Raw genomic sequence first — 72089 nt, forward strand, 5'->3', positions numbered from 1 at the left:
ATTTCTATATAAAAATTGTATAATTAATGAGGAATATTTATTGTAACAATAAGATTTGGAAACTAAAACACACAAAACAATAATTATCTTACCTGTTACTAGATCACATATGTAAAATATTCCTTCCCCTTGACAATAAGATTTGGAAACTAAAACACACAAAACAATAATTATCTTCCCTGTTGCAGTAAGTCTTCTAACTCAGAAGAGTGCATCCCAAGTAAGCCCATGAAATCAGTTCTAACAGTTTCGGTTCCCATTGAACTAGTTCCAGTCATTCCAACATTCTGAAAGAGGTTCTGACTTGTCATTAGCAGATCAACATGAGTGCATGGATTGCCGTATCTATCTATGCCAACTAAACTCTCCAAAAAGATCTGATCTTAATATCTTGACTCTCCATTTTTATAAATGCTTCACGGACATCTACTTCATTCTTCAACAGCTTATTTTCTGCCCACCAAAACACTCCAAGTTGTTCAATTGGTAGTTTTTCTAGAACAGCCGTCGCATCACCATATGATAGCTTTTGAACTTTTCGTGACCGTAGTTCTTCCAAAATATCTTGACGAGTATCTATTACACGTTGAAATCCACTCTCAACCTGTGTTTCAAAACTACTTCTTCTTCTTGAAGGGCGACGGGCTGATGTTCTTCGAGTTGGCGGTTGGGATCCTTGATCGTTAGTCACATCTGCAATTTGTTCAACACTTTGATCTTCTTGCATTTGGTAAAATACCGTGTCATCATTGCTAGGCAAAGAAGGCTGAATCTGCTGGATATGTTGGCCAAGCATATGCGGAGAATAACGTTCATCTTGCTCAACATCATGTTCACCAAAAATTTGGTCTAGCAAATCTTTGAACGGCAACGGTTTTTTTTGCAACACGCTAACAAATTTTCCTTTATTTACATATTCCTACAGAGATAACCATAAAAATGTAGGTTACTAGATTTTTAATAAGAACATAGTTAATTGTATATGCATAAAGACTTACTGCAATCCGATCAGCCCACCAAGTTTGCATCATATCTATCTGCCCAGTAGATTGATCAACTGCAACTCCAGTGCGTTTTATCAGTTGACCATTGATACTCCATAGTTTACGCAGGTAACCAATTTTGTTAGTTATTTCTGGATCCCAACAAATCTTTTCTCCCACCAACTCAAAGTATTTGTTCTCAATTCTTTTCTTAGCAGCAGCATCGGGCATTCTACTACGGTAGTCTCCTGCTCTTAATTCCGCAATGACAAGTTCAAGCATAACTTGACAGTTTCTGTCTTTCCACAGATACTAAAGTACATATTTCTAGTTGTTAACTTAAAATATCTCATTTATACAGTTGATTACTGCAGAAAAAATTATATAACATAATTACCTGGCCTTCACGACTGGTTTCCCCATCGATTGTGGTTCTTGCCTCATTGTTTGACTTACGTCCACGACGTGCTCCATTTTGATTTCTTGGAGTTGACATGATAGCTATAATATAAACACATGAAACAAGTTTTATTATTAACCAACACTGATCAGTGCGTGTGTTTTTTCTTATACACATAATAAATAATCTTAAAAGTATAGTTTACCTGCTTCTCTTGTTTCTAGATGTATTAGGGTTATATGAAGAAAAATCTTGATGAACTAATGTTATATAGAAGAAGACAAACCTACGTACATTGAGAAGTTGGTTTAAAATGTCAGTTTTCTATAAATTTATTTGGTACATTAACATATTAATATATTTTTTTTACCATTTTTATAGTTATCCTTTTGATTCCTTATCTAATTTGACATGGAATATATTTACATTATATTCCTCATAAGAAAAGGAACGTGGGGGAAATTCTAATTCCTACAAGTAATAAAATTTCCCTTTAACTGGTAACAAAAGATGGGAACTGAGAGGAACATAGTATTCCCTGCAATTTTTTTTCTCAATTGGTGTCACCAGTTGGACCCTTAAGGGTCTAACTGGTAACCACTTTAAAAATGAAAGGAATCATAGAGAAAAAAATCTAAAGGAATGATATGGAATTAATTAGAAGGAAAAATTGTAGAGAAGGAATGTAACAAATTGTCAGTGAATGGTAACCAAAACAAGGAACAAAATTTCAAACAATAAATAATTAGATAATTAACTCTAAAAAATACTAAAGAATGTAAGCAAGATTTTTGGTCTACGCTTCATGTTGCCACGTCCATTTCAATTGCCACAATGCATGTAGCTCATAACTACAAAACAAAAACTTGTGTTACTGAAAGTATATATTTGTGCTTTTTAAGAGATATAGATATATCCAAGAATTTGTATATAATAATAAAGAGAAAAACACACACTGACCTATACTCGACGGGAGCCAAGTCTTTTATCTGACCACAGTTGTGTAGCAATCTGATCTCGAACAATCTTCATATAAACTGCCGTTGATGTTTCTTCATTTCCTCGTACATCATTTTCATCATCTGAATCGTTCTCACTTTGATGCATATGCACACCACTGTTCTCCATAGTCGCTTCCTCAAAATCAACATCTTTAATTTTGTTCCACCTAATAAAATTGTGAAGCCCATTGTTGCAAATATAACGTTCCTCTGTGTGGAGATGTCGTACCTTGGGAATTCATTTAAAACTCTCCACTTTTTCTTCCATACACCAAACGTACGTTCAATAACTGAACGTAATGATGCATGCCATCTATTGAACATTTCCTTACTATTTCTTGGAGGCTCGCAATTTATAAAGTCTTGAAGATGATATCGAGTACCTTCTTTTCTTTCTTTTCGGTATAGAGCTAAATAACCACGTCTATTTGCATAACCAGAATCTACGAGATAATATTTTTCTCCAGGAGGTGTAGGAAACAACGGATCATCGCGCATAGCGGTATCTAGCACTCTAGAGTCATGCGTTGATCCTGCCATTCCAACGAAACAATACGTAAAAAGCATATCGTGATCACATACTCCTAGAACATTTAGACTTGCCGTTCCTTTCCGGTTCACAAATCGTAATGCATCACGACCTGGAGTCACCATTACGGGTACATGTGTTCCATCAAGAGCCCCGATAGATCCATTAAAATATGGCCAATATCGTTTATCTCCTTGTAAACTATTAGATATTGCTTCAAACTCAGAAGCAGTTCTTGGCCGTAAGTAGTCAACTGCCAATTTTACCATTGCCCCCAGAACATGATGAAACTTTCTACCTATAGTCTCCTGGGCATGACCGAATCTTAAACCGATGTCATGTTGAGTGTCATTTTGACCACAGAGAACAAGAAAAATTGCAACACTCTCATCGACTTTAATATTAAGCGACTCTTGTAACCCATACTTTTTCTCAAGGACTTCACATAAACGGATAAACGCTTCTGAGCTCATACGAATAAGAGTACGGCACGAGATTTCATTGTTGTAGATCTGTTCCCGTATTATTTTCCAACCATTTCCCCACACGTTGTTCGTTGGATTCTTGCAAAAGTTGTTATTTAATATAGGATGCATGTACCTTTGCATAAATTCTTCTTCTTCCAATAACATAAGCTCCACTAACTCATCTTCTTCTAGATTTTCAGTTCCACGAGAAAGTAAATATATAATACGAAGATCCTGCATATATATTTATAAAACTTATTATTATTGATATAATCCTTAGAAAAACTTCATGCTTTTATAAATAAAAATAAATAAAATCCATATAAATATCAAACACCAAAATATAAATCTCAGAAAACTTAAACAAGCTTTTCAGCATCACTTCCATCATCATGTATATGGACTACACGTGCTGCATTTTTTGTTGATTCTTCTAACTCAGAAGAGTGCATCCCAAGTAAGCCCATGAAATCAGTTCTAACAGTTTCGGTTCCCATTGAACTAGTTCCAGTCATTCCAACATTCTGAAAGAGGTTCTGACTTGTCATTAGCAGATCAACATGAGTGCATGGATTGCCGTATCTATCTATGCCAACTAAACTCTCCAAATATCTGATCTTAATATCTTGACTCTCCATTTTTATAAATGCTTCACGGACATCTACTTCATTCTTCAACAGCTTATTTTCTGCCCACCAAAACACTCCAAGTTGTTCAATTGGTAGTTTTTCTAGAACAGCCGTCGCATCACCATATGATAGCTTTTGAACTTTTCGTGACCGTAGTTCTTCCAAAATATCTTGACGAGTATCTATTACACGTTGAAATCCACTCTCAACCTGTGTTTCAAAACTACTTCTTCTTCTTGGAGGGCGACGGGCTGATGTTCTTCGAGTTGGCGGTTGGGATCCTTGATCGTTAGTCACATCTGCAATTTGTTCAACACTTTGATCTTCTTGCATTTGGTAAAATACCGTGTCATCATTGCTAGGCAAAGAGGCTGAATCTGCTGGATATGTTGGCCAAGCATATGCGGAGAATAACGTTCATCTTGCTCAACATCATGTTCACCAAAAATTTGGTCTAGCAAATCTTTGAACGGCAACGGTTTTTTTTGCAACACGCTAACAAATTTTCCTTTATTTCCATATTCCTACAGAGATAACCATAAAAATGTAGGTTACTAGATTTTTAATAAGAACATAGTTAATTGTATATGCATAAAGACTTACTGCAATCCGATCAGCCCACCAAGTTTGCATCATATTTATCTGTCCAGTAGATTGATCAACTGCAACTCCAGTGCGTTTTATCAGTTGACCATTGATACTCCATAGTTTATGCAGGTAACCAATTTTGTTAGTTATTTCTGGATCCCAACAAATCTTTTCTTCCACCAACTCAAAGTATTTGTTCTCAATTCTTTTCTTAGCAGCAGCATCGGGCATTCTACTACGGTAGTCTCCTGCTCTTAATTCCGCAATGACAAGTTCAAGCATAACTTGACAGTTTCTGTCTTTCCACAGATACTAAAGTACATATTTCTAGTTGTTAAATTAAAATATCTCATTTATACAGTTGATTACTGCAGAAAAAATTATATAACATAATTACCTGGCCTTCACGACTGGTTTCCCCATCGATTGTGGTTCTTGCCTCATTGTTTTACTTACGTCCACGACGTGCTCCATTTTGATTTCTTGGAGTTGACATGATAGCTATAATATAAACACATGAAACAAGTTTTATTATTAACCAACACTGATCAGTGCGTGTGTTTTTTCTTATACACATAATAAATAATCTTAAAAGTATAGTTTACCTGCTTCTCTTGTTTCTAGATGTATTAGGGTTATATGAAGAAAATGCTTGATGAACTAATGTTATATAGAAGAAGACAAACCTACGTACATTGAGAAGTTGGTTTTAAAATGTCAGTTTTCTATAAATTTATTTGGTACATTAACATATTAATATATTTTTTTACCATTTTTATAGTTTTCCTTTTGATTCCTTATCTAATTTGACATGGAATATATTTACATTATATTCCTCATAAGAAAAGGAACGTGGGGGAAATTCTAATTCCTACAAGTAATAAAATTTCCCTTTAACTGGTAACAAAAGACGGGAACCGAGAGGAACATAGTATTCCCTGCAATTTTTTTCCTCAATTGGTTTCACCAGTTGGACCCTTAATTTTTTCTGAAAATTTAAGGTATAAAATATATCCATAATTGACAGCTTTCATACGAAATTTAGATCATAAATATATACTATCAAATTATTTCCTATATTCTCTCTGACCAATATTACCTTTAATACAAACTTAAGCTTATTTATAATTTTTTTTATCAGTTACATCAAATTTTATATTTTCATTTTATTTTCTTACTGATTTAAATCTTAATTTTTATATGTTTCAAATTTGATAGAAATTTAACAATCATTTTATTTTTTTACCAATTTTATAACTACTGTACCATTTAAAAATAGCATATTAACTCATAATTGTCTATTTTCCATACTTTTCATTTTAATTTTTTTTCGCTATATATCTTAGACATGGATCTAATTATAAAAATGTTGGATTTAGACTCAAAATTGGTATTACATTTTACGTTAAAACGCAAAAAAAAAAAAATTTACACGGTTTTATAGAACTACATTTACAAATATAACACTATGTACAAACAAAAATTAAAATGTAAAATTAAATATTCATGCAGTCGCACGGATCAAAGTCTAGTATACTATTTTTAATAAAGTCACTTTAAAATTTTACTATAAAAGATTGTTGGGCACACATATAAATATTTATTGTCTTTTCATTCTATCATTAACTATTTATACTATACAATATTTTACATGAATCCTATTATTACACTTCATTTTATGTAATACACTTTTTCTCTATAAATATTTTATCACCCAACGATATGATTGTTGTACAATTACATTATACATCATATCTTACACTTTATAATGAACCTAGGGTTATTAAAATGAGTTAAGCATATATAATACAACTTATTATACCATGTCATCTTACGTTATATGGTTCCAAATATTTATAAAATCAAATTTGATAAAAGAAAACATTTTAGCAAACCACTGACTAAAACAAAAACTATATATTGCATAAAATTAAATTTTATAAAAGTATTTATGATAAAAAATTGTTTAATATAAATTTAAAATATATTAAAATTCCTACAAAACTATACTATTAAAATAGTCAAAAATTTGTCAAGTATATCTTAAGTCTCAACAACTCAACAAATACAACTATTATAAAATGTACACAAAATATAAAAAGAGAGTATGTCTGGACATTCTTGTCTTTGAATCGGCTACATATAGGTTATTTTCGGGTCTGGATCCTACACATATGAACCTAACTAGGTATTTGAATATTTCTGGTTCGGTTCAGTATTTGGGGTCCAAGTGGGTTCGGGTTCATAATTCAAATACCTATAAAACCTGTAATTTTTGGATACGTAACGAGTCTGGATCGGTTCAGGTATTTAGGATCCAAAAAGACCTGAAATACCCAAAAACTCAAATGCACAAAAATATTCAAATACCCAAAAAGACCCAAAATTTTATCCGAAATATGATCCAATGAACCGATAAATACCCAAAATATATTTTAAAATTTAAAATTTTATCCAAAACCCGAAACTATAACCAAAAACCTGAACTCGAAACTTAAAAAATATTCATAATGCCAAAAATATATGAAGTGCCCTATTATACCTAAAATCCACAAAATATTTCAGGTATTTTTGGCACCGAACGGGCCTGTAAGACTCTAACTTGAGCAGAGACCCGACGGTCCAAGAAAATACTCAATAGGTATTTTACGCTTGACCTGGATCTGAACAGAACCGGTATTTTCAATTCAGTCTTGGTTTAGTTTTTCGGATCCGGGTAAAATGTCTAGGCTTAAGAGAAAGTTACATAAAAGTGTACATACAAAATCTCAATAAACTAATTCATAGCTTATATAGGCTTTTTCAAAATATTCTTTTTGATATAACATGACTTTGTAACATAATTATGCATAACAATCCCATAATACTATTCATATCAAAATTTGTTTAAAATAAACAAAAACATATGTGTTTTGAAGGGCATACCAAAATCTAGTACCAAAATATTGTAAGCTAATAAAACTAATGCATACTTATTAAATTTTCGTTTAAAAGGTTTCTCAAAGACAATTTAACACTCGATAGGTTTCAAACTAAGTTTATGTGTTTATATTTTAAAACATGAGAAAACAAATAACAAAAAATCCATTTTTGAAATATGTAAATAACTTTTAAAGAAATAAACGCCAAATTCAAACCAAAAGATTCTTTCGAGTTTTCGCTTACAGTTAAATGAGTTTTGCAAAGAAACTAGAACTAATGAACTCCCTTGTCAGAGTACCATGGTTGGTGTAAAAATTACTCCAACTTTCCTTTTTGAACATAATTTCTACAAATTTCGTACCAAACTTTCCCTTTGATACAGTTTTATTTACTTAAAATATATTTACTTTTTTTTATTGTGAAGAGTCATACGCTAATAAAAAAATATTATCATATTTTTTCACCTATTCTTTTTTACCGAAATTCCAATATAATAAGTCCATGCGGCACTAGGCTACCACGTCCGGCGGTGAAAAAGAAAACAATTACATAAGATTTTTTTGTATGAGCAAAGTCTAAACTAGGGTTGGGCAAAAAATTCGTATCCGAAAAACCGAACCGAACCCAATTCAAAAAAGTAGTATCGAACCCGAACCAAAATTGATTAAATATCCGAATGGGTTCAAAATTTTGGTATTTAGAGAACCAAAAACCAATCCGATCCAAACCGTAGTATTTCGGGTATCCGATTATATCCAAAAATTGATTTATATACCTATATATATTAATTATTTTTAGATTTAATATATATTAAGAACATCAAAATATATAAGATACTATTAAATTGTCTAACATACTTATAAATATATACAAATAGTTAAAAGTACATATTTAAAATAGCTAAAGTATATTCAAAACACCAAAAATACTTAAAATATCTATTGATTCTCAATCTAAATATTCAAACCAAACCAATTTATATGTTAATTTTAGGTACTTTGACATATGCTATTCAAATTTATATGTAATATATTGTTTTGTTTATAGATTTTGAGAAATTTAAAGTATATAATGAATTTTAATATTTTAAAATAATTTATATGGGTTATCTGAACCCGAACTGAACCCGCAAAGATCCGAACCGAACCCGAACCGAAATTTAGAAATACTTGAATGGGACTGAAATCTTTGAACCCAAAAATCCGAAATCCGAATAGACCCGAACCGAACTCGAATAGGTACCCGAACACCCATCCCTAGTCTAAACTCTCAAACCGACTCTGTTTACGAAATTGAAGTTCTTTTGGCATGAATCGAACCTAGTCGAACCAAACCAACTGAATCCAAACCAATCCAAACAAAATTTAAGTCTAGTATTAAATTATGATTACAAATTTTTCCATCCTAAACAGTGGTTCGGTATAAAACCAAACCGAGAAATCAATGAATTTACCTAATTATTTGAATTAACCATACAAATAATATCAAGATACTATAATTCTAAAATACCCACATATTTTATATTTTTATTCAATATCATATATTTTTCTAACCTAATATATAATCAAAAGTTTTGATTAAAAGAAAGAAAAGTCTAAACTCTTATATCCAAATGGTGTCTGCCTAAAACCAAAACCAAGTGTCGTTAACAACAAAAGTTTCCACTATGACTTTTTCTAAAGGTTTTTGTTTCAGTTATGTATTGGATTAGATTGAGTTAACATAGTTATATTTTATTGTGGCCAACATGATGACTTAATGATGTTATGTGTATGTTTTAAAACATGACACTAAACTAAAATAAACCCTATTAAACCGAGCCAAAACAAAAACCGAACCAAATTCAAACCAAACAAAACTAATTGTTGTTTACTTCATTTGAGAAATTTTTATAACTGTATTAATCAAAACGAACCGAACCCAAAAACCGATAAAATACCTGAAGCCACACTTGATTATAAAATTAAATATTAACTCCTACTTGGAAAACATAAATACACTGAGCGTTTATCTCAACTTAAGCAATTGGCAATTAGGCAGATAAAAAATGTCGAGACAGAAAGTTGAACTTAAAGTAGTAGAAGACGGGGACACTTGCCTTTTTCTTGCTCTAAAGTCAATCAAAATAGGATCTCTATAATATTATTTGAGAAATTAGTTTTCTACGTGTTGCGCTCTCGTTAATTCTTAAGATGGTTGATTACATTGATATCATTAATAAATTAATATTATTATGTAATTGCCATTATCAATATTTCTAGATTTTATTAATATTTTGTTTTATTTTCTGAAAAAAACAAATGAGGAAAATATCTATAAATCTTTCTAAAGCTATTTGAAATATTATTTTCTGATATTTTTTCTCATTATATTTTAATTTTTAAATTTCCTTTTTATACTGGTTTCTAAATAAAATATATACACAAAGGAAGTATTTATAAAATTTAAAAAGTGGATATATCTTATAAATAATTTGATTTCACAAAAGGTAAATTAAAGTATAAGCTTGATATTTTTAAAATAACATCGTTCCTTTTAAACATGATATCAAACCACATAATAAATATTGCTTTTGATGACTTTTTGTCACTTAAGTTTTTTATTTAACCTTCTTTTTATTAATATATGCTGGTTTCAAAATAAACTATATATAAAATAAATAATTATAAAAACTAATATGATACATATACACATTCATTTCATAATAAAGCAAAATTAAAAAAATAAGTTTGATATTTAAAGATAAATAATTTCCCCTTCGATGACAAAAAATAAAAATAAATAAATTTTCCCCTCAAATATAACTCAAACAACATAATAAATATTAAAAGACTAAATATATGTTTTCTATCAATACATTTTATCAGATGATCACAAAAAAATAACATGAACCATTATTCTTAATAAGCTAAAACTATATTATACTTACCATAATTAAGAATTTTTTTTATTTCTTTGTTTTGCGTAACTGAACTAGATGCAATGTTCCTAATTCCTAACTAACCCGGTTTTATTATATACAAGATATGAGCTCGTTGCGTTGCAACGGTATTGTTTGATGTTTTAATTTAATAAAAACCATAAAATAATTTATTATAATTTTTTTTGCATATGTTGTTTAAGATTTATTTTATCATTAAAAGCTGTTTTCACACATAAGTTCAAGTTAATATTTATATTTTATAATCATGGTGCATAGATGAGTTGTTATAAACTTTATACTAAGGATTAAAGAAAAATACTATACCTAAAAATTTAAACTGATTCTTATGTACTAATTTAATGTTTTATTAAATAAGTCTTTAAAAATTTTATTTTCCTAGGATTTTTTTTAAAAAACGAAAACAATATTTTCTAAATCTCCTTTTTATTGACAATAAAAAATAATATTAAATAATCTCTTACAAATTTGTTTAATAACTTATTACAATTATCTTCTCTTTAGAATTTCAGAAAAAAAATATTTCTATCAAATAATTATTTTTAGTTATTAACAAAATATTTGTTTAAATTGTTATTTTTACAATTCGTATCAATACTAATTTTACACTTCATTTGTTAATTAAATAATTTTTAGTATCATGTTCATCATTAAACATTCTCTTAAAAATAATATCAAATAAATTTTTACAATTCTCATTTGGTTAGGACTTAAAAATATTATACAAATTTCTTTTGTTTAGGATTTTTTTTTATAAAAAAGGAAAACAAATATCACATATTCTTTTACAGTTTTGTAGGATTTTAGGAAACGAATTTAATATTTCATAATATCACATATTTTGTCTAGGATTTAAAAAATATAATTTCTATCAAATAACTATTTCCAGTTAATATTAACTATTTTAAAAAGTTGCAATTTTCAAAATTCGTTTTTTAATATCATTATTATTTTGCCAATTTTTCTTGTTAATTTCATAATTGTTACAATCATGTTTATCATTAAATAAAAATTATTATTAAATAAAATTTTACAATTCTCTCTCGTCACGATTTAAAAAAAGAAAAATTCTTAATTGGTTAAGATTAGAAAATAATTTTTTCAGAAATTTCTTTTATTTAGGAAAAGAAGAAGTTATTTTCACATAATAAAGTTTTTATTGACACAATCACAATCTATTTTTTTTAATTGACACATATCACCATCATACCAGGTGAAATATTAAAATTTAATTTTAGTTTATATTTTTTAGCACACAATTATTAAAAATAAAGTTAGTTAATTATAAGAAAAATAAGATTAATTTTACGTTTTTATTTTATTTAGACTTTTAAAAAAGATATTAATTATTTTATTCATTTTATATTTTTATACAACTATTTTATTTTTAATAGAAATAATTCTGTTTAATTATTTATATATTTTGTCTTACACATACTAACACACATTTATCATATTCACACATACTCATCTACGACATTTACATCACTATTAAAAGTTATGCTAACATCATAAGATGTAATAAGGATAACAAAAAGTTGAGTTGTATCAAGAAATTAAAAGAAAATACTCGGGTAATACTTTTCATGTAAATACTATTGTGTTTTGTATAAATAATATGCGGAAACTTGAACCTAAATATAGATATGAAATATTTGTAGCTATTTTTGGTTATAATTTTTAACATATAATTATCTATTAAAAAGGAAAGTTAGTTACTTATAAGAAAATAATAAGAGTACTTTTACAATTTTATTTTAATTATGCTTTTTTTAAAAAAATTATTATTTATTTTAAAGTTAGTTTTTCTTCATGTTTTTATTAAATAATTTATTGTACTCGTAGGATTTTACAATTCGTTGTTGTTTAACATTTTTTCTTAAAAGTTAATCTTTATCTTTAATAATTCTCTATCTTTAGTATTTTTTAACACAAAAATTATAATAAAAAATAATAATAACAATACTAATAATAATAATATTAATAATAATAAGACTATTAAATAATATTTATAATTAATCTTTAAGAAAAATTGTTTTTATAATTTTACTATATATACTTTTGATTATGATATAGTTTAACACATATCACATTTTTAAATATATAATCATGTGTCACAATCATGTTAATTAACAATTTTGAAGAACCAAGCTCAATATAATCTTTTATAATTATATTTTAATTAAAATTTTAGAAAAGAAAAGTTATATTAAATAAATTGTTTTCAAATCTATTTTTTGGGATTTAAAAAAGGAAAGTTTCTAAAAGAATACTACTAAATATTTCTTATAAATCGTTTTTACTATTAAATAATTTTTAAAAGTAGTTTTTTCAAAATTCGTTTTTATTATCTTATTATATATATTTTTAATCATTATATATTTAAACACATGTCACAATATTTGAAGGAAAATTATTATCAAATAATCTTTTGATTAGGATTTAAAAAAGAAAAATTACTATTAAATAATATGTATAATAAGATTTTTAATGAAGTTTGTTTTTGTTAATATATTAGTATATATATTTTTAATTATAAAATAGATTAACACATGTCACAATTTTAAATATATAATTGACATTTGTCGCGATCATATTAATTAACAATTTTGAAGAACCAAACTTTATATAATAAGATTCCATTAAATATAAATGTGACTAATATACTCAAAATTAGTGGTCTAATTAATACAGTTAACTGGACCAATCTAAATTTTTTTACTTAAAATCAGTTGTCTAACTAATATATCATCATATTATTATGTAGAGTAATATTTTATTTATTTTATAAAAAAAATTATGAAATGACTAAAACTGTATAAATAAATAACAATATTATTAACCAATTATTGTAATTGAGATTTTTTTGTACAATTTATATATGTCAGTGAGTTTTCAACAGATTATTTTTATGCTCGTATTTTTATGTAACTCTGAATTGATCCCACTTTAATTAATTTCTCAAAAACAAAATATGTAAAATAACGTTACTTTCATTAAAACAATTTACAAATATAAGTTAATATACCAAAATAAATTTAACTAACTAAATTAATCAAAACTCTAAATCTATTTGGGCAATTCTCTCAAATAGACATTTTTAAGTTTTTGTCACAAAAATAGACCTCAAAAACTAAAATGGACAAAATAGCATTTTTTATTTGAAAATTTTAAATTTTTTTTATTTTTTAAAATTTGAAATCCGATCCCCAAAACCCCACTCCTCAACTCTAAATCCTATACTCTTAACCCTAAACCTTAAACTCTAAACCCTAAACCCCACCCCTTAACTCTAAACTTTAATGTCTAGATTAATTAACCCTAGGGATATAAGTGTATATTTACGTCTTTTGATAAAACATTTAAGTCTATTTTGGGCATTTATATTTTTAGAATCTATATTTGTGACAAAAACTATTTTAGGTCTATCCTAGGGAATTTCTGAATCTATTTTGAGCCATAAAATATTATTTAACTATGACAATTATATATAACCTAATATAATCAAATTAATACTGAACCAACGAAATATTCAATACCCAAAATCACATATTTATTGAGAAAAATAATATTATATTATTTAAAATAATCATATATAAATAGAATACAAAATTGTAAAACTACAAATAATTTTAAATTGAAATATGACATAAACCAAGTACTATGGTATGATTATTTTGTAAATATTAATATTTGTGCATGAGCAAAAGAAAATTATCTAGTACATATGCACCATCATAACGAAGACCTTATATGATGAGTTAAAGAAAAAAAAAACTTATATGACTGAACTAGCGTTGACCTTGACTTTGTTTGCGCTCTCTTGTTTGGTGTTTTATATGTTTTTTTTTTTTTTTTTGAAAAAGGGCATTGGTGTTTTATATGTTCACATCAAATTTAAGAACAGCAACTGTCAGGTGGCCCATAATTTATAATATAACTGGTGGTTCTGGTTGTCGTTTGAATCTTTGAAACCGGAACATGTCATCTACTAATAAACCACCAATTGGAAGACTTTTACGGATGACTTTCGGTGGTCTATTTGTGTGGGTCAGTCGACTTTTTTCGACTAAATCAGCATCTGATGTATATGCTTAACTGGTTTGTGCTTTGTAAGGAGAGTCACGAGAGGGTAAATCGCAATCCTCATTGATGAATCCTAAGTACTCGTTTCCTCTGGTTTCTCTGTTTATGTCTTGATAATATATGTTTACTTTGCAACTCTGTTGTGAAACAGAGACCTTATCTATTCTACTTCTTTTTGTGAATTTTTGTATGGCTCTTTAACCTTGATCTCCTTAGATAACATTTAACTTCTTCTTCAAGAACAAGAGTAACACTCTATTTGTCAAACAACAAACTTATTATGAATTGACACATAACGGTAAAAAAGCGACTGTAAACTTTTTAGTCACAAAGTATCCATAACAGAAGTTAAATAAAGGTGACATCCGACACAGAGATATGGAGATAGTTCCGTAGTAAAAAACATATAATCTACCTAGCCCTTGGGCTCACTTCAGTACCAAAAGTCAAGCTCACTTCTATAGAACTCTTCGAGTCCATGTCCCTACTGGCACCTCCCCTTGAATTTTCAGCTGCAAGACATTCATTCAGTCCGATAACAACTTGCGACATCGTAGGTCTTCTCGCTGAAGAAGGATTTAGACAAGACATTGCTAGTTCAACAGCTTTCCACACAGAACCAGAATCATAATCTCCATTTAGAGTTGGATCCATAATGCTTATGATGTCTCCTTTTGTAAGCATTAACCCCACCCATTCTGCTATATGTGGCTTTTCACGGCTTTGGTCTATCACAGGTTGGTTTGTGATGATCTCCAACAATACTATCCCAAAACTATAAACATCACTCTTTTCTGTCAGCCAATTTGTTCTGTAGTATCTGCAGGACAAGATATACAATGAATTTTTCATATTTTTTCATACGAAAGAGAATATAATTTCTTAGTCGATAGTACTTACTCAGGATCAAGATATCCAGGAGTTCCAGCAACAACTGTCGACACATGAGTTTCACCTTCGATTGGGAATGATCTTGAAAGACCAAAATCAGCAAGCTTGGCCTCAAAGTGTTCATTCAACAATATATTTGTGGTTTTAACATCTCTATGAACCATTGGTGGTTTGCATCCATTATGTAAGTACTCAAGTCCTAAGCCACAACAATCATTTTTAATTAGGCTCTCAAAAAATATAAACATGAATTAGAAAAAAACTTAAGGTGGGTAATGTTTAAACTAACCTTGTGCCGATTCAGAAACTATTTTAAGTCGAGTTCCCCAATTCAAAACAAAACGGTTACGTGTTCCTGTATTTGAAATAACAGATTGATATAAAAGTCTTATGTTACACACAACGCATAGAACTAAAACAAGACATTTTGTTATTATTTTACCTGACATATGTTCCTTTAAATCTCCATTGGACATGAATTCATAGATAAGAGCCATGTTCTCTCCTTCGTCGCAATACCCAACAAGATTGACCAAGTTCTTGTGATGAACTCTAAGAAGAAGTTCGACCTAAACACCCAGCCATGATTCACAAGCTCAAGTTTAAAATATTGCTGAATCATTAAATGTTTTAGTACGAGATACTGATGACTGTGAAAATTTACCTCAGCTTTGAACTGTTTATACCCTTGAGATGATGAATGGGAAAGTATCTTAACTGCTACTTGTTTTGTACCATTCACAAAACCATAATATACAATTCCGAACCCTCCTTTCCCAAGGATTCTTTGGAAGTTATTTGTCATTGCAATAACTTCTGAGTAACTAAACCTTTTATTTTCTGTCATAATTGCCGGTTCTGATGATCTACCATCTGATGCTTGAATATATGAGGGTTCTGGCCCTTAAGGTTGCAAGGAAAAAAAATTTAGTCAAGACTTAGTGAAACTTGAGATGTATGATTGTTGTGATATTATTCTTGACTTTATTTATTAGTACCTTCAAATTTTGATGCTTTTTTCTTTCTGAGAACAAGGAACATGACGAATGCACCTATAATAACAGCTACTGAAGCAATTGATGCAACCACTGGTACAATGATACTCTTTTTCTTATGTCCATCGTTTCTTTTGTTCACACATGAACCAGCTGTGCAAAGAAGATGAGGGTTTCCTTCAACACTACCAAATATGAGTGTTATTAAGATACCAAATAGTATATTAACGGGCTGATAAGTATCGGAAACAAAAAAAACTTACTTTAACTTCATTCCTTTCTTCTGAAGAAGTGAGGGAGGGACCGATCCAGTTAAGTTATTACCACTTAAGTCTCTGTTAGAAAAGATTATGCGTCAAAACAAAAGCAATCATGTTTAGGAGAAAGCTTAGCAAAAAAAACGTCAAAACAATAGTGACTCTATGAGAAACTTACATGACCAAGAGTGATTTTATGTCAGCTAGAAATTTAGGTATTTCTCCAGTCAAATTGTTATTTGACAAGTCCCTACAGTTAACAATTGATACATATTAACCCATCAAATATGATCCATTTCCAAAGGCTAAGTAATTTTTTAGGCTTGGACAGCCGTGCAGATATACATACAACTTTTCAAGGTGGGTAAGATTTTGAATGGCTTGTGTGATGATCCCGGTTAATCCACTTGTAGATAAGTCTCTGGAGAAATTAAATGTGAGATTTCTAATTCGATAATTACATGATTAAGAAATTAAGGTAAAGTAAATGATTCTTCTTACAAGGAAGTGATTATTGGTGGAGTCGAAATATCTGAGTTATTGCAGTTTAGACCATCCCACAAAAATTGTTTGGGTACACATGGATCTCCTTGCCAACTGATTCTATTTAATCCATAAATATCTTGAACATTCTTGATACCAGCAACTACAATTGTAAAGCTTGATGGTTTCATAAATCAAAACAAAACACAAATATTTGTCCATAATTTCAGGAATGTAAATGGACATACCTTCATCTTCATTTGTCTCCATTTGCGGGAAATCAATCACGGTGAAAGCCTCGATGGCATTCAGGAGAGGCGGAAGAGTTGATTTGGACGTCTTCAGAAGCTGCAAAAGGCATGCCCCTCCATCGCATTGCTCTGGTGTTATGTCGAATATGGTTTGGGTCTTTAGCGGCTTAGGACTATATGGTCCATATGAAATTTTCCCATTCATTGTTATATTGAATTCTCTTGTATCGTTGGCCCTTAGGGTCTGAAGCTCGGCAAAGTGCATGTAGGAGTAAAACTTCGTAGTAGATGGCTCTATAGTCCATGTAATGTTTAATGTCGCGTTAGGGTTTAGGGGCGTTACTCCCGTTGACATTACACCTTTTGGCAGTTCATAAAGATTACTAGAATTTACATTCAAATTTGTAGTTACTTGTGTCCATGAGTTCGCCACGAACATCGGGTACCATTTACGATCATAAACATCATCCGGGTACCTGTCACAATATTAAATTGCAATACATTATTAAACTAACACGAAGGTTTTCAATCATTCGAGTGAAAAAATATTGACATGTGAAACTGAAATATTTTTTGTTTATCAAAAAATAAAAAAAAATTCGTTATTAAATTTTGCGATTATAAATGGAAAACGCAAAATGCAAACGATGTTCTTGCTTTTTAAGAATGGCTTTCGCGTGTGCTAAGTTTTTAATTAAAAGAGTAAATATTGTGGGTTTATTTGAAAAAAATACATACACTATGTCACTATTTAAACATATAAACGTAAATATATACATGCAAAAAAAATTTAAAAAGTTGAAAATGTTTTAAGCAATCACAAACACCAATCAAGGCATATGTTTATGTTATGTGAAAGTTTTAACTTGTTCTTACCGTATATTACGATCTGAGTTGCTAAGATACCTCCTGAATTCGTATTTGAGTGAGCCGCTTTGAGTAACATACATATCTTTCTTCAATGGTCGTAGCTCCAAGACATTTATAAAGGGTATACTAATACCTGTCTTAACAAGACATACCTGTAAAGAGTCGGTTTGCGTCACATGGATGATCTCCTCTATAGTATCATTACTGCTCACTGTTGTCCATATGTTCGGACCCAAGTAAAGGTCAAAGTTTGGATCGACATTAAGACCATCATAATTTCCATATACGAATGTGGCCTTAATCAGATACTTGGTGTCCCGGGTAACATTTAGATGGTAGCAGTTTCGTACTCCGTCTGGAAAATATCTTAGTTTCAAAATCGGCTTAGTGTAGTCCGGTTCAAACTCCTTGGCGATCCTACTAGTTTTTCCACTCTTAACTAAATCGGCATCTGATATATATGCTAAACCGGTTGGGAGTGAGTTGTAAGGAGACTCACGAAGGGGTAAACCGCAATCCACATTAATGAATCCTAATGAGATAATAGATGAAAATATATCTTATAATCTAAGAGAACCGTTGACGAAAGCAAATATATCATATACATTAAAATCCAACAGTTCCGTACGTACCGGTGGGATCTTGAGCTTGAACAAGATGAAGTATCAGCACAAAACTGGAAATGAACATACAACGTCTCTCCATTTTCTCCTTAATGTCCAAAGGAAAGATCCTTTTATTTTTATATATCAAGCTATGCATTTGAGTTTATGATTATATAAGCCACTTCTTAAAAGTCCTAAGTCAACTAAGATTAATGATGTTGGTCAAATAGTAATATTATTTCACGGTTCTTTTTTTTTTATTATTGAACACCATATGTTTTCACGGTTCAAAATGATTTTATAAGCCAAGTACTTGAGAGAAAAAATGACGAGTGATTTATAATTTAATATTCAAGTGGTCGAAAAGTATCTCAATGTCTAAAGCCACAAAACCGTTGACTAAGTCATTCCAAAGAACACGCTGTATTCTTAGTCGACGTGGAAAAACGAGTTAATACAGAAGGAGACGTGCATCAAACTACAACCTTCTTACTTTCTCGTTGACTTTGACTTTTGTATAGCTGCACTTAATTGGTTGATCTCTTTGGTCTTTATCGTTCACTAATGAAAACTTCGCCTTCAAAAGTCAATGCTCACAAATAATTGAGTTTTTGCATTAATTTTTTTTTTTTTTGCATGCCAATTGTCGAAGTAACAACCTCCAATGATTTTCGTTGGACGTAGTTTTTTAATATGTAGGATCCCAAATTGAGCAATTAGGTGCTTGATATTAAAATTTCATATTGAGTTCTTTGGTTTTTCTAGGAATATATCTAAATAGTTATATAGAACTAGGAATTTTCCTAGGCCATGTACAGAAATAATAATTTTAAATATAATATTTCTTTATTTCTAAAATATTAGTTTACATTTTTCATTATTACTTTTATATTTTAATTTTATTGGTTTGGAAAAAATATATATATTTTGTAGTTTTTTTCTTTTTATTTAGTTTAGCTATTTATGTTTAATTTAATTTAAATTTTATAAATTTAGGATTATTTTATAAAAATCAATTTTTTTTATTATCTATTTTAAATATATCTCTTATTTAGTTTTAAATATGCATTTGTTCAAATACATAAATTCTAATAAAGTTTGGATTTTTGTTGGTTATAGTTAAAATAAGTTAAACTAGTAAAAATCAATATGTTAATTACCTAGTAAACGGATAAATTTCAATAAAATTTAATCATTTAACTATCAACAAAATATTTATTGGATTAGTATCGCTTTATTTTTGTATTTGTTAATGAACACTTACAATTAATTTTTATTATATATATACACAAAGTGTGATACATAAGTTAATGTAAAAAAATACTTGTTACTTATATTTAGTTTATTTTTTATTAATTTTGTGTATATATATATTTATTTATTTATTTTTATGGTGATATATGAGTTACAAGTTATTAATATATTTCAAAAGTTTTGCTAAAAATAAATATTGATATAAAAAATTACTTTAATGATGATATAAGAGCTATTAGTTATTGTTATTTTTAGAAAACTTTGAGGGGAAATAGAAATCTTTATAAAGAAATTATCCATGTCATAATGCCACATCATATTTTTTTTCTAAATCCATGTCAGTTTTTCTTGTTGTTAATGAATGTGGTGATCGATGACACATATACAAATCACTTTGCAAATAATGTTTAGTGGATGTGTATTTGATTTTTCCTTAGAATTATTGAAACAAGTTGTATCCTTTCAAGAAATTTTATTTCAAAAAAAAATATTTAAGAAAAACTGTTTCTCCTATAACCATTTGGCGCGTAAACTTATTTTTAGAATATTAAACCAACTCTAATAAAACACCAAAACATTGATTTTGATGTGATTTATCTCCAATGAGACATTAGAAATGATGCCATTTCATCAAATTTAGTGTTTTATGAATAACACCAAATTCAGCATACCAAGTATTAAAATAATATATTATATTATTTTATAATTGATTATATAGTAGTACTTTTGTATATTTTATTTTTGTTTTCACATTATTAAATTAAAATATTATTTTATTTATATTTAAAAAAATAATAACTAAATGAGTATTATCAGTTACACAAAACTGTAACAAATAAAAATTCATTTATTATGTATTATTAAAATATATTAAATTTTATTTTCAACTAATATTTTACATAAAATAAATATATAATTTACTATAAATTTTACATTTCTTAATAAACAGTGTGATATAAAATTACAAACCTCTGACATAGAAATATAATAAAATGATAATTAGTCAATTACAAATAATAAATATATTAAAATTAAAAGTTAATTATCTATGATATTGTTTTGGTGTAAAATCTGATGTTATAGTTAGAATTGACAAAATAGAGTTGATTACCAAATTTAATGTTATTTTAATATCATATTTGGTGTTATGATTGGAGTTATCTAGTATTTTTTTTCTGAACAACAGAGTTACCTAGTGTAACTTAGTAACTAGGTGGTAACATGCGCCTTGTGCAGGGTGAATAGACAAAAGAAAATTAAAACTTTTAATTTATGCCAGAATAATTGAGTCAATCAAAATATATTACTTTGCGAGATTAGTCATAGATTATTCAAGAGATTTGTCCGGGCTACGAAATTAATTTTAGTTGCCAATTTTAAAAGTATGGAAAGTACTAGAATTAAGAAATCATCATATATGAAACAATATTAACTTTAAAAATTAAGCTGATCGAAAATAACCAAATTGACGTTTCCGACGTGTTGTTTCCTTAATTTTATAGTCTTGGTGCTTAAGTTAAGAGATTAAATGGTATTTTTAAGTTTGTATTGTCCAATCAGTTAAAAGATAAGATTCAATCGGCGTCATAATCCATGATCAATGCTTCTATCAAATCAATTAGGGTTATATGATTAATATTCATATATAAATGGCATTATATAAATATGAACCATAGATGTAACATACCAAAACAATTGTGAGGAACACGGATGCTTTTTTAAATATATATATATATATATATATATATATATATATAATTATAACAAAATTAATTCCAAGTAAGTGGTCATAAAATTTAATATTTTTGAACACTTGTAACACCCAAAAAACAATATAAAAGAACATTATGTAACATACCAAAACAATAGATTAGTGATTGCTCTCCAGAATTTTTTTAGTGGTTGTTTTGCATGATCGAGTCAACAATATGTATATATATATTGGTACGATCAAAAATAAATTTAGTGCTAAATATGAAACAAATTGAGATTCTAGTCAACGAAATTAAATTCAAAATCAATCAGTGACGATCAAAAATATTAATATATGTTTTGGTTTCAATGGTGAATTTTCATTACGAAATTCAGCCAATATTAATGAGTACATATATAACCGTAATTAGTGTCATATTTAGCTTCAAATTTCCTAATTTGAAATATTCATATGGCAATCATACATTGTCATGAATGAATTAAAGAAATTATTACTTTTAATCTATATATATTAGAAAGTCAAAAGTCACAAATATTAGATATAATGAATTATGGAACAAAAGTTTGCATGTTTTTATAATGTAAGCTTATTTGTTTTGTTTTTTAAGTTTGTGTAGTTGGTAGGTGCAATTAAGTATATCTTATGAAAAATCAAATTTATAAGAGTGAGCAAAGACTAATATAAATTTACTATGAATTTAAGAAAAAAAAACATGAGAAACATGAGTTTACGGTTACCAGCTTTGCAAGCAAATCGCCATAATGATATCAAAATCTCACTATTTAATTTTACGTAACTTGCGCTCCACTACAATTCTAAACTTGTCGTAATTGTAATATTGGCTGATAAATCAACGCAGCAAAAAAAATATTACATTAATGATTGCCATATGTAATTCCATGGTAGTATTCCAAATTTATTTGTGTTTCCAAATTTAAGGAAATAATAGTTAAAATCATCATATTAAAGGATTTGACTTGTTCAAAATGTATATTAGAATTTAAAATTACATAATTTAGGAAACAATAATTGAATTCATAACAATTTTACACCTACCAAAAATACAAAAAAGTTATACAATCAATAACTTTGGAAATGTTTTCTCACCAAATGAATTTCATAGAATCCCATGATATTTATACATTCACGAATACAATTCAATTTGGTTTGATAGACACGAAACCGGTTTATTAAATCGAGCTGGGTGTTTGTTAAAAATCTATTTTATAATTTCAACAGATTTCAATTGATATACAATAAAATATATTAATATATTTATTTTATTGATATATGATAAAATATATTAACAAAATAATAGTTTAACTATATGGTTGACTTAATAATTCATCCCGAAGCCACTAAAATAATTTAGAGTAATGTTTGTATCATTATACTCAAAATAGCTCCATGACTTCTTATATATTTTATTGGGAATATGAAAAACCGATGATAATTATATATTGCCATTTTGATTTTAGTGGTTTGTATACATGATGCAAATGACCAATATATCATGCTGTCTTGATTTTATGTAAAAAAAAATAATCATAGAGTATAAAGGTGTTGGAGAGTTCCTCCTCGTACATGGTCTATGGTAAATCAAATTTTTTTTCGACATAGGACAAATCAATTTCGTGAACGTTCACTATAGAACTGGTTTCTAGATCTAATAGTGAGGATGCATATAATATATCATAATAATTAAAATCTAATGATCAATGGCAAGATATGTAATTAATCTAATAAAAAGAGGGTCTTTAAATATATGGTATGAGAGTGATTGTGGTGTTACCACATAGAAAATGACATTTTTTTATAATAACACATGAGGTAAAGGTTATTTAATAATAGTGTTTTTCAAATAATAATAAAAAAAAATAAAACAGAGTATCATAATCATTGGTTCTTCCATAGCACGCTTGTGTGTAAAAGATATATATATATATATATATATACTAGGGTCGGCCCGGGCTACACCCAGGTTTTTATTTAAATTTAAATTTTGATTATATATTTAGTATGTTTATTTTAAAATATAAATTTTATAATCTATCATAAACATATAAGTAGCTATCGACAAATATACAATAATTTTAAGTTATTCAATCTTTTTGTCTTACGCTATTCAAAAAATTTTGCATCCATTTTTTTGTTATTGAAAATTATATATAAGGTGAGGAGTAGAATGATCAAAAATTAATTAAATTTTAGTTATGGTGTTTAACTGGTTAAATTGTTTTAATATTTCAATGCACTTAAAACTATTTATAACATTTGTTTCCAATTAGTCTCTAAGTAATTTAATGGAATATCCTCTTAAATTTACAACAAATAGTATATTTTAAAAAACAATATTTATTTTTTTTTCAAAAGTTTATGATTATATAACACCAACAAAATTTACTTAACCCGATTTGCTTAACTAATTGATTTTAGTTAATGAATTAGTTAAATTTTGATCCGAAGCTTTCTCAATGAGAAAAAACTGAGTAGAAGCATTTTATGTTTCTTATAAAACGGTAATGACCTTGTTTGCTTAACCAATTGGTTTAGTTAATGAATTAGTTAACATTTAAACCATAGCATTTCTCTGGTTTTTTTAACTGTGTGTGTATAAGTGTTCCTACATATCTAATTATCTATCTTTTGGTCAAAACATAGCTAATTATTTAATAAATTTTTCTATCAAAATAACATAGTGATTTGATAAAAAAAAATAGTGATTAGTGTAAGGTTATTGTATGTTCTTATTCCAAAATGTACTAACGTTAATGCATGTTGCCTAGAATCGGTCCCGCACGTATGAATGTAATGTATTTTTTGTTTGAATTCTTTTCTTTTGTATGAAAATTTTATTTGCTTTTTGGATTTGTATTCGGATGTTTTGATTGTTACTATATATTTCCGAATGTTTCCAATTTGGTGTCTTTTTTGAAGTTACATTGAAATACCAATATTACATATTTCTTGGTATGAAGTTCATTCTTGCGTATGTTTTGTTGGTATTACATTTCTATAGTTTTTTTTCTGGTTTTTGGTCTTTAATATTCGTTGTGTTAATAGTCCTGATCTTTTATGGGTATTGTAAATGTGCATTCTAGCTTGTATTTTGTTGGTATTGCTTTTTTTCTATAGTATTTTCTGGTTCTTGGTCTTTAATATTTGTTGTGTTAATAGTCCTGATCTTTTATGGGTATTGTAAATTTTGTTTAGTTAGATTTTTCACTTTGTTTGTTTAAAATTTAGGGGATTAAATTATGATAATTGTCTAGCATATGCATGTATATGTCCTCCAGTGCTCATTTTGTTTTAATAAAAAATAATGATCTAATATTAGAAAAAGTTCCTAAATTATTATTTAGGATTCCTATTATTTGTAGGGAAAAAATATTCTTGCACGGTAGAGAAATATAGAAATTCTTGCACATTAGAGAAATATAGAGAAGGCACTTCATGTCTTCCATGTATTTTCATCTTCAGGTCGTGTATATATTATAGACTACTTGGAGACATAATCAAATGTAATCTGACAAAATATGTCACAACTTTGCATTTCTCAGGACTCAGATGAAATGAAATCTAACAAATTACTTTGGCTGATGGCTCTTTCAAGAATAGTTTGGTTCCTACATCTGTTCCAATCATTTTCCAGTTATTAGAAGCATCTTTCACAGAAAGCTATCATGTAATATAGAAAAAAAAATTGAAAGAAATTGACAATAACTGCAGCAAAATTAATTGCATCAAACAGAACGCTAATACTAAAAGAATTCGAGCAAAATTAGAAGCTCGAATTCTTTTAGTATTTGCATTCACAGAAAGCTATCATGTAATAAACGAAGCTGACATAGACATAGAAACGTAACGAAAGTAATTATCTCCATGATTGCAGACGGAAGAGTTTATGAAACTTGAACAACCTCTATTAGTGAATAACTTGACCACAGTTTCAGAGCGAAGATGTTCGAGGAAGACGACGGCGTGAACACAACTTGCTTTTAGGTTTCAATTAAGGTTTTGGGCTGAATTAACTTAATATATTGAGGGGCCCATATGACTTTTGAACAGAATCGTGAAATAAAGAAAAATAGCCGAAGTCCAAAGTCTTTTAAACCGTTTTGATTTTTTTTTTAAGTGACACGTGTCAACACCACAGAACACAAATTTGTGACCTGGATGTTGAGGTGGCTTCACCAAGAGAGAGCAAACTCTCTTTTATATATAAAGATATATTGAGGGGCCCATATGACTTTTGAACAGAATCGTGAAATAAAGAAAAATAGCCGAAGTCCAAAGTCTTTTAAACCGTTTTGATTTTTTTTTTAAGTGACACGTGTCAACACCACAGAACACAAATTTGTGACCTGGATGTTGAGGTGGCTTCACCAAGAGAGAGCAAACTCTCTTTTATATATAAAGATATGGGCCTGAGCAGGGAGAGTGAGAGAGCGAGGCCAAATGTTTCTTGCCATGTGGCCGTGGCTCTTTCAAGTAGAACATTTAGCATACATCTGAACTTTATCATCAGAAGGAGACTCCAAAGATCAGATATATGCTCTATTAAGCCAGATATTTAGCTGATCTTTAGTTCCTTGAACTAATGTTTCTAAATGTTCAAAAAGCAATACTGCTAAATTTTATTGAATCTACACAAACTGCATCAAATTATATGGATAATGATTCATTGCATCTATATATATAAAGATATGAACCATCATATTTACAATAGTTCTAAAAGAAATTGATCCATACTGAACAATCATTCACACCCTTTAACTAGATATATATAAATCAATCTTGAACTAATCAGCGGTGACTTGGACGTAAGATATGGACTAGTCAAAATAGTAGATATGTAAGATAGAGATTTTGTTTCTTCTATAACACAGAAGATTGTATACTTCATGGTCTAACAATATAGTTTATCAGAAGGAACACTCATCAGAATCTTATTAATTCAACACAAAAGAACAAAACAACAATTGGATTCTTTCCAAGAACATTGAACTGGAAACTTCACAAGGAAAGATAAATGCCAAAAACAAACAAAATAGTGTTTTGCCATAGAAAGGAATAGCACATATTTTCAAGTTATCTGGCTCCCGGGCTAAACTCTGAAGCAGAAGTGAGACTATTGTCAACTGAACCCATTGAGTACATCTCTTGGCTACCCTGTCTCCTTGCAATTTCCAAGGCGACACACTCGTTCAGCTCCATCACAACCTGTGCCATTGTTGGTCTCTGGTTTGAAGACGGGTTCACACAACCTAGAGCCAGCTCTACAATCTTCCACGCACCATTTGTGTCATAGTCTCCCATCAGCTTGGGGTCAACAATGCTCCTTATGTCTCCTTTGGTGAGCATGAACCCAACCCATTCATTGATATGAGGTCTTTCTCGGGTTTTATCAATCACCGGCTGGTTTGTTACTATCTCTAATAGCACTACTCCGAAGCTGTAGACATCACTCTTCTCGCTTAGCCAATTTGTTCTGTAGTACCTGAGATAGTATATATAGAAAGATTTCACAAACATTCTTCATTATTCATTTGAGAAAGGCAGACTCTTGATTACTCATTCAATCAACTCACTCGGGGTCTAGGTAACCAGGTGTACCCGCAACCACTGTTGAGACATGACATTGACCGTCGATTGGGAAAGACCTTGACAGCCCAAAGTCAGCAAGTTTTGCCCCAGACCGCTCATTCAATAAAATGTTGGTCGTTTTCACATCTCTATGGACCATAGGAGGCCTGCATCCATTGTGCAGATACTCCAATCCTGTTACAGATGGTTATTTTTATGCCAGTCTTTGCTTTCAAACCTCATAACCAGAATAGGCAACATTTTCTTGCCACGAATCAGAAAAAAAAATAGAGAGAATAAGTCAGAGATTGGTTCACCTTGCGCTGCCTCTACAGCTATTTGCATTCTGTTTTCCCAGGTTAGTACATTGCCTCCACGTTTTCCTGTAATGGGCTTTGAATGTTTTGAACTGTAGCGTTTTCGACTAAATTATAGTCTCTTTACTCAAAACGTTTACCTGACATATTCTCCCTCAGGTCTCCGTTTGCCATGTATTCATAGATCAGAGCCAAGTTATCTCCGTCATCACAATACCCCACAAGTCCCACCAAATGTCTATGGTGAACTCTTAAGAGAAGCTCCACCTGATAAGATTTATAAAGTTAGATTTTGATGATTATTCGAGAAACTTATCATTACTTTAAAAAAAAAGGATTAACCGTAAGGACATATTAATTTCTTAGCATACCTCTGCCTTGAATTCTTTATAGCCTTGAGCTGATGAATGAGAGAGCATTTTCACAGCTACTTGGGCATCATCCAAGTCTCCATGATACACTGTTCCAAAGCCTCCTTTGCCAAGAACCCTCTGGAAGTTATTAGTCATCCTCAGTACCTCGGGATACGTAATCCTGCGGTCCTTTGTTATGATTGATGGATTGGATGGTCTTGTCTCACTTTTACCTAAACTTGTTGTGACTGATGGAGGTCTTGGAGCTGCAAAAGATTACAAATTATATGATATCATGTTTCTTTAATCTCAAGAACTTGGTCTGGTGATTAAAACATACCCGCATTGCTTCTTGGTCTTTTCTTTCTAACGATGAAAAAGATGGCCAAGATAACTACCAGAGAGAACACCCCAGCCACTGGCACTGCGATAGCAAGCACTGGAACCTTTTTAGTTTTTCCTCCAAGAGTCGTGGGATTCAGGTTATCGCCCAGACTGTAACCATTAACAAGATATGATAGATTTATTGTGGCAATACATATACTTCCAACTAATTTCAGAAAAAAAAGTGTATTTGAACTAAGTGAAGTAGAAAAACTTACATTAGTGTTAAAGATTTGCTGTTTACCCTTTCCTGAAGAGTATCCGGAACTGTGAGATTAAGCTTCGGGTTTCCGCTTAAGTTTCTTTGAATGAGAAGAAAAAACACAGCATCTTTCAGAAGAACATAACAGAAAAAGCAGGTAGCGGACAAGAGAAAGTTGTGAAAAAGAAGCTCACATGAGTTTCAACAACTTCATATCAGCAAAAAAAGCTGGAATATCTCCTGATAAATCATTACTTGATAAATCTCTGTCAATTAAAAAGAGAAAGATCAGAGTTATTCCTTTCTCCCACAACAATCATGCATATGTAATACTAAGTTTCTGCTTACAGCTCTTTCAACTGTGTTAGCTTGGATATGTCAGATGTTATGGTACCGGTCAATCCGCTTTCCTTCAAGTTCCTATTATTTGAGAAAAAACAAAAAAAAACAAAGGATCCATAATAGCTATAAGCCAAAACTAGAGAACCTTTGTGATGAAGAATATAGAACTTACAAGGATGTGATCAGCGATGGCTCGGAGTCCGGATAACTGCAATTCACACCTTCCCACAGAAACAACTGAGGAGCACATGGATCTCCTTGCCAACTTAACTTCTTGCTTAAACCATATGTCTTCTTGATGCTCATCATAGCAGAAACTAATCATCACATAATTCAAACTCATTTCAGAAACCAGAAAACGGTTAAAAGATAGGCAACTTAGTTTACAGAATGGCCTAATAAGAACATGCTTACCTTCATCATTATCTGTCCCAAGCTGTGTAACGTCTACAACTGTGTAAATCTCTAGGGCGTTGATAAGGGGAGGAAGAGTTGAGTTACCCGTCATTGTGAAAGTGAAATTAAACACCCCGTCTGAGGAACTCACGGCGCCTGGATTGAAGATGGTTGAAATGCTGAGCTTAGGAGGCCTCATGTAGCTGTACCAACGTAAGCCACCGTTGTAAGTAATGTTGAATTCTCTGATGTCACTGGCTTTGAGTGTTTGGATTTCGGCGAAATGCATATATACATATGACTGCGCAGAGATGTCATCAAGAGTCCACCATAAGTACCATGTCTTGCTAGCATTCACAGGGATAGCAGCGGTCTTCATCACTGCTTGAGGCATATCGTAGGCGTTACTTGTATCGATTGGGAGGTCGGTGCTTATCGAGGTGGTTTCATTATCTGTGAATGCATTCCAGCCTCGGTCATGTATGTCCTCATCATACCTGAAGAAAGACTCTTTTTGTTAACTCAAAGTTAATACAACAGAAAGTTTTTGTTTTTGTAGATAGACTAAGGTTTGATTGGTAGAGCATTAGGCATTACCATTATGCTCTACTTTTAAAAGACTATTTGCATTTATAATTTTATAAAATTAAGGAAAAATATATAATTAATTAATTCATTTATTTTATTTAATAATATCATAAAATTACTTTATATCCAGAAAATAAAATTTTGAGTTCTAAAATAAATTTACAATAAATGTTTTTTTTAAATAGTATTTCAAATTTAAATTTATTTTAAAATATATTTATATTTATATTTATATTTATATTTATATTTATATTTATATTTATATTTATATTTATATTTATATTTATATTTATATTTATATTTATATTTATATTTATATTTATATTTATATTTATATTTATCTTTTATTTATATTTATATTTATATTTATATTTATATTTATATTTATTTTATATTTCTATTTATATTTATATTTATTTTATTTCTATTTATATTTATATTTATATTTATATTTATCTTTATTTTATATTTATATTTTATATTTATTTATATTTATCCTTATATTCTATTTATCTTTCTATTTATATTTCTCTTTCTCTTTATTTTATCTTTATCTTTCTCTTTCTATTTATATTTCTCTTTCTCTTTCTCTTTCTTTCTCTTCTCTTTCTCTTTCTCTTTCTCTTTCTCTTTCTCTTTCTCTTTCTCTTTCTCTTTCTCTTTCTCTTTCTCTTTCTCTTTCTCTTTCTCTTTCTCTTTCTCTTTCTCTTTCTCTTTCTCTTTCTCTTTCTCTTTCTCTTTCTCTTTCTCTTTCTCTTTCTCTTTCTCTTTCTCTTTCTCTTTCTCTTTCTCTTTCTCTTTCTATTTCTTTTCTTCCCCCTCCCTCTCTTATCTCTTCTCTCCTCCTTTTTCTCCTCCTTTTCCCTCCCATCCTCCTCCTGCTCTCTTCCATTCTATTAAATAGTTTAGCAAAATCATAGTATATTACTTCTATAGCATACTGATACTTGTTTTAACATCTGTTCTGGCAATCAAAGCGTAAGGCTCAGGCCAATATGACTTAGACCCCAAACATGTTAAATTGATTTTATTTTGTAAAGCAAACCATTTCTAATTGGACTCGAATATGTATTTCTAATAGGGAATCCAAGAGTTTTAGCCAACAGGTCAACTCTTCTTGATAAAAAAAAATATGTTTTTTTTTGAAAAAAGTTAAATTTCATATTAAAAAAAAAACGTTTTACAAAAGCTGTGTTGGTATCAGAATTTTTACATAAAAAATTATGTTGCGTATGGAAATTTTGTTTTATACTTATCAAAAAAAAAAGATTTTAGTTTATTATTACCTGATGAACGATAATGGATTGGACGGAAAGTATATTCTGGTGTACAACATCAATGATCCACTTTGGGTGTTATAACTGTTATTGTTCAATGGACGAAGTTCCAGTGAGGAAATGAATGGTATGGTCGGTCCTGTCTTAACAAGACAAACTTGAAGATTATCTTGTGTTACAACATGGAATATCTCATATGTCGAACTATTTGTTACTCCTGTTATGTTGATAGACAACCATTTGTTAGCACCAATGTGAAGATCAAAGCTTGGCAATTGATTCAGTTTGTCGTAGTTCCCATACAAAAAGGTTGCTTTGATCAGATACTTGCTGTTCGCTGTGAGGTTAAAGAGGTTGTAACAGTTTCTTTGACCCTCGGGGAAGCTTCTCAAGGACCAAGTTTGTTGCTGAAACCGAGTCTTGTATGCATCATTGATTGTCCCGACCAATCCACTGTCGACATAATCCGTGTCTGATTTGTATGTTATATTAGTACTCTTCTCAGTATATGTTGTGGTCTTAGGCACCAACCCACAATCCAAGCTGATGAATCCTGTTCAATATAAACAAAGAAAACACATTCAAAGGAGTTGTTAAAATATAGTTTTTGCAGCAAAACAGAGTATTGTATTTTGTCAAGAACCTGCTTGAGATTGAGCTTCGACTGATCCCAGAACAGTAAAAGAGATGATCAAAAGAAGCAGAAACCAATGAAGAAACTTCATTTTTCTTGGATAGGAGATGAGATTCAGAGGAGATTATTATTCATTGTTGATTGGCGAAGACTAAGAGAACTTAATATTGGTCAATTATAAATGGGTCAAGTGGAATGCGTAGACTTTGTGCCAAGTCTACTCTTACTTGCCTACGACGTTCTTTCTGGTTCTAGTCCTGTGAAGCGTGTAACTTCCAGTTGCATAGAGTTTTTTCGTCTAACAAAATAATACCACAAAAACTTTTAAAATGAGAAAAAAATATCGTTTTAAAATCCTACTTTTCTTTGTTTTTGTTGGAAAAGTATATATGCACTAAATATTTCTAAGGATATGACTAGTGAACAAGAGAATATTAAAAAACATTCAATTCTTCAAGATTCCTATAAATTTATACCATTACGTACATTCTTTCTCATTCTTTTTTTTTTGTAAAAAATAATGGAACAAAATTATTGTTTATTATATTTGGGAAGAAACAATTATTCTCACTCATTTCTATTATTTTATTCCTCTTTAATCTTTTCATATTTGTTCATATTATTTCTAAAATGGTCACAACCTAAATTTCAGTTTTTCTGCGGAAAGAGGACAAATAACATAAAGGGAATTGGAAATTAGGATCAATTACCATTAAAAATAACTTAAATTAAGTAACCATAGCTAAAATCAGCATCACTGTTATCTATACGAGAAATGAGTTTAGATAGTCATATAACAACTTTTTTTTCCCTAATTTAGACCTCAAGTATAATGAAAGATGCATAGAAAAAGCAAGTTCAATGTATGAGCCTAACGTTCTAGAAGACATCACATTTGTCTCTCACTATGAAATGAGTCACTTTAAACAAAACATTTGTCACTTACTCAATTTTGATGGATGGTTGAGATTAAAGGATAAATTTGTCAAGGAAGTAAGAGAGACTTGGTGAGAAAGTAATCAAAACTTGATGAGGAAGTTTGATCCCTCTCTCCACCTATAAATAATGTCTTTGCTCCATCCTAAAAACACGGAAAATCGAAAGAAACACATAATGAAAGGTTTGTAGGCAAGGGGAGAGAAGTCTTAGCTTCTAACTTAGAGATCAAGAACTCATCTTCCATAATCGAAACCGTTCATGAAGATTTCCGGATGAATCGAGGTGTTCTGATAATCCTCTTTAAAGTTCTATTATGTGATTAGCTTAGATGTTAAAGATCGTAGGGCTAAGCTTACACATTTTCTTATGATTATTCTTGAATAATTTAACCAATTGACTCGTCATTATAATGTTAACAAGATTCTGAAAAGTCTACAGCAGATGAAACCAATAAGAACACAAAGGATTCAAGACCAAATGTCTCTTTATTAAGAATCACTTAAACAATCTTTTACAAAGACTTGTCTAATCCGAATTACACAACACCACACGCGGTTTGTCATGGACCAATTCTTAATCTACCCTTTGCGTGAACCAACCCCTGTTGATCACGTTTACAAATCACTCACTTCCTGAACCCCGAAAACCCATGTGTTATGATTCTGTGAGAATACAATGTTGAAAGCTTAACCTAATCTTAAGTCTAAGTTTTCCAATATATTGCCACCAATTCTTTCCAATTGTGAAATATCTCTTTTCCTATAAATCAGCATCACCAAATCTTCTAATTTGTGTTCTGAGTATCTTCTAGTTTATGAATCATCCAAACAAGATCATCCAATGAAAACTCTCCACATCACCATGCTTTAGTTTTTCATTCCACATACATGTGTTACACACTATCGTCCATGTGTAACATAACAGCAACACACCAAACTTCAACATTCTTTGAATATGTTCTGTGATATAACAAACTAAGTCCCACATTGGAGAATTAGACAAGGAGTGTCTAATATATAAAGAGATGTCCAACTCTATTAGTACGAGGCCTTTTGGGAAGAAGCCCAAAAGTAAATCCATGTGAGCCAGTCTCTAAGGCCCAAAGTGGACAATATCGTACTAATCGAACAATATAGAGTTTGACATAGGCTTAATAAATTCCAACAATTGGTATCAGCGCGGTTGACGAAAAATCTACAAGAAGACCAAAAATACCCTTCGAGTAGGAAAGGGACCCATCAAATTAGGATTGAGAAGTGTGTGGTAGAGTTCAAGTCAAAAGATCTTGGAAGTCAGTTGTGGGACACGAGATGTGTGATCTTTAGTTTGAGGAGGAGAATATGAGATAACAAACTAAGACCCACATTAGAGAATTAGACAAGGAGTGTCTAATATATAAAGAGATGTCCAACTCTAGTAGTACGAGACCTTTTGGAAGCCCAAAAGTAAATTCATGCGGGCCAGTCTCTAAGGCCTAAAATGGACAATATCGTATTAATCGAACAATATAGAGTTGAAGATGGGCTTAATAAATTTCAACATGTTCGAGCCATACTCCAAAGCATCACGTCAATCAACACTCTCTTTGTGTTAATGCACCAGCATGCCAAGTTCCAAATCCTTAGGCTTACAGATTCAAGTCATGCATTTACCTCTGACTTTTAAATCTTAATTAAGAGCTTGGGTTGAGCAACAGTAACTAAAGAGTAAAGCCCATGCTCATCTACAACAAATGGATCATTCAACGTGTTGGAAATGAAATGGAGAGTGCTTTCTCGGGATTTACTTCTTCTTCGTCTCAGTGTCTCTCTCTCCCACGGCAGGAGCATATAGCCATATACAGCCACCAAGGTATGGACCGAGACCGTTAATTACTTTAGGCTTTAGGGACCATCTAGTGGTGGCTTAAACACATTCTCTCTTGACTTCATAAATAATGCCTTTAACTAGTTAGCTCCTTGTCAGATGACGGGTCGTGGCGCTCTGGTCTTGATCACGGGACACGCTTCATGTGGGATTATCAAGACTGGGGCAGGGGTCGTACCCCTGATAATTCCAAGTCAGGACGAAACCAGTCGGAAATGATCCAAAGGAAGAAAGCTGGCTCGGTATGAAAGTGGCATATCCGAGAGCCGCACAGTCTTCCGGAAAAAGCCAGTGACATCCTTCTCCATTTTAACTAAACCGCAATTTGTCTATATACTGTGTAGAATCCTTTGTGTACATCTCTTGACCACCTTGTTTCCTTTCGGCCGTGAGAGCAAAGCTAAAATTGTGATAGAATGAATAAGACAACAAACGTTTTCATTGATTTCTTTATCTTAAGGGACTTCTTACAATGAGCAGGGTATTTATGCAACTCAAGCATAAACCTAAAGACATAAACTCTAGTTGAATCAGGACAATGGCATGGTTCTAATTCTTTGAAAGCACAACAAAATGATTTACGGTTTTGATTTGATATGCCTTGTTGGATAATTCCAAGTAACTTGAGGAGCAAGTTAACTCATTAAAGTGAAGTTTGATGGGTTAAAGAAAAAGGAAAACATATCGAGCTTAGGAATGTTTCCATATTATTATTAGGAAAAGATGTAGCTTCGTCCTTAGGAAAAGATGTAGCTTCTTCCTATATAAAGAGTTCTCACGGAGAGATGTTCCATCAAGAGAAACACATTGAAAGGTTTAGTTTTGAGAGAGTTTCTAAATCTAATAAGAAGTGCTAGTTCTTATAATCTTTGTGTTTGTGCAACTTTAATTGGTATCAGAGCTCCAGGTTTCGAAGGTCGTTTACAAGAGGAGTTGTAACTTTGATCAAAACATGGGAGACGATTCTCAAGGACGTGATAAAGGTCTTGAGATGAAAAAGGACATACGATGTCCGATGTTAACATCGACCAACTACACCGTATGGTCGATGCGAATGAAAGTGATGCTTCGTTTATACGAAGTTTGGGATACAATTGATCCAGGGAGTGATGATGCAAAGAAGAACAATATGGCGATTGCTCTAATCTTTCAATCAGTCCCGGAAGCGCTAATACTTCAGATAGGAGAACATGATACATCAAAGAAGATTTGGGAAGCTATCAAATCCCGTAACCTAGGTGATGATCGCGTGAGAGAAGCAAGGTTACAGACTTTGATGTCTGAGTTCGACAAACTGAAGATGACAGACACAGACACGGTGGATGACTACGCAGGAAAACTTTCATGCTTAGCATCGAGAGCAGCCGCATTAGGAGAGATAATGGAAGCATCAAAGCTGGTAAAGAAGTTTCTGAAGGGACTTCCAAGAACGAAGTTCATTCACATCGTAGCTTCGTTAGAACAAGTGTTGGATCTGAATTCAACGGGGTTCGAAGACATTGTTGGGAGATTGAAGGCTTTTGAAGAACGCATCAAAGAAGAAACCCAAGATGAAGATCAATCGAAGCTAATGTTTGTAAAGAATGATGCACAAGGTCGTGGAAGCCATAGCAACTCGCGAGGAAGAGGCAGAGGTAGAGGTTATGGTGGAAAAGGAAGAGGACGAGGAAGGTCTAATGGTTCTGATGGTCATAACAAAGGAGGAGAAGCTTCAGACAAGACCAAGAAGGACTACTCCAAGGTTAAATGCTGGAGATGCGACAAGATGGGGCACTTCATGTCACATTGTCCTACACGACCAAGAGAGGATACTAACCTAACGGAAACACAAGAAGCAGATGCATTATATATGCATGAAGTAGTATTCCTCAACGAAGAGAGAGTGTTTCCTAAGAGGTTTGATGAGTGCAATGGAAATACGAGTATATGGTACCTTGACAATGGTGCAAGTAACCATATGACAGGCAAGAGAGAGTTCTTCTCAAACCTAGATGAGAGCATCAAAGGCAAAGTCAAATTTGGTGATGGATCAAACGTCGAGATTATTGGGAAAGGTTCGATCACATTCATCGGAAAAACAGGGGAGAGAAGAGCACTCAAAGATATCTACTACATCCCAAGTCTTAAACACAATATCATAAGTCTTGGACAAGCAACCGAGATGGGTTGTGAGGTTAATATGAAAGAAGATCTACTGATGCTTAAAGATCCTCGTGGAAGGCTATTAGTACAAGTCGCAAGGCAACCAAACCGATTGTACAAGACGCCAATGGAGGTTGAATATCCGAAGTGTCTTCAAATACAAGAAACTGATGTTACATGGACGTGGCATGCGCGGCTAGGACATGTGAACTTTGGAGTCATGAAGAATATGGTAGAGAAGGAGATGGTAGTAGGGATGCCTCAGTTGATACACGAGAAAGATGTGTGCAGCGCCTGCTTAGTTGGGAAGCAAACTCGGAAGTCTTTTCCGTCTAAAGAAAAGTATCGAGCATCACACGCATTATAGTTGGTACATGGTGACTTGTGCGGTCCGATATCACCATCAACACCAGCAAACAATAGATATGTATTTGTCTTAATTGATGATTACTCAAGATATATGTGGACGATGCTGCTAAGAGAGAAGAGTGAAGCGTTCGATCGGTTCAAAAAGTTCAAGGAGTACGTGGAAAATCAAACGAAGCTACAACTCAAGACTTTTCGCACCGATAGAGGAGGAGAGTTTACATCTTCTGAGTTCATTCATTTTTGTGAAGAAAAAGGTGTAACTAGACATCTCACCGCACCGTATACACCGCAACAAAACGGTGTGGTTGAGAGAAGAAATAGAACACTAATGGAGATGACTAGAAGCTTGATGAAAGCTATGAAGATACCTAATCAGCTATGGGGAGAAGCAGTACGTCATTCAACGTATCTCATAAATCGCATTGCTACAAAGGCTTTGAAAAACAAGACTCCATACGAAGGCTTGTATGTTAAGAAACCAAACATTGAGCATCTAAGGGTCTTTGGATGTGTAGCTTTTGCAAAAATCAACAATCCTCATCTCAAGAAGCTGGATGATCGATCAAGGATTGTGATCAACCTAGGCACAGAGCCCGGCTCAAAAGCTTACAGGCTCTATGATCCGGTCGCGAAAAAGATAGTTGTTAGTAGAGATGTAATCTTTGACGAGAAGAAAAGTTGGGATTGGTCCACACTATCAACAAACGTAGATGAAGAACCAGGATCATTCAAGCTTCCTCATATTAATGTTACAGAAGAAGGAGATGGTGATGAGCATCAAAATCACCAACACCACGAAGAGCAAAACAATAATGAAGAAGAAGAAGCTGTAGACGCAGGTGAATAAGAGGAAGTAGCAGAGAACTACAATGCAAACCAAGACCAGCATGTAACATCAAGATATGATCGTAACATCAGAAAACCAAAGCGATTCGATGATTACATCCTACTCGCTGAAGTTGAAGGTGGCAAACTCTTGCTCACCATCGATGGTGAACCAGAAAGTTACATCGAAGCTGCAGTGATACAAGCTTGGATCGATGCAATGAAGGCAGAGATCGAATCTATCATCAAAAACAAGACCTGGAAGCTCGTCAAAAAGCCGGTAGGTGTGAAACCGATAGGTTTGAAGTGGATCTATAAGATCAAGAGGAATGCAGATGGAACCGTGATCAAATACAAAGCAAGGTTAGTTGCAAAAGGCTACGTGCAACAACAAGGCATAGACTTCGACGAAGTATTTGCACCAGTTGCTCGGATAGAAACCATACGACTACTCTTGGCATTAGCAGCAACTAATGGATGGGAGATCCATCACTTAGATGTGAAAACTGCGTTCCTGAATGGAGACTTAAATGAGGATGTATACGTGACTCAACCAGAAGGCTTTGTGGAAAAAGGAAAGCAGGATCATGTGTACAAACTTAGCAAAACACTATACGGTTTGCGTCAAGCTCCGAGAGCTTGGAACATCAAACTCGACCGTGTTCTCAAGGAGATGGAGTTCACGAAGTGCACCAAGGAACCTGCGGTATATCAAAAGAAAGAGAATGGGGAGCTTCTGATCATAGCTATATACGTTGATGATTTGTTTGTAACAGGGTCTTCACTCAAAGTTATCAAGCAATTCAAAGATGATATGTCAAGAAGATTTGAGATGTCAGACCTCGGGAAGCTTACATACTATCTTGGTATAGAAGTAACGCAAGGAGCTGATGGCATTCACATCAAACAAGAAGGATACGCGCAAGGTATACTTGTCAAGACGAAGATGGAGTCATGTAACTATACTAATGTTCCGATGCACACGAGTTTGGAAGTATCAAAGGCAGAGGAGGAGGCTGAGATTGATGCAACATCGTATCGAAGCATCATAGGATGCTTAAGGTATCTTCTTCATACACGACCGGACTTGGCGTTTTCGGTTGGTGTATTAAGCAGATATATGCAGAGTCCAAGAGAGAGTCATGGAGAAGCAGTGAAGCATCTACTACGATACATAAAGGGCACTACAGAGTATGGTCTCTTCTTCAAACGGGATGGAACAACGGAGATTACAGGTTACAGTGACAGCAGCCATAACATAGACGTTGATGATGGAAGAAGCACTACAGGGTTTATGTTCTACCTAGGAACATCGCCGATCGCGTGGACATCGTGCAAGCAACCCATAGTGGCACTCTCTTCATGTGAGGCGGAGTTCATGGCAGCTACGGAAGCTGCAAAACAAGCAATATGGTTGAAGGAGTTAATGGCCGAGATCATGAACAAAGAAGACAAGAAGGTCGTGTTGAAGATTGACAACAAGTCAGCAATTGCTCTCACCAAGAACCCGGTGTTTCACGGTAGAAGCAAACACATACTCGCGAAGTACCATTTCATTCGAGAATGTGTGGAGTTCGACTTTATCGAAGTGAAGCACGTACCTGGAGTGGAGCAGAAGGCAGACATACTCACTAAACCATTGGCAAAGATCAAGTTCGAAGCAATGCGCAATTTCATTGGAGTTCAGAAGATCAACATACCTAAGATTCAAGTTGGAATTAAGGGGGGCAATGTTGGATAATACCAAGTAACTTGAGGAGCAAGTTAACTCATTAAAGTGAAGTTTGATAGGTTAAAGAAAAAGGAAAACATATCGAGCTTAGGAATGTTTCCATATTATTATTAGGAAAAGATGTAGCTTCGTCCTTAGGAAAAGATGTAGCTTCTTCCTATATAAAGAGTTCTCATGGAGAGATGTTCCATCAAGAGAAACACATTGAAAGGTTTAGTTTTGAGAGAGTTTCTAAATCTAATAAGAAGTGCTAGTTTTTATAATCTTTGTGTTTGTGCAACTTTATGCCTTTTCCATACGGTTTTCTTTTTATGTGACCTTGTAGACACCAAGTTCTCTTAAGTCTATGTCCATAAGTTTCCGTTCGACAATTCTTCTGTTTTCGACATTTGTGTGATTAAACCCAACCCATTCTACAATGTGCGGCTTCTCTCTGTTTTTATCAATGTGACACACGTTTGTAACTATCTCTAATAGCACTACCCTGAAACTGTAGACATCACTCTTCTCGCTTAGGAATTTTGTTCTGTAGTACCTAACAAATTGTATTAGAGAGAGATGCAATGTATCTCCCTTTTGTTAGTTCAACACAGAAACAAAACAGCAATTGGATTTACCAAATATGGTTTTATTATTACAAAGGAAACTTTACAAATGAAACATCAAGTGGAAAAATTCTTAAATTTATCTGGCTCCAGGGATAAATTCAGAAGCAGAAGAGAGACTGGAGTTTACAGAACTTCTAGCGGACATCTCTTCGCTACCTTGTCTCCTTGCATTTTCCAAGGCCACACACTCGTTAAGCTCTATCACAACATGTGCCATTGTTGGTCTCCGGTTTGAAGACGGGTTCACACAAGCCAGAGCCAACTCTACAATCTTCCATGCACCGGTTGTGTCATAGTCCCCCATCAGTTTGGGGTCGATGAGGTTCCTGATGTCTCCTTTAGTGAGCATTAAGACAGCCCATTCATTGATGTGGGTTCTCTCCCGGGTTTTATCTATAACAGGCTGGTTTGTGATGATCTCTAACAGCACTATACCAAAGCTGTATATGTCGCTCTTCTCACTCAGCGAGTTTGTTCTGTGGTACCTGAAAGCGTATATAAATTTCTCATCACTCATTTCAGCAACAAAACAAACACAAGTGATGATAACTAACTGACTTCACTTACTCGGGGTCCAGGTAACCAGGTGTGCCTGCAACTGCAGTCGATACATGGTATTCACCATCGATTCGGAAAGATCTAGAGAGCCCAAAGTCAGCTAATTTTGCTCCATACCGCTCATTCAATAAAATATTAGTAGTTTTCAAATCTCTATGGACCATAGGAGGCTGACATCCATTGTGAAGATACTCTAATCCTGTAACAAATGGTTTTGTTTCTGTCAATCTTGCTTTTAGACATCACAAACAGAACATCTAGAATCAACACTTTCTTGCCACGAATCAGAAAAAAAAATAGAGAGAATAAGTCAGAGATTGGTTCACCTTGCGCTGCCTCTACAGCTATTTGCATTCTGTTTTCCCAGGTTAGGACGTTGCCTCCGCGTTTTCCTGTAATGGGCTTTGAATGTTTTAAACTATGGGAAGAGATGAATTCGAGTAAACCGGAGTCTTGGGTAAAATTGTTTACCTGACATGTGCTCCTTCAGGTCTCCATTAGCCATGTATTCATAGATCAAAGCCAAGTTATCTCCGTCATCACAGTACCCAACAAGTCGCACCAAATGTCTGTGATGAACTCGTGAAAGAAGTTCAACCTAAAAAGATAACAAAATGATCATTTCATGATTAGAGAAACTTAACTTATTTAAAAACAAAAAGATAAGATGAACAGTTTGGAAATATTTGTTAGACATACCTCTGCGTTGAATTCTTTATAACCTTGAGCTGATGAATGAGAGAGCATTTTCACAGCTACTTGAGCATCATCCAAGTTTCCATGATACACTGTTCCAAAGCCTCCTTTGCCAAGAACTCTCTGGAAGTTATTAGTCATCTTCAGTACCTCGGGATACGTAACCCTGAGGTCTTTTGTTATGATTGTTGGATTGGATGACCGTGTCTCACTTTGAACTGTACCGGTAGTGACAGATGGGGGTCCTGGAGCTGTAAAATTGTACCAAAAGTATGTGAAATGAATTAGAGTAAAAACAGATAGGTTTTCGTTTTTCCAATAATTTCAAGAATTCGTTCGGGTGATTCATACATACCCGCAGTACTGTAAGATTTTTTCTTTCTTATGAAGAAAAAGATAGCCAAGACAACAACAAGAGCAAACATGCCAGCCACTGGCGCTGCGATAGCAATCACTGGAACCTTTTTGCTCTCCTTTAAGGGAATTTCACTCAAACTATCTATATATATATAAATATGTTTCTCTCCTGTGAGAGAGACACGTCATTAAGTAGAGATTTCTTTGTTTGACACGTGTCAAATCTTTTACGAATTTCGTACCTCAATTGGTTTTTAGTGGGCTTTGTCAGTAATGGGCTAATCTTCTGCTATTCTGTTTTGTAAAAGCTCCGGCCTTCTCCGCCAGAGACGAGAGCGAAATTAGGGTTAGTCCTCTTCTTCCATCTCCAGACCAACAATGGAGAATTAGCATGCCGAGAGATACGAATCGTTGGGAAGAATCACTGCCCTTGAACACCATCTTCAAGCAAGACATGATCTCATTCAATGATACTCATCCATCTTCTAGGCGGTGTTTCTTTACCTACAAAAGGGTAAGTCTTCTCCCCTTGAACACTATCTTAACAGTCTGTGATAATTAAAAAAAAAATTCCAGTATCCCATTCTTAAAATCCCATGATCGTATTAGATTTCAATTATTTTTGGCGTTCAGATTCTTATATAGATCTTCATTGAGCCTCTTTTGAATGAGATATTTTAAGTCCGTTTGGTGAATCCTTTCTTTTCACATTTGTTGATCAAAATGTCTTATTAAATATTTTTGTTATGATAACCAGTAAGTAAGATAATTAAGTAGTCAACTATAGTTTATTATGGTTCAGTTGTTGGGTTCAAAAGGCAGTAAAGACACGAAGCCCCTGAAATAACTTATTTTTTTGTAGTGTTATCATTAACGATTTGATTTTGTTTGCTTCATTTTAACAGAGAATGTAATATCTAGATCACCATGAAACCGGAGTCATCACCGCCGAGTTATGCCGGAGCATGATCCAGTGCCGTTTCCCACCGAAGACCTTGAACATCAGTAAGTCACTTACTCTTAGGACCATAGTGTTTGGTTTCTCTTGATTTTTTATTTCTTACTATTTTTGTTTGATGAGACTGAACTTATTGTGTTGTTGGATGAGGATATAGTAGACCGGTTCTCCAGTCAGGTGACAGAGACCGCTTATGGGATTCTAGATTTCTCGCTTCAGTGGAAAGAAAGCAAAGAGATAACGGAGTTCATGGTGGAATCTGTAAGGAAGCAATCCCTGGAGCTGCAGGAGAAACAAAAGGATTCTGATTTGAAAGAGTCTTTGAAACACAATTAGACTCATGCCAAAGAAACATGAATAGCAAAAGAGAGAGCTTCAAGTTAGAAGGAACTTCAAGTTAGAAGGAATTTGAAGAAAGAGAGTAAGTGCTTGAACGGAAGGAGTAAGAATTGGATGTACGATCATAACAAGCTGAGAATATAAAGAGATCCAGGGATGAAGTTGAGCTCTCATTGCTGGCTGAGAAGGATAGAGATGACAATCCTACTAGAATTGGATGTACGATCATATCATATTGTTTTAATTTTTCCTTAGACCATAAAATCATATATGGAAATGGAACAAAAAATTCCAGAGATAAAACTGGGTGTGAAATGTTTCCAATAGATAAACATACTGCTCTCTTCTCTTTCCAAAAAGTTTTTTATAAACATAACTCAAAGCTTAACCGTCCAATTGTTTTTTTATAAAAAACACATCTTGATAAATTAGACCAAGCTTATTAGCAGATTTAGTTTATCTGGGAACCAACTAAGATTCATATCTATACAAGTTAATCATGATACACTCACACTCACTCAATCTGCACAATTTACATCATTTCAACATATACCCTATGTTAAAAGCTAAATTAGACAGAATTGTGGTTCAATGAAAATCTGAAACAAAGTATAAATGAGATGATATGTTAAGAGGTCCGACAATTGGTCCGGTTTGTTTCTGTTGGAAACAAGTTGTGGTTTGTAATCTAAGCAGAAGCTAATGTCTTACAACTCTATAGTCCAAACAAAAACTATCCATTTACAAATGATAGTTAGTACCAGTCCCATATTACTTCAATATAATGACGCCATCTATTGATTTATTACAACTGATGTGTCCAAACGGTAAAATAAAACACTCACATAAAGATATGATTAAACTAAAACTAGACGTTACTTCAATAAAGCTCTCAATAACGTTACTTCAATAAAGCTCTCAATAATGGTCATTATAAGTGAAATTTACTGAAATACATAACGTAAAACATACTTAGTGCAACAAAATATATACATAAAAATAAGTTAAGAAATAAAATATAATTAAATCCAAAAACATAATGCTTATTTTACATTAAACTCAACTGAAGAAAGGAAAACCACGAAAAATACATAATAAGAATATATATATTTTTTAAATAATCTTAAAATAACAAAATAAAACAAAAATGAAAAAGCCAAAAAAAAAAATTATTTTCATGATAATACAAAGCATAAGAAGTATATATTTGCTACAAATACATAGAGACGTAACACAAAACAATATAACAAATAATTATATAAAAACAAAAATAAACATATGCGCTAAAAAATAAAAGAGAATAATACCACCAAAATAAATAGAACATGGTTTCATTATAACAATCTCAACAGTTACGTTGAATTATGAAGTTTAGTTTATCATAACGAGATTGAATTCGATTATCATTTTTAATCGAAAGTATGGTCAAGAATACTGAATCACATAAAATATAAAATCAAACACTTTCAAATAAAATCTGAAGTTCAATAAAATACACAATTTTATGCACTTAGCGCAACTAATATTGAAACCCTTTAAATCTATATATATATATATATAAATGTTTGGTTCACTCCTGGGGTGTCCACCTGGAAAGTCTATTCCTATAAGGGCGACACGTGTCTCTTCGCTAAAATGTTGTGTTTCATAGTTCGACTTTAGTCTTTGATGGATTTCTTTCTTGGGCTTCATTTTCCTTCACAGCCCAACATAGCCATCTCTACTTTAAAGACTTCATCTTCTCCTCTACCTCGACTCCTCGCCATGGCATTCCGCGACTCCTCCTGTCATCTCTGTCGCGGCTCCGGTTGATCTTCGGTGGTCCAACCGCGATTGACTCCCTCCATTGTCGTGATCAAGCATCCTTTGCGGCGTGAGCCCACGTTCATCGTATCACCACCGTGACCTCCTAAGCTTGCAACCAAAAGCTACGGTATCTCCTAGCTCCCAAAGTCGTCGATCTCACCTCCAATCATTTAAGCCTTACACAATCAGACTTTTGTCGTACTTAAGATATTACGGAGGAGGCAAAGTCTAATCTGTTCTTCCGCCGTTTCTCGGATTTTGGGAACGTCAATGTTATCTATGCTTTGGATGTTTCCAGAAACCACCTATTTTCTTAGACCTAAGACGTAACCTATCCCCCACTTTCCTGCAATTAGGTAACTGTTAATAATGTATCATCCAATCAAACCAGTCCAGTACTCTCAACGATCCGTCTTCCCTGCATTTGTCACCCATTTCATTCAGTATATATATGAACCTGAACCGAGACCTCCTCATAACTCAGTGTTTATTTATGTGAGATGATTTAGATTTCGATTTTGTTGGGTGATTTTGTTTCAGTTTGTTCTTTTATTGATTATCAAGATTTTAATTTGAAAACTTTTTTTTTGTGGGAGATAGATTCTGATTTTGTTTGTTGATTTTATTTCAGTTTATTCATGTATTGATCATCAACAACAAAGAGCTTTCTCCTGCTGCTTGGATAAGAACATGGTTTTAAACAGTATACAAAGCTCTAATGTAGGCGAGTCCCAGGGAATACTATCAGGAAGTGATCCAAAACTTTCACAAACAAGAAGAGAAGGCTTGCCATTTGCACCTGAAGCACAAGAGCTTGCGGATACTGGGTCATGCCCTGGGATATTACTATTACATGAAAACACAGTAGCGGAGCTCTTGCAGCAGAGGATATCATCTTCAGAGGAGACTGATGGTAGCTTTTCATGTCATTTAGACTTTACTTTGTCTTCTGCTCCATTACCAGACAAGCCAGCTTCGTAGATGGCTAAGACAATAGTACAATGTCAATAGAGCAAGGTGGAGAGTGACACTGGGTCAGCGGTGGATAGTAACAGAGCAATCGTCATTAAGCTGATGGAGCAAGTGACGGAGAGAGTGATCTGGACAGCCACGGAACAAGCGTACGGAGAGTGTGACGAGAGATAGCAAAGGCAATTGCTGAAGTTCAAGCTGTCACAGGGGAAGTCAATAACAATGACAGGAGGGTGTGTTTATACCAGCTGCAATCTTTTTTGGTTTGTTTTTGTACGAAAGGGAAATGAAGGATTGTGTTTGACTTGATTTTGTTTTGAAAAAATTAGGTTCATGCTTACAAAGTTTCTGTCAATGGAGGAATGAAAGCTGCGGTGGAGGAGGCTGACATGACTGCATAGCTTTTCATGAGGCTGTTGCTCAGTTTTGACTGCATAGCTTTTCATGAGGCTCTTACTCAGTCACATGCAGATCTTTCTTTTGGTTAATTTATACGAATTTGCAATTTAGATGATTTTGTTTTGTATAAGGAGCTGTTGGTTTAAAACCCCACCACAGAAAGCAGAAGAAAATTTTTGGTTGAAGAATGGCAAATTATGTTTGTTTGTAATTATTTTCTTTTGAATTCATTTTTCTTCTTTTTCATGTTTTAACATTTTAATTGTACCATCGATAAAATACATTAACAAAATATTTTAGTTTATTTTTTTACAGAGATAAATTTAATATTAATTATCTATAAACAGTAATATTAAGTTAAATTGATAATATAAATGAAACAATTATTAGGCTCGCTTTTAAAATTAATTTATCTAAATTTAATTTAATTAATTATAAATGATATATATCTAAAACACATTGTTTTAACTGATAATAATAATAACATCATTTTTAAAAATATATATAAATAGTAACATCAATTAATGAAGAAAGAATAAAAAGACTCAATGAATGACAAGGACAATTCTCTAAAATAGATTCATTTTAAGTTTGTTGTCACAAAAAAGTTCAAAAAAAAAAAAATAACCAAATTAAATTTTATCAAATAACAAAAAAAATTATACTATAAGTATATAAATACAAATAAATAAATTAAAATTTATAGTTTCGAATTATATGTTTCAATTTTGAACTCTTTATTTAAAAAATTCCAAATATTATTTTAAATTTTAAATTTTTATATATTTTTTTAAATTCAAAAATAATTTTTGAAACCATTTTAAAAAAATTTTAATTTAAATTTTTTAAAAAGTTTAAAACTCACTACCAAATTTTCACCCTTTAAATCTAAATCATAATTCTAGATTATTTAATCCCATGTGGTCGTAGTATTTTTTATTATAAATGTATATTTACTTTTTCAATGAAACATTTCAGTTTATAAATTATTTCTGTTATGACAATGATAAAAATACATTAATTATATGATTGTGATATATAAGTTTTAAAAGTACATTAACTTCAAAATACATTAAATACATTAATTTTAAAATTTTCTGTAGTGAAAAAAAGTCAGCAGTAGACCATTGTGATTTCTTTGTATTAATCACATGAATACAACACTGAAATAAAATAACTAAAATGTGACATGTAAGGTTAAAAGTTTTAAATAGAATTATCATAAATTACATCTATAAAAATTTAAATCTCAACTTACAAAATAAACATCCCGCCCGTAGGGCGGGCCGACCCTAGTAATCATTAAAGTTATGTGAAACCGGAAAATAAAAAGGGATATGAAGTTTAGAGTAGTACTACATGTAAGACTGAATCAATGAAGAATGAATATCTTACATTAGTGTTAAAGAATTACTGGTTAACCGTTTCTGAAGAGAGTTCGGAATTGTGCTATTGAGATTTGGATTTCCACTTAAGTTTCTGCAAATGAGAAAGCTCAAGCTTTGAGAACAAAACAAAATATAAATAAACGGAGAGAGCGGTATTGATAAAACAAGCTCACATGAGTTTCAACGACTTCATATCAGCAAAAAACGCTGGAATATCTCCTGATAGATCGTTCTTTGATAAATCTCTGTCCATTAAATAGAGACAAAAAAATAGTTTATGCCAAGTCATATCAAATACTTAAGTTTATTGGTGTTGGGGCACTTACAGCTCTACCAATTGTGTTAGCTTGGCAAATTCAGGTGTTATGCTACCAGTCAACTTATTCTCTGTCAAGTTCCTAATTGTATCCAAAGGAGTTAAAATTTGGGAAACACCAAAACTGTAAGAACCGTAAGATGATTCAGATTAACAGACAAAACAAAACTTACAAGGATATGATCCCTTGTGGCTCATATTTTGGATAATTGCAGTTTAAACCTTCCCACCGAAATGCCTTAGGAGCACACGGATCTCCTTGCCAGCTAACTTTTTTCTCCAACTCATAACTTCTCTTGATGTTGACCATAGCAGAAACTGATCAATCAGCACATTTCACAAACCAGGCAAAGTCAAAAGACAGAAAAATTTTGAATGGTCGTCTGATAACACTTTTATTGTAAATACTTGAATTACCTTCATCTTGGTTTGTCTCAGGCTCTGTAAGTTCTAAGACTCTATAAATCTCGACGGCATTGATAAGAGGAGGATGAGTTGAGTTACCGGTCATGGCGAAAGTTAATTTGAAGTTCCCATCAAGAGAACTTATAGCCTCTGGAGTGAATAAAGTTGTTATGGTGAAATTTGGTGGCCTAAATTTGGCGTACCCTACTTGGTCATCATTAAAAGTGATGCTAAATTCTCTGTTCTCATTAGCTCCAAGTTTCTGGATTTCAGCGAAATGCATGTATATATATGCCTCTGCAGTGGTCTCGTCGAGACTCAAATATAATGTCAGAGGCTGACTAGCATTTCTAGGGACAGCAGCAGTCATAGCCACAAGTTGTGGCACATCGTAGAAGTTATCTTCTGTATCGACCAAAATGTCCGTGCTTATAGACACCATTTGTTCGTCTAATAAGTATGGATTCCATCCTCGGTCATGGATGTCCTCATCATACCTATAAAATAGAAAGAGAAGGCTCCTCTTTTGTTAACCAACACAAAGAACAATACAACAGATACAAAAACAAATGAAAAAAAAACCTTTATTTTAAACCTGATCATCGGTGGAGTGGGTGCAAAGAAAAATCTTGAGACCGTAATCAACGATCCACTTTCCGTGACGTAAGTTTCATTGTCCAACGGACGAAGTTCCAAGGAGGAAATAAACGGAGTCGTTTCTCCTGTCTTAACAAGACAAACCTGAAGACGGTCTTGTGTTAAGGCATGGATCATCTCGTAAACTGAAGCATTTCCTACAGCATCCAATATAACAGAAGTCCATTTGTTAGGACCAATATGAAGATCAAACATGGGGATCTTATTCCGACCGTCATAGTTCCCATACAAGAAGGATCCGGAGATCAGATATTTGCGTTTGGCTGTGAGGTTGAAGTTGTAACAGTTTCTTGTACCCTCAGGGAAGCTTCTTAAGGTCCAAGTCTGTTGCTGTAACACTTTGTACTCATCACGGATCCTCCCGACCAATCCGGTATCGATGTAATTTGCATCTGATGTATATATTATATTCGTGGACTTCTCCGTATAAGTTGCGTGCTCAGGGATTAGCCCACAAGCCAAACTGATGAATTCTGTCCATGACTCATGAGCAACAATATTAAACTCCACAAGGAATCAAAGCATCAAAATCTTCATAAAAAGTACTGAAAATCAAGAACAAGAAAGTGAACAGAGCACGAACCTGATTGATTTTGAGCTTGAACTGATTCCAAAATGTCATAAGCTGTTATCAAGAGCAGCAAAAAGCCATGAAAATACTTCATTTTTTCCTCTCTTTTTTTTTTTTTTTTTTATCTTTGTGGTGTGTGCTCTGGTTCAAAGGAGGCTATATAACTCATTTGTCAGTGGTCTATTGATAAATAGGGTGCATAATTGGCGAAGACTGAGATAACATTGTACGGGTCAACTCGTTTAGCTCTCATACGTTGCATGCCGTGCAATCCAATCCAGTCCTATATCCCCACAAAAGGGGCAGCTGTCACGAGACACACAGAGTAGGAGCATTTTTGGAATTTCCTTATCTGTCTCTGTCTTTTTCCTCGTGGCTGGAATTGCTTGACCAATACCTATGTACTTCTGGCTATATCTACGACTTGCATTTTACGCTTTGTCTCAATTTTACGAAAAAAGTTCTGCAACAGGACGGATCGTTCACCATATCTTTGTAAGTTCCATTTATCAAAAAAAAAAAAATCTTTGTAAGTTCCAAACTTCCAATTGATTTCGATTGTCTGCGGGAGAATCTTAATACCTATGTTATTCGTGATGTTCGATTCTCTCCATCTTCTCCTGCTGAGCTATATTCATGAGTCTTTGAAAAATACCCTCGCTGCTGTTTGGATTCAAGATCCAAGCACATAAATGTTAGACAGAGAAAGTGTAATACATGCCCGGTTCACTTTGAACCCTAGGTCTTGGTGTCCAACTTGAACCAGTAAAAACACATGCACACATAGGAAAGTAGATTTTGACCCGCGCTTTAATTTAAAAAAGTTAATTGAAAATAGATATACTAATTTGTTAAATGTATGATTATGTTGTTCTAAATTATTTGTCATCTAATAAAATGTTAATTTGAGTTAGAAGATGTCTATGTTTGTAAAATGGACATAGGCTTCAATATTATATAATTTGAAAATATTTGTATTTGAGAGCATCAAGAACTCATTTAGAAAAATATCAAAAAGATTGTATCTCTAAATCTATGCTCACTTATCTATGGATAGCTACCAGTGTAAGAGGCAAGCAATAGAAATAAGACTCTTTTAGTAGTCTTGAATAAAGATAAAAATGGGACGTAGGCATAAAAATTTATTTTTTCAGAGCAGGTGGAAAGCATTTGAATTATTGGTAGAAAAAAACAATAAATTAGGATTTATCTCGACCAATGTCTGTAAAAGAAAGTTTTAATTGTAACTAGATTTTGATCCGCGCTTCAAAAGCGCGAGATTTGAAATTGTAAATAATTTTTTATATGAATTAGTATTTTAAAATTGTTTTCCATTATTATGTTACAAATTCGTATTATATAGAAGAAAATAATTTTTTAAAAAATATATAATTTATCAATTAGTTTATTTGGGTTTTGTATGTACATTATTACGTAATTCTCTCTTAAATCTAGGTATTTTATCCGAAACCAACTCGAAATCATGTTTGGTTTGGGTTTGGGTCAAGGAAAAAGTACCTATAGTGTATTTCTTTGGACCCGTGGGGCTTTATTCGAGTAGGGGTCCTATCCAAGACTTTATTGGGTAACCAAAGTACCCAAATTATTTTGTTATTAGGTATTTTTGGATATTATGAATATGTTTTTGGTATAACAGATATTTTTAAGTTACAAGTTCAGATTTTCGGTTTTGAGTTCCGAATAAAATTTCAAAATTTTAAAAAATATATTTTGGGTATGTTGATAAAGTTTTAGGTATTTTTGGTTTTTCTGGTCATGTTAAATTTTTGGATTTTTTGGATATTTGAATATTTTAAGGTAGTTTTGAGTTTTTGAGTATTTTTCGTGTTTCTGGCATTTTTCTGGTACTTTGAGTTTTTTTCGGGTCCTCAATACCTGAACGAATAACGATCCGTTATTTACCTAAAAATTACAGGTATATGAATTATAGACCCGGACCCAACCAGATCTGAAATAAATGAACCTACCTGAATCCAAACCAAAAATTATTAGATACCTAGTTAGGGCCACATGTATGGACTCGTAAAATACGGACCGGAAAAGAATGATCCGTACTTGATCCAAAAACGCGAATGCCCAAGCCTACTCTCTTACAGTATATTGTGTGTGCGCTTTATAAGAGTTACATTTGTTGAATTGGTGAAATTTAAGATATGTTTAACAGATTTTTGGATAATTTAATAATATAAAGTTATATGATTTTTAATATTCTTAAACTTATATTAAATAATAAAATTTAAGTTAATATAATATATATAATTTTTGTAACATATAGTTTTCTAAAGTATTTTTATCAATTTTGATTTTGTAAATATTTGATGTGTCTGAATATTGTAGGTCTATTAGTGAGTTTTTTTTTTTGAAAATAGTTTTCATTCTGAGCATATGATTCGTAAAAGCGTTCTGATTTCTGTAAGATTTCACACTAAATCAAAGGTTTTGTAAGGTTAAGCTGAAAAATTGAAACAAATGTTTTTGGAAAGATCTTTGATTAAAGATTTAATATCTCTCAATTTTTGAGTCAAATGATATATCATACTTTTGTTTAACAAATTAGCGACATGGAATACATGTAGTTGAAATATTTAACTGAATAAAAAAGTTTTATATGATTGCAGCTGATGTTATTGATTTAAGGTATTCTGTAGTGTAGTTATGTGTGGATTTAAGTGAAAGATTTGATCAAAAGTGTTTCATTTTATATGTTTAATATTTTTTAGTAAAATTATCATTTTATAATTATTATATTTGTGAATAAATACGCTGAAGAATAAATTGATAATTCCATAGAGATAGCTATTTGTTAAGTTTCTAGATTATATTGTAATCTCAAATCTAAAATTTCTTTAAATTTCGAAATTAATTTTTTTTGAAAGAGCATTAATAGCCGGTGAGGATTTTCTTCTGATTTTCCTTTTCTGTTTCTCCTTTTTTGTCTTCCTCGGCTCCATTGCATATAACCCGTTTTCAATTGGACTGATAAGAATTGTTTTTGAAACAGACTGACTCATGACCCGACGACTCATTACCAATAAGACATGATTGCCATGTTCTACCACATGGCACTTGTTATGTGTTGTAGTAAAATGAAGCGGAAACTGCAAGATGATGACGACTAAGATAGTGTTGCAAATATAATCTCCAAAACTCACATAAACATTCGACCAAAAAAAAAATTCACAGAAGCATGAATACATCTTCCATGGTGGTTCATCGAAACATTAAAAATATATACCCTACTCACGTTTAAGACTTTAGTGTATGTTATTAGAGGAATATCTTACTTAGGTAATGTAGAAAATAATAATCATAACACATCACATATTTCTAGATGGGTGTGTTGACCAATTCTAATCGAGCATAGATTTTGGTTAATATAATATGATTAAATTATTAATATTTGGTTGTATATAATAGGTTGGACCAAAATGAATGGGTCTAAACAACTTTTTAAGTAGATTTATTAAAACTTCTTCTCTTTTAATAGTATTGAAGTTGTTATTATTACATACATTCTACTAAATTACATAATTTCCTACTTTTTAATATTTTATTCAGAAAACTTAGGTTCATGGAAAGTGGACATTTTTTTTCTTGCACGAATTTTTTCTTGGGAAAATTATTTTTCTAGACCAAAAAAATGGTAACAATGTCTCATTAGGTTAATTTCTATTTTGTACCATTTTTATCTCTAATACCCTTTAATATTTTCAAAAATAAATCAAATAAATAGCTTTACAAACTAAAAAAAAATTGAAAAAATAGTAACTACTCATGAAATATCCATATGAACTTAATGGTATTTTTTTCCAGTTCTAAAAATGTTTAAATCATAATTTCAAATTATGTTCTACATAAAGTAGAATTGACATTCTACGAAGTAGAAAATGAAATCCATTTTTTTCATTGAATCTACTATGTTTAGAATATGTGATCTAATTATACTCTAAAAATATTTAGAATACACATTCCGTGCTTAATCTATCGCTCTAAAATCTGTAGAAATCAGAATCTACAGATTACTATAAATCTAAAACTTGTAGAAATCGAAATCAACACATTGCTATAAATCTAAAAACTTGTAGAAAACAAGTTCTACAAATTATTATTAGTCTAAAATCTGTAGAAATCGAAATCTACACATTACTATAAATCTAAAAGCATGTAGAAACCGAGATCTACAGATAATTTGTATTATACGGATAAGAATAACCAGTTCCAAAAAATATGGAAAGAAAATATTTGGAAATATTCAGTTTCCATATATGAAAAAAATCGATCTTTAAGAAAAAAACCAACAATCGTGGGCCATAAAGTTTAGGTTTAGAGTTTTTTTTATTTGAGAATTTTAATGTTTTTTTAATTTAATTACTTTAATTAATTATATTTTAATACTTACAATTGTTTTGTTAATTGTAATATCGAATTTATAATTTAATTTGAAGGCATTATTGCTATTTTGAAAATAATTAGGCTAATGAGACATAAAATATATGAGATTAATCTAATAAGATATAGTTACCATTTTTTTGACCTAAGAAAAACAATTTTCCCTTTTTTCTTTTGTAAATTTTCTTGCAAGAATCTGGTAGTGAAAATTGTAGAGGATGTAACATGCATTTATAAATAAAGTTTTCCCATAGCCCACGACAATGTTACCTTTTCCGAACCGAGTTGTTACCATAATTAAAACTTTTCCTTTTAAAATAAACATAATATTAAATAAATAACGAAGACATAATCTACATTATGGAATAAAATCCTGTGTATATCTTGTTTAGTTTAGATATATTCATCCTTGATTTAAATATGAACTAGTTTTGACTTTTGAGTAATTACGGATTTAATTCCTTTAAAAAAGAAATATGTTGCTAGCTTTTGATTGGTTGATTCTATTATTGCCAAATTAATTAATTTTGTTTAATAAAGAAAGTGGCTTGATTTTGTAAATAATTCTAATATGCAAGGGCAAAATCCTATGAGAGATTTGTGGAATCCTATAAGGTTTAAAGGCTTCTACACCCAGGTCTGGGGTTCGAATCTCAGACTATGCAATTTATTGCAGATTACAGGAAATCCAGGTTTCAAGTTCCGGAGAAAGCGGTTTATTAAACAATTATGCAGACTACAGAGGAAAGATTTGCAAGGGATCTTCAACATGGTGCAAGTAAATCTGGTCAGGCGTGGATCTTCATAGGACGGTTCAGGTGATACAATTAGGCGTAGGTCTTCATAAAACATGTAGTATTGTCGGTTGTCGAATCGTCTATGTAATCTTTCCTATATCATAATAGGTTGCTAGTTTTTGATTTGGTTGATTCTATAATTGTCATATTAATTAATTTTGTTTAAAAGAGAAAGTGATATAATTTTGTAAAAAACTCTAATATGCAAGGAAAGAATCCTATGAGAGATTCTGCTTTAATAGTATTGACACGTGATTTATAAATTACTCAGTGACTCAGTGAAAGCAACTCATATCATACTACAATATAATTCAGCAACCAAACATACTAAACCTAAAAAATAGTCATGCATCGTACAATCTTTTATCTTACACAAACAATCTCATTATCATACTACTTCAAAATATAACTAGACTTTGATCCGTGCAACCGCGCGGATATTTCATTTCATTTATATATATATAGAGATATTTTTCAACATCACTAGTGTATATATATATATATATATGTATACACAAAAGTGAATTATATATTTAAATGTCTATATAGCTATTTCAAATACAATAATTTTATAGTTTACATGTCGTAATTAATCAATTGTTTCGAATCGTCACTTGTCGTTTCTTATTATATATCAATACTATTAAAATGTAAGAGTTATTAAAAAGTTACTTATACAAAGTTGTTGGACCTATTCATTAACTAATTAATTTTTGGGTCTTACCTTATTTATCTCTAACTATACACGATTATTACTAATAGCACCCATATTAATGGCAAAACTAGATTTTGATTAAAGCGCGGGATTCTCTTTTACAAATACTTTATTTTATAACTTATAAATTTATATTATAGCATAGTAATAATCTTACAATTACGTTTCATGTGTACACAATGTGTTTTGTGTAGATGTATAAAATATGAATACCACGAGCTTTTAGCTTACCATATCGAGGGGGCGACTGGTTTTCTCGCTACCACCCGCAAACGCAGCTTTTGCGGTTGGTAGCGGTTGTCGGCGGTTTGCAACAATCACTCAAATCGCTATAAACCGCTTCGAATCTCATAAATTCAAAAGCTGGCTCCATCTAGCGTTTGCGGTTGCGGGAGGGTAAAAAAAATTTCCTTTTTTAAAACAATATATATACAAAAGTAAAAATATTTAATAAAAAATTTAAAATTGAAATTATGAAAATATTAAAATATATCTATTATATTTTAATTAATATTATAAAATTTTATAATAAAAAAAATTCAATAAATTTTCAAAAATTAAAATTATAACTTTCTAAATATAAATTTTAGATTATTATAATTTTATGATTTTTGATATTTTTATAATTATATTAAATGTAAATATTGTTAATTTATTATTTGACTGTTACCGCATTTGGTAGTTAACCAGTCATAAGTCACCCGCAAACGCACTAATTTTTAACCGCAGTACCAGTCGTATAAATCTCTTAAAACCGCTAGAAATCGCAACCGCTCGCATCCACAAACTCCCGCAACCGCAACCGCTGCGTTTGAACCAGTCAGTCCCTGAATCAAGGGAAATTAGGTAAAATAACCAATAAGCCCCTCATTTAGTTATAAACACTTCTATATGTTACTAAGAAGGTGTTATTGGATAGGTTATTTATAAGCACTTCTAAAGATTTAGGTTTTATAGTGATTCTGGTGTTATTCAATTAAAACTCTTCAAAACTATGTTAAAATTTAATGTTATTAGTTTATGATTTTGCAATAGATACTTAAACAATTTTCAGAGTCTGGAGCAGTGTTTTAATGTCTGACCCGGACCTGTGGTCGAATCGGTAAACCCGGTGACTCAGTAAATAATCTAGTTTGGGTTTTGAAAATATCCATTATTTAAAATCTGATAACATCGTTAAAATCCTTAAATCCGGTAACCTGACAACCGTTGAACCACCGGCTGAACCAGCAAGTGATTTTACTTATTATTATTTTTTTAAATTAAGTTTTGATTATTAAAATCTGTGTTTTATTTCCAAACTTGTAATGAACTTTCTGATTTTATCATATAACATAGTTTTTATCATATAACATTGATTAAACTATTTTGTTTATGATTTTTAGATTTTGGTAAAGATTTCACTATACCACCTAAAATAATACATTGAACGGTGATATTTTATGTGTTTTGGTATTGGTTTTCTTTTTTTTCTTATCAAAAATCCTAAAGCCTTACTTTTCATTTATTTTAGATTTAAAAATATATTTTTACTATTCATAGACATTAAAAGTTTATGAATTTAAGTATTGTTATATTTGCTATTATACCATTTTAAGTATCCTACAGTGACTGAATTTGAAAGGTATATTTCTGAATATCCTGTTTTATTTAAGTGTACATACTTTGAAGATTAGCTTGCATATACGTGTAAAAGGTTCAATTTTTGATATCTAAGCATTAGTGTGGTAAATATTATACAAATCCAATAATATCTTAAAGTTTTGAAATCGCGTATTTGTAGGTCATACGGTATCAAGAGTTTGTATTTAATAACAGGGATTTTTTTTTTCCTTTTTTTATAACAGTGAAATTTTGGTTGTAAAATGATATTTTGCATGTTAATATAAAAAATCTCGACTGCTTTTATATTAATACATATTGTATAGCACTATCATGTTATGAAAACATATTCTATAGCCCTATCATATGATCTTATAATACTTAAACGAACCATAAAATGATATTTAGAATGTTCATAAACAACAGTCTTGTTAATGTATATTAATAGTAATTTGTTGAAAGTATACATGAAAATTATTACAGGGCAAATGTTTTAAACCGGTAGGTTTTGTGTTGACAGTAAAAAATATATGTTTGCTATCTTAACTAACTACGCTGGAAGAGAAAGAAAATTTTAAAATAAGTAATTATTGGAATTAAATAGATTTAGTGAAAAATAACTATAATTAAAATCATAGGTTTTAGATATTTCATTGACAAAGATCTGTAAATATTGTTAAAATCGAAGGACATCTCAAAAAGGGCCTTCTGTTTTAATAGTATTGATGATCATTTGATTTTTCCCTTTACCTACAAAATCACCTACCATATATCGATACACTAAAATTCAAAACAAAAATTGGCGGGTTTGGTTTAATTACAATTAGAAAATACAAAATAGGGTTGTTTACTCATTTCAAATATTTATTGAATTTAGTAGTAACAGCCTACCAATCTTTATTATATATGTAAAATAAGTGTATGACTACATACTAAAACAAGTTAAGCTAATCAACAACTTGATAAACCATTTTCTTCAATTTTAATGTATTATTAAAAAAGTAAATCAATTTTATTTTTAAATATTAGATTTTCTGGGGTTTTACTAGGTCTACCAGCATCATATCAAGTCACAAGTTAAAGGTGGATTTTTAGGTTTTCTCAAATTTTTAATTAACAGTTTTTTATTAAATCTGAACCGGATTATATATCGATCATCAGATTTATCAATTTGACTGCGGGTTTAGGTCGAATATAAAAACATTTCTTATATCTTAGTTCGTCTATAAATTATTTATGTACTCCACTAAAAGGAAATAAATAATTTGTACAAATAGAACGCTTTCTTCGCATTCAGTTTATGATCGGGTATATTGTTTTTTGGTTTTCAGTTCTGTATATTTAGGAACCATTAAATTTAGAAATTCAGATATTTACATAGTTTGTACTTCGGTTTGGTTATTTTGGTTCAGTTCAGGTTGTAAAATTAGAAACCATGTAGTGTCCAAAAAGGGTCAAACTCGGTTCCGGTTTGGTTTTCGAGTAATTTCATATACTATTAGTAAAACATCAAATAATTGGGGGGAGGGAGAGTTAATTTAAATAGCGGGTAATTTGGGTTGTTCGGATAAAAATATCAGATAACTTGGAAAAATGTTAATATTTTATATAAAACATATTCGTGTAATTTAGGTTTTGGGTAATTCGGTCTACAAAGAGTATTTTAAGATATTTGGTTATTTAGAAATTAATTATAATTAATATTTGTAGGTTTATAATTTGTATTTTAAAAATTTGGGTACTCATTCGATTTTTGATTTGGATCAGGTTCAGTTTCCTTATTCCAAAAATATATGATCTCCTCGATTATTATGAAATTCGTTTTAATTTTGGTTTGGCACGGTTCGGTTCTTTGATTCCGGATATATTTTTCCAGACTTATACACTATCTTATATATAAATTCTAATAATAAGTGTTTATTTAATTTTAAAAATAAACCCGTGTTTATGCAGCGGAAAATCATTATAAAAACTAGTTTGCTTTATCGTATGCTCTGCCAATAAAGGCCTAAGTGGAAAATATGGCTAAATAAAATGACTGTTTTGATTTATTTACCAAAAATATGATTGTAAATTAGAAAAAAAGTATTGGTATTGATTTATGTTCTTACTCTAATATATACTAGACTTTGACCCGCGCGCCCGCGCGGGTATATTTTTCAAAAATATGTTGCTGTTTGTTTTTCATATCACTACTAGGATTGTGCAAAAAACATGAATCCGAAAAATCGATCCGATCTCGATCCAAAAAAGTAGTATCAAATCTGAACCAAAATTGATTAAATATCTGAATTATTCAAAATTTTAGTATTTAGAGAACTGAAACTGAATCTGATCCAAACTAAAATATTTCGGGTACCCGAATATATCCGAAATAGATTTATATACTTATATATATATATATATATATATTAAATGTTTATAGACTTAATGTATATGAAAACATCCAAAATATAAAAGATACTTTTAAGTTGGTTTAAATACTTGAAAATATATACAAATTGTCAAAAGTAAACATCTAAAATCGTTAAAGTATACTCAAAATACCAAAAATACTTAAAATAATTATTAATTTTCTATCCAAATATTTAAACCAAACCAATTTATATGTTAAGTTTAGGTATCCTGACAGATGTTATTCAAATTTATATGTAATATATTATTTTGTTTATAGATTTTGAGAAATTTAAAGTATATAATGAATTTTAAAATTTTAAAAATTATTTAAATGGGTTATCCGAATCCGAACCTAATCTGCAAAAATTCGAACCGAACCCGAATCAAAATTTAGAAATATCCAAATGGGACTAAAGTCTTTGACCCCGAAAATCTGAAATCGAAAGAGACCCGACCAATCCGAATGAGTATCATAACACCCATCCCTAGTCACTATTATATAGCATATATGTATCCTCATATAATTAATCGTATTTTATACATACCATCATATAAGTAATCATATAATTAATAATATTTTAAATACATCATCATTAATCATATATATTATATTTTTAAAACTTAATGTGAAATATAAAAACCATTATTTAAGATGGTGTTTGAAATTGAGCTTTGTATTGTATTTTTCTTATATATATTGAAAACACTTTTTTGATAATGGTTGTTGGAAAATATTTTAGTAAAAATCAATTTTTGAATATATGTATATTTTTGAATCAATTTTTGATTTGAAATATGTATATAAAATTTATTTTAGACAAAAGATGTTTTAGGTTATTAGATTAGACCATTTTCGTATATTTTAAAGATAGTTTTAATATATAGTTTCTCGTAATATAATAGAATTCACATAAGCCTATTAATACTTTTTGTTAATATACTGCTATTCCAAACAATATTATATATATATATATATATATTTAAAATGTTAATTATGTTTCTAAATAATTTTTAAAAGTACTTATATTTTAATAAGACAAATATTATTTTATTTGTTCGTGCAGATTATTGTAACTAATTAGGAAGGCATCCGACATGTTTTAAGGAAATCATGAGATAAGAGAGCCAAAAAATATCTACCTTGGAGAACAAAAGACATGGGAAGAAAGTTTAGGATGAAATAATTAGGTAATATTCTGTTGCTAAGATCTGTTGCTAAGATTGCACGAGAGATTCTTGCTATTAAACTTACGATTTTTACATAGATATAGGACTGTTCAATATGGTAAAACCGAACCGTACCGAACCGAACCGAACCGAAATAGACAATATGGTTTGGTTTTGGTATATACCATATAAACCGAATGGATATAATTTTATAAAAACCGTAGGATTTGGATATAGTTTGGTATATAACCGATTAAACCGAATAAACCGAACAAAACCGATTAAAAGTAGAAACATGTAAATATATATCTATTTTATAACAATACATGAAAATATATTTGTTACATAAGCTAAATTTGTGTTAATAACTATTACTATAATTTTATAGTAATAAAGAACCTTAATTTGTAAAACACGTGAACTATAATTAAATAACGATACATCGCAATTCAAACATCTTATTTTCTAAGTCTTCTTTTGATTTTTTTGCTTTATTTTAGTCTTCATTAAATTAATATAAAGATTATAAATTTGATAGGCAATAATTAATTGAAAATTTTAATATCTTTTTTCTTATCTGTAAACAAACAGAGTTTCGTGTTCAATTGAAAAAACATGACTTTAATGAACACTAATATGGAAGAGTGAAAAAACTTTTCTTTCATGTTTCTATTTTGTTTCATATTTTTATTTTCAAAATTTCAAGCTTTGATTTTAGTTATAGATTTGATTATTTTATTTAATGGTAGAAGCATTTTTACTTTTTTGTTCATTTTTTTGAACATGTAATATATTTTTAATAAATGATTGTGTTGACAATATGACTCTAAAATTCATATAATATGATCCCAAACGAAATAATTATGTTTTTTGGTATAAAAACGAATAAACCGAAAACTGACGGTATATAAACCGAACCGAACCGAAGTAAATATGGATTTAGAATGGTAGTTATATTTTACTAACCAAAATACCAAAAACCGAAAAAAACCAGACCTAAACCGAACCGCTATCCGGATTGAACACCCCTAGATATGTTAGTTAGCTAATTATTGTGTCCATATCTAAAATTTCTATTTTATGAGCGTGTTTTTCAAAATTGTATGGTTAATTAAACCAGCTGGTTTAGGAGACAAACGGGCCAAGAACCAAAATTGTAATTCCACTCATTTCGATTTGGTTCCAAACAATCTGATTTGAATTGCTATACTTGTTTCCAAACAATTCCAATGTGTACTTCAGTTTTAATAATATAGATACTTTTATGTATACAAATTATTTTTTAAATAGGTGGTTTATAATATATTATTTGATCCTGATAATCCATGAACTACACTTCTTCAAATCAAAGTGATTTTTAATATTGGAAGTACTATATATATATATATATATATATATATATATATATATATATATATATATATATATATATATATATATATATATATATATATATATATATATATATATATATATATATATATATTATTTCATTCAGATTAATTAAATAGTCTTGATTTTTATTTCTAAAAACTTTTTAATGAAATATCATGACAAGATTTCAATCACCTCCTTTTGATATTGTTCGAAGAGTGAGAGATCTGATCATTCGTCTAATTCTCCCTAATATCCTATGTAGATATTATAATTGTAAGAATGAGAAATTTGAACTATTTATTATAAATATTCTGGTTTATTATTTAATAAATCAAAAAATTCTTAGTTTATACATAATTTACATATACTAGAATGGTAAAATATTATATATATTCTTATCGGTATACTCTTAAGTAACTAAATCTCAAAAGTGGAGGTTAATAAAATAAGTAATTTGTTTTGTTTTACTAGAATTATATGATTTTTAAAACCAAAAAGGAGAATATATACTAGACAGACATTTATATTTCGAGTGTGCACTTATATTCTATAAAAACTTGATTGATATATTATATTTGAACAATAACCTGTGAATAGAGTTTGTTGTTGGTTTTTTTCAAAAATTTGATTCTTAGATTTATATCTAGAGTGGAACTAACTTTTATAAATGCCCATCATTTCAAAATGACACTTATATAATTCACTGAATTCATAGAAGACGTTTAAAGAACTCATAACAATGAAACAGAAACAAGAACAAAAGCGCAATTTTATAGAGGTAGAAAATGAAATCACTTATAGGGAGTCAATAGTAAAGAAATCGAGATTGGAAAAAATAATCCTCTTTCGTCATTTTACAATCGATGTTTCCTATCTGGTTTTGGTGATTTGTGTCAGCGGTAAAACATAATTTTATTTTGTGCATATGAAGTCTTACAATAATTATAATGAGTTGTAATATGTTAACTCTTCAACAACGATGATACATTTAAAGACCAACATTTGTATTCGTCATTTTCCAATCGATAAAAATTGTAGTGTTGCAAAATGTTAAAACCATTTAATGAACAAACTTAGTATAAACCACTCACTCCGCGCATGCATGCGGGTTATCATCTAGTTGTTATAAAATGTGCGTAGCACGGAACCATTCTTTTATATACCAAACTACAAAGTCACGTGGCGAATCGAATCTTGACACATAAGCAATGTTTAAAAAAAATAACTAAATAAAATAAATTCAAAAAACGTTCACGTCAATCTTTTTTTTTTTTTTGCAATTTCAAATACATAAAATCCTATATTTTGATTTTATCCACGTTCAAAGATAATTTTCATAACTTTGAATAGTTTTTTCTATATATTTTTATATACTAATATACATGTCAGGAAGCAGCCGTCGTTCGTCGTTCACATGGATCAACATCTCTCAGTTTGGTTTACAGAGTCCATATGAATCTGTTTAAGTTGATGACAAAAAAAAAATTTACATACTAATCAAACTAGAACACATGTTACTGGTAAAAATCAGAGCCAATAATAAAATTAAACAATTGTGACAAAAATGAATTTAAGAAAGAGTTAATTCGTTCAATATACACAAAGAAGTGTTATAAGTTGCATTGAATAGTGGAAAAGCAGGTGTAGAATGACTTAAATAACTTTCTTTTTAACTAAATTACTCTAAATAGATAAGATGGGTTTAGGGGCTAGGCTTAGATTATAACAGCCTATTATGATTTATTAAGGATTTTGTAAGCAATATATAATTGGTGTATCTATAGATATATATTTGGGTTTAGGCCCAAACACAAAATCTATTAAAATGAATGTTTTTTCTCTTTCTTTTTATATTTCTTGCCTTCTTTCACTGTCTTCTTCATCTCTTTCTTTTTCTTAAATATAGGTTTCAATGTTTCTAAATTTTCTTTAAAAGAAGAAAAATGAGGTATTCTAATACAAAATCACAACTTAGTCGAAATTATTGTATATCGTTCAAGATTAGACATCTCATAACCAGTTACTTCATGTGTTTCACATTTATCTTTACCAGATAAGTCCAGTATTTGTAAAACCTAATCCTAAAGTAATGAAAATCCACAACAATAAATAACGACAACCGTTAGAGGGATAAAATAAATAATATCCAGTTAACATATATATTGGACGGCCAATTGATGTTAGGAGTTTTCAAGACTCCTAAGACAAATGATGTAGTATAAAAGATTGTCGAACCAGTTATGAGGGATATCAAAGCACCGAGAATGCAAGTACTCACATAATCTAAGTGCAACCAATGATTTAGATGAGTTTTAAACTACTACTAATACTAGAAAGCAATAACAGAATGATACTTTCTTGACTAAGGGAAAAGAGAACTCATGGACATAGGGATTAGACCTTGGGTGATCAAGTGTCGAACTAAGGATGGCAAATGATCAATCAAACTATCGACCTTAAGCCTAGACACAATTCTAAGCAAGCTCTATGTCTAGATGAATGCTCATTTGCTAACATATCTCAAACATCAAATGTCTTTATTTGAATAATATGAAAGCAATCATTACTAACAAGTCTATTAGCTATCTTAGCACCTTTAACAACAAATGTCTTTGGCAAAGTATACTAAAAGCCTAGGAGAGTTGTCTCAGGCATTTCATCAAACACCTTTTGGGTGGAAAATGCCTATTGATCAACTTTTGAGTGGCCAACTCAGAAGATGCATTATGAATACTCTACTAGCAAGGAACAAGAATGATCTACTAGAACTAACCTAATCACCCTTGATCTCCCTAACCCATAAATTCAAAAGGTGATTACTCACTAATCTCTATGATTCCTCTTAAACCCATATCGGATTTCAGATTAATCATGTAAAAAAATAGATAAGAAATCAACAAGAACACAAGATGAAAGCAATCTGAATCTCAAAAAGTTTTACTAGTTGTTCTCCACAAAAGAGATTCTCTGCCTCCAATGGTTTACAAAAGTACTTAACTTAGGTTTAGGCAATGTAAAACAACAAAACAAATGACCAAAAGGCCCCTGAAATAACATAAAAATCGTCCAAGCAAAACACGCGGATCGACCTAGCATAGCCGCTCCCGACGCGTTTCTTCGTGTCTCGCCCCGTCAAAACGCGAGCGACTTGAGCTGGTCACTCTGGGCTAGTCGCTCTGGCTGGAGCGACTTGAGATAGTCGCTCTGGACTGGTCGCTCTGGCTGGGAGCGACCTTGGTAGGTCGCTCTGAGAGGTCGCTCCAGGATGCTCGAATAGGGTGGATATGCCTCTAGTAAATTGGTCATAACTCCTTCATTACATCTTCAAATGACTTGAAACCACTTCCATTAGAAAGCTAACTCAATTTTCTGTGTCTCTACAAAATCTTAGCAACAGAAGATTTATAAAAAGGCTCCATCCATGCTCATTTTTTACCCCCTTTTGGATCACAATGCTCCCAAACATCTCAAATCACTCCATAGCACACTCCAACACCTAATAAGGACAATGAATGCAAAATACAACTTAGACATGGCTAAATCCTAATCTATATGCTGAAAATGCTCATGGATGAATGGATAAAACAATGAAAATATGCAAGACATCAACTCCCCCAAACTTGCTCTTTACTTGTCCTCAAGTGATCAATTCAAATTCATGGAAGAGAGACAAATAGCATAACCTCACTCTTTAGTCTACTCTAGTTTCTCAAGGCCTAGTGCAACTCATACCTCTATACAAGTTGCCGGATCATCAATTAACAAGCACCTTAACCAGCTCTCACATTAAATTAAGCACAATGCAAACAAGTGAATTCTTGCAAATGGATAATTGATCCTAGTCATTTGGCTTGGTGAACAAGGGTTGGTTTCATGAGAATGAAAGAAGGGTTTCCAAAGCATTTTTTCTAGCTATCACTCAAAAACAGGAACCTGATCATTATGCAAAATTTATCTAAGAAAAGAAGCAACTGATGCATACATAGATTGGTTCTCATCCTTCTACCCTTTTCTAAGTGACATCAAACTCCACAAATCTCCTTTTTCACCCGATAAACATTCTTGCTCTCTCTCTTTTTCTTTTTTTTTTAACCACTAGGGACTCAATATCTTTATCAACACTTAGCTCTAACTTTTCCTTATTCACTCTCTTTTTTTTTTCTTTTTTTTTTTCTTACAACACTTTTCTTATCTAGAGCTTTCTCTCATTAACCTCTCTTGTCCCTAGGGTCTTTCTATCTTTTGACTTCTCTTTAGTCATCTTTTCCTCTTTTTTTTTCACTTCCCAAACCCAAGATAAAAGATCTTAGAGTACACAAACTCACCCACCATCCTAGATGCTAGCTCAAATGAGGTTCCTGTTGCTAGCCAAAGATGAGAACAAACCTATGTCGCTCCCAATACTCTCAAGATTTTGCACATGACAAGCTATCAAGAAGAGGCCTCACTCAAGCAAATCAATGTTGGTCTCAAAGAATGGTAAGGGTTTAAGGGTGTGGAGTGCCATTTGGGTTAACAAAAAAGTAATGAATGGAATAAGATAACTCAAATGTGTATGAGATCCATGACTAAGTATGCAAATGTCCATATCCAAGAGAGATTAGATTCATTAAGTTCAGGTTCATTTGGAGCTGGTTTCAAGGCTATATAAATTTCACACAGCACAACAAGTTTCAAGCGGAGCTTTCAAGGCACAAAGCATACAAGTTTTCCAAGAGAAGTTTAAGCTATAAGGCAATCCCAATCATTGTTCCAAATGCAACATGAATGCAATCATATATGCTGTAGACTCAATCCTAAGGATGCAAATGATGCAACTACATGCTTGTTTTTGGTTTCTTTTTTTTTATAAATTTTTTTTCTATGCAAATATGTATGTATAGTGCAATGCATGAGACTCAAAATCATCAAAGCAAACGTGATCAAATACTTGGTACCTCCCCCACACTTAAATCACACAGTCTCTGTGTAAGTGAGAGAGAGATACCCAAAAGACAACTAAAATGCAAAATATGAACTGGTATATACAAGGGAGTGTGGTGGGTTACCTTCTATGGGGAATGAGTAGAGGGAGATGCTCCCTCCTCCTCGTCCTCCGGTGGTAGCTCTTCAAGGTGCTCATCAGCAGGAGTGCCCATCTCTTCAATGTAGAAGGCTTGCCCGAACACAGTTGGTTTCCTCATTTTCTCCTTGATGTCAAAGTGGAGGATGTTCTCTTTACCCAAATGGAGATCAATCTTGCCTTCCTTCACATTAACAATAGCTCATGCTATAGCTAAGAATGACCTTCCTAGAATCAATGGGTCTTGAGCCTCCTCACCCATCTCAAGCACCACAAAATCTGTAGGTATCTCATACCTTCCAATCTTCACAGGGAGGTCCTCTAAGATGCCCACAGGGTACTTCACTGAACGATCAGCTAACACCAGAGAGAGTCTACACTTCTTGTACTGAGTGAATCCAAGCTTCTTTGGAACAGACAAAGGCATCAAGCTGACATTAGCTCCCAAATCGCAGAGACATTTCTCAAATACCATAGGTCCAAGAGCACAAGGTAGTGTGAAGCATCCTGGATCCTCTAACTTCTCTGGAACATCAAGCCTCTGGATGATGGCACTGCACTCATGGGTAAGAATCATCATGCCTTCCATCTCCTTTTTCTTTGCAGCTACAACATCTTTCAGGAACTTGCTATATTGAGGAATCAACATGAAAGCATCGATGATGGACATTGCAACCTGAGCTTCACTCATTTGCTTCTCAAACAGAGCATTGTACTTCTCTAGCAGCTGCTTCTTGAATCTACCAGGGAATGGAAGTTTGGGTTCATAGGGGGGAGGAACAGAAAAATTCTCACTTGCTGGAACAGCAGGTTCACCATCTTGTATTGTTTTCTTCTCTTCTCCAACCTTTCCTTTACCTTTAGCTTCCATAATCTTCTCCAAAATCTCATCATTGGTCTTCTCATCAACAATTACCACATCATCATCTAAGTTGATGGCCACCTCCGCACCTAGTTTCTCAGCATCCTTAGTGAGGGTTCTAGGAGGTAACTGCTTACCACTCCTAAGGGTGATAGCTTTGACCTCCTTGGGATTTTGGTCAGATTTTCCAGGTAGAGATCCTTGCTGGCGATTCTGGTGAGTGTTTATGGAAGCAAACTGATTCTCTAAATTCTTGACTGTAGAAGCAAGGTGTGAGAATTTGTTGTTGAGCTCATTGTAGCTCCCATCAATATTGGAATGAAGGTTCTTCAACTCATAACCAACATGCTTCTCACTTCTAGTCTGAGACTCCAAGATTTGTTTCAGTAAGGTATCAGTGCTGCTCTCTTGAGGAGCAGAGGAACCAGACGAGGGGTTTTGCTGAGGCTGATAGCTGCCTTGCTAGTTGTTTCTAGGCAGATAACCACTCTGTTGGTTGTTGGGATAAGATTTCTGTTGGTAGTTGTTGTACTGAAAGTTGGGCTCCTTTTTGTACCAGCTACCATTGTTGTTAATGAAACACAACTTCTCTTGACCTTCCAAACCCTCAACCTCATTGACAGCAGGTGGATCTTCCTGCTTGGAGTTACCAACAACTTCAGCTGCTCTTGGGTGGATTTTTCAGCAATGAGTAGGTCGATCTTGTCTTCCAAAGCTTTGATCTCTTTCCTCGTCTGCTTATCATCACCCCTACTGCCTCTATCGTGGTCTGCACTGTAGACTGCATCACTCTTCACCATGTTGTCAACCAGCTCTTCTGCATCATCTTCAGTTCTTCCCAAGAAGAACCCATTGCTAGCTGTATGCAATTTGGCTCTGTACTTAGGAAGGGCACCTCTGTAGAAGGTACTGAGCAAGCTCTCCTTAGAGAAACCATGATGTGGGCATTTGGTTTGATAGCCTTTGAATCTCTCCCAGGCTTCACTGAATCCTTCCAAGTTCTTCTGTTGGAAACTAGAGATCTCATTTCTCAGCTTAGCAGTTCTTGAGGAGGAGAAGAATTTCTCCAAGAATGCTCTCTTGCACTCATCCCAAGTAGTGATTGATTCACTGGGTACAGTCTTCTCCCAGTGGCGTGCCTTATACCCCAAAGAGAAAGGGAATAGCTTGAGCTTGAAGGCGTCTTCGGACACTCCACTGGTTTTTGACAATCCGCAGTAGCTGTCAAACTTGTCCAAGTGATCAAAAGGGTCCTCTACAGGCAAGCCATGATACTTGTTGTTCTCGATCACGTTGAGGAGTCCAAGTTTGACCTCAAAGTTGTTGGCTTCCATTGGTGGAGCGCGGATACCCAACCTCTGACCATTGATGTTTGGACGATCATAGGTACCAATGGCCCGAGCTGGTCGCGGTTGGTGTTGTGGTTGTTGTTGTGGGGGAACCCCTTCTGGTAACTCAGCCATATCAATATCCAACCTCGGTAATTGAGCTTGCTGCTCTTCTTGTCTTCTTTTTCTTGATATCTCTCTTTCAAAAGCTCTGATGTCTGCAACTCTTGGAACTAGATTTGTTGTGCCTCTGCTCCTCAAGTTCATACACCTAAAATTCAAAGAGAAAGGAAGATGTAGAACCAGTGATAAGAAAAAAGAAAAATGACTTAGTCTCAAGCAAGTAACTAAATCTCAATGTTTAAATCTACTCAGAATTTGGCAACGGCGCCAATTTGATGTTAGGAGTTTTCAAGGCTCCTAAGACAAATGTTGTAGTATAAAAGATTGTCGAACCAGTTCTCAGGGATATCAAAGCACCGAGAATGCAAGTACTCACTTAATCTAAGTGCAACCAATGATTTAGATGGGTTTTAAACTACTACTAATACTAGAAAGCAATAACATAATGATACTTTCTTGACTAAGGGAAAAGAGAACTCATGGACATAGGGATTACACCTTGGGTGATCAAGTGTCGAACTAAGGATGGCAAATGATCAATCAAACTATCGACCTTAAGCCTAGACACAATTCTAAGCAAGCTCTATGTCTAGATGAATGCTCATTTGCTAACATATCTCAAACATCAAATGTCTTTGGTTGAATAATATGAAAACAATCATTACTAACAAGTCTATTAGCTATCTTAGCACCTTTAACAACAAATGTCTTTGGCAAAGTATACTAAAAGCCTAGGAGAGTTGTCTCAGGCATTTCATCAAACACCTTTTGGGTGGGAAATGCCTATTGATCAACTTTTGAGTGGCCAACTCAGAAGATGCATTATGAATACTCTACTAGCAAGGAACAAGAATGATCTACTAGAACTAACCTAATCACCCTTGATCTCCCTAACCCATGAATTCAAAAGGTGATTACTCACTAATCTCCATGATTCCTCTTAAACCCATATTGGATTTCAGATTAATCATGTAGAGAAATAGATAAGAAATCAACAAGAACACAAGATGAAAGCAATCTGAATCTCAAGAAGTTTTACTAGTTGTTCTTCACAAAAGAGATTCTCTGCCTCCAATGGCTTACAAAAGTACTTAACTTAGGTTTAGGCAATGTAAAACAACAAAACAAATGACCAAAAGGCCCCTGAAATAACATAAAAAGCGTCCAAGCAAAACACGCGGAGCGACCTAGCATAGCCGCTCCAGGAGGTCGCTCCCGACGCGTTTCTTCGTGTCTCACCCCGTCAAAACGCGAGCGACTTGAGCTGGTCGCTCTGGGCTAGTCGCTCTGGCTGAAGCGACTTGAGATAGTCGCTCTGGGCTGGTTGCTCTGGCTGGGAGCGACCTTGGTAGGTCGCTCTGAGAGGTCGCTCCAGGATGCTCGAAAAGGGTGGATATTCCTCTAGTAAATTGGTCATAACTCCTTCATTACATCTTCAAATGACTAGAAACCACTTCCATTAGAAAGGTAACTCAATTTGCTGTGTCTCCACAAAATCTCAGAAACAGAAGATTTCTCTAAGGCTCCATCCATGCTCATCTTTCACCCCCTTTTGGATCACAATGCTTCCAAACATCTCAAATCACTCCATGGCACACTCCAACACCTAATAAAGACAATGAATGCAAAATGCAACCTAGACATGACTAAATCCTAATCTATATGATGAAAATGCTCATGGATGAATGGATAAAACAATGAAAATATGCAAGACATCACCAATCCTACTTTAAAGTTAAATGTTATAATGCATGTATTTCATTAATCAGTTTGTTCATATCCAATATATTAAGCAATGTATACTTGTTATCGGAAAACAATATTGTTAGTTTTTTTTTCAATCAGTTATCGATTATCACTATAGATCTTAACACAAAGATTATTTGAATAGATAATGTAATTTGTTGGTTAACTCAAAGCGAATAATACATGTAACGTAATTTGGTTTAGAAACATTTAATGTATTAACATCCATTTTCAATTATATGTTGAGGAAACTAATATTGTGTTACATGTGTAATCTTTGGTTTAGGGTTTATAATTACGTCCGACCACTGATAGAAAAACCAGCTAACAATAATGATATGATCCGAATAACTAGTATTATTTGGGTTTAGGCTTTAGAGTTTATCATTTGGGTTTAGGGTTTTCTTTAAGTTTGAGGTTTAGTTGTTTAGCATTTTATCATATGGGTTTGGATTTAGAGTTTACCATTGGGTTTAATATTTATCTTTTGGGTTTAGGGTTTAAGATTAGAATTTAGGATTTACCATCTGGGTTTAGAGTTAAGAGTTTGTGTTTAGGATTTAAGTTTATTCTTTGGATTTAGCTTTTAGGGCTTAAGGTTTACTGTGTGGAGGTAAGAATTAAAAAAAAACATAATATTAGTTCTCCAACATGT

General features: G+C 31.9%; 3 protein-coding genes, 1 long non-coding RNA gene and 1 other non-coding gene across 6 annotated transcripts; 2 read left to right on the forward strand and 3 right to left on the reverse strand.

Moving 5' to 3' along the window:
* Positions 1-14839: 14839 nt before the first annotated feature.
* On the reverse strand, positions 14840-19050 carry LOC106451631 (probable LRR receptor-like serine/threonine-protein kinase At1g51820). 2 transcript variants are annotated; one of them, XM_013893575.3, is made up of 13 exons: positions 18926-19050; positions 18300-18825; positions 17421-17899; positions 17191-17335; positions 17039-17110; positions 16868-16939; positions 16696-16767; positions 16436-16617; positions 16102-16340; positions 15880-16006; positions 15727-15792; positions 15447-15636; positions 14840-15366 (listed from the first exon to the last, which is right to left on the reverse strand). In XM_013893575.3, exons 1-13 carry the CDS (start codon positions 18996-18998, stop codon positions 14958-14960), a joined length of 2652 nt encoding a protein of 883 aa, XP_013749029.2. In that variant the 5' UTR covers positions 18999-19050; the 3' UTR covers positions 14840-14957. The 2 variants fall into 2 exon arrangements, with proteins under 2 accessions (XP_013749029.2, XP_048627500.1); XM_048771543.1 differs by having other exon boundaries at positions 15727-16006.
* Positions 19051-26720: 7670 nt separating this feature from the next.
* On the reverse strand, positions 26721-32140 carry LOC106451629 (probable LRR receptor-like serine/threonine-protein kinase At1g51860). The gene is made up of 13 exons (XM_013893574.3): positions 31955-32140; positions 31321-31864; positions 29465-29943; positions 29223-29367; positions 29057-29128; positions 28903-28974; positions 28725-28808; positions 28463-28617; positions 28141-28388; positions 27910-28036; positions 27770-27835; positions 27458-27647; positions 26721-27366 (listed from the first exon to the last, which is right to left on the reverse strand). The coding sequence occupies exons 1-13, from the start codon at positions 32034-32036 to the stop codon at positions 26958-26960; spliced, it is 2673 nt and encodes an 890-aa protein (XP_013749028.2). The 5' UTR covers positions 32037-32140; the 3' UTR covers positions 26721-26957.
* Positions 32141-40347: 8207 nt separating this feature from the next.
* On the reverse strand, positions 40348-49994 carry LOC125596391 (probable LRR receptor-like serine/threonine-protein kinase At1g51880). The gene is made up of 13 exons (XM_048771542.1): positions 49861-49994; positions 49216-49750; positions 48633-49117; positions 48389-48533; positions 48226-48297; positions 48073-48144; positions 47907-47990; positions 42036-42175; positions 41684-41931; positions 41456-41582; positions 41311-41376; positions 40994-41183; positions 40348-40911 (listed from the first exon to the last, which is right to left on the reverse strand). Exons 1-13 carry the CDS (start codon positions 49940-49942, stop codon positions 40503-40505), a joined length of 2655 nt encoding a protein of 884 aa, XP_048627499.1. The 5' UTR covers positions 49943-49994; the 3' UTR covers positions 40348-40502.
* Positions 42296-44339, forward strand: LOC125596392. Its single transcript, XR_007331030.1, has 3 exons — positions 42296-42551; positions 42943-43042; positions 43153-44339. It is a non-coding gene; the product is annotated as an uncharacterized LOC125596392 (long non-coding RNA).
* A 19173-nt stretch (positions 49995-69167) lies between the features above and the next one.
* On the forward strand, positions 69168-69274 carry LOC125596393. Its single transcript, XR_007331031.1, has one exon. It is a non-coding gene; the product is annotated as a small nucleolar RNA R71 (small nucleolar RNA).
* The last annotated feature ends 2815 nt before the right edge of the window (positions 69275-72089 follow it).

This window comes from Brassica napus, unplaced genomic scaffold (genome assembly GCF_020379485.1).
Source record: "Brassica napus cultivar Da-Ae unplaced genomic scaffold, Da-Ae ScsIHWf_1202;HRSCAF=1721, whole genome shotgun sequence".
NCBI lineage: Eukaryota > Viridiplantae > Streptophyta > Magnoliopsida > Brassicales > Brassicaceae > Brassica > Brassica napus.

Bases quoted from the DNA above. Each gene is read 5' to 3' on its own strand.
- LOC106451629 (XM_013893574.3), bottom strand. From the start codon at position 32,036: ATGAAGTTTCTTCATTGGTTTCTGCTTCTTTTGATCATCTCTTTTACT. The intron at 28,618-28,724 runs GTAAGTTTTTCT...TAATGGTTACAG, and splicing joins AGCAAATCTTTAACACTAAT to TCTGGGCGATAACCTGAATC. The intron at 27,648-27,769 runs GTGAACCAATCT...CATCTGTAACAG, and splicing joins AGCTGTAGAGGCAGCGCAAG to GATTGGAGTATCTGCACAAT.
- LOC106451631 (XM_048771543.1), bottom strand. From the start codon at position 18,998: ATGGAGAGACGTTGTATGTTCATTTCCAGTTTTGTGCTGATACTTCAT. The intron at 16,768-16,867 runs GTAAGTTTCTCA...CTTTTCTAACAG, and splicing joins ATAAAATCACTCTTGGTCAT to AGACTTAAGTGGTAATAACT. The intron at 16,007-16,101 runs GTAAATTTTCAC...CTGGGTGTTTAG, and splicing joins ATAAACAGTTCAAAGCTGAG to GTCGAACTTCTTCTTAGAGT.
- LOC125596391 (XM_048771542.1), bottom strand. From the start codon at position 49,942: ATGAAGTATTTTCATGGCTTTTTGCTGCTCTTGATAACAGCTTATGAC. The intron at 49,751-49,860 runs GTTCGTGCTCTG...AGTCATGGACAG, and splicing joins TCAAGCTCAAAATCAATCAG to AATTCATCAGTTTGGCTTGT. The intron at 41,932-42,035 runs GTATGTATGAAT...ACAATTTTACAG, and splicing joins AAAATCTTACAGTACTGCGG to CTCCAGGACCCCCATCTGTC.